The 72089-nt window shown below is 45.5% G+C and overlaps 1 long non-coding RNA gene across 1 annotated transcript; it reads right to left on the reverse strand.

The window, feature by feature from the left end:
- Positions 1–22678: 22678 nt before the first annotated feature.
- Positions 22679–51460, reverse strand: LOC148150496 (uncharacterized). The gene is made up of 3 exons (XR_015756870.1): positions 51367–51460; positions 48464–48573; positions 22679–23898 (listed from the first exon to the last, which is right to left on the reverse strand). It is a non-coding gene; the product is annotated as an uncharacterized LOC148150496 (long non-coding RNA).
- Positions 51461–72089: the final 20629 nt, after the last annotated feature.

Genomic DNA, 72089 nt, shown 5'->3' on the forward strand with positions numbered 1-72089 from the left:
ATCCCACTGTTTCATGGGTTCTGATGAATCCAAGCCATGATCAGCAGGTCATAGAACATAGAACATAGAACATAGAACAATACAGCACAGAACAGGCCCTTCGGCCCACGATGTTGTGCCGAACTTCTAACCTAGAGTAAGTACCCATCCATGTACCTATCCAAATGCCGCTTAAAGGTCGCCAATGATTCCGACTCCACCACTCCCACGGGCAGCGCATTCCATGCCCCCACCACTCTCTGGGTAAAGAACCCACCCCTGACATCTCCCCTATACCTTCCACCCTTCACCTTAAATTTATGTCCCCTTGTAACACTCTGTTGTACCTGGGGAAAAAGTTTCTGACTGTCTACTCTATCTATTCCTCTGATCATCTTATAAACCTCTATCAAGTCACCCCTCATCCTTCGCCGTTCCAACGAGAAAAGACCGAGAACTCTCAACCTATCCTCGTACGACTTCCTCTCCATTCCAGGCAACATCCTGGTAAATCTTCTCTGCACCCTCTCCAAAGCTTCCACATCTTTCCTATAGTGAGGCGACCAGAACTGCACACAGTACTCCAACTGTGGCCTAACCAAAGTCCTGTACAGCTGCAACATCACTTCACGACTCTTGAATTCAATCCCTCTGCTAATGAACGATAATACTCCATAGGCCTTCTTACAAACTCTATCCACCTGAGTGGCAACCTTCAAAGATCTATGAACATAGACCCCAAGATCCCTCTGTTCCTCCACCTGACTAAGAACCCTACCATTAACCCTGTATTCCGCATTCTTATTTGTTCTTCCAAAATGGACAACCTCACACTTGGCAGGGTTGAACTCCATCTGCCACTCCTCAGCCCAGCTCTGCATCATATCTAAGTCCCTCTGCAGCCGACAACAGCCCTCCTCACTGTCCACAACTCCACCTATCTTCGTATCATCTGCAAATTTACTGACCCACCCTTCGACTCCCTCATCTAAGTCATTAATAAAAATTACAAACAGCAGAGGACCCAGAACTGATCCCTGCGGAACTCCACTTGTAACTGGGCTCCAGGCTGAGTATTTACCATAAATACTATCTCATCAGACACGCAGGGCAAGTGATTGGGATGCAGGGCTGGGCTGGAGGCCTGTCAGCTTCTTGCATTGTCCCACCCTCACCGCTGCACATTCCCCATGACATCTCTCCATGCCCCAGTCACAAGGTCAGAGAACTCCGATTCATGCTACACAAGAAACAGTAGAAACATTCATTTTAAAGGGACCCAAATTTCCAACAATGGTGACAGGATTGTCCAAAACTACAGGGCATAGGTTTAGGGTGAGAGGAGAAAGATATAAAAGGGACTTAAGGGGCAACTATTTCACTCAGAGAGTGGTACGTGTATGGAATGAGCTGCCAGAGGATGTAGTGGAGGCTGGTACAATTACAACGTTTAAAAGGCATCCGGAAGGCTATATGAATAGGAAGGGTTTGGAGGGATGTGGGCCAAATGCTGGTAAATGGGACTCGATTAATTTAGGATATCTGGTCAGCATGGACGAGCTGGACCAAAGGGTCTGTTTCCATGCTGTACATCTCAATGACTCTATGATTCTATGACTGTGGGTACGGGCTGCATTGGGTAATGTAGGAACATACAAGCAGAAGTCAGTCATTCAGCCCATTGGCATTGTACTAACCATCTAGATCATGGCTCATCTTCTAACCCAGTGACACTCTCCGGAACTATCTCAATATCCTTTAATTTCTGTTTGACTCCAGAAACCTCTCAATTTCTGTCTTAACTCTTCTCAATGATTGAACTCCCAATGCCTCTGGATGGGTTAGTCCAAATATTGAAGGAGTTAGACAATAGACAATAGACAATAGGTGCAGGAGTAGGCCATTCAGCCCTTCGAGCCTGCACCGCCATTCAATATAATCATGGCTGATCATTCCTAATCAGTATCCTGTTCCTGCCTTATCTCCATAACCCTTGATTCCACTATCTTTGAGAGCTCTATCCAACTCTTTCTTAAATGAATCCAGAGAGAGGGCCTCCACTGCCCTCTGGGGCAGAGCATTCCACACAGCCACCACTCTCTGGGTGAAGAAGTTTCTCCTCATCTCTGTCCTAAATGGTCTACCCCGTATTTTTAAGCTGTGTCCTCTGGTTCGGCACTCACCCATCAGTGGAAATATGTTTCCTGCTGCCAGAGCGTCCAATCCTTTCATAATCTTATACGTCTCAATCAGATCCCCTCTCAGTCTTCGAAACTCAAGAGTATACAAGCCCAGTCGCTTCAGTCTTTCAGTGTAAGGTAATCCTGCCATTCCAGGAATTGACCTCGTGAATCTAAGCTGCACTCCCTCAATAGCCAGAATGTCTTTTCTCAAATTTGGAGACCAGAACTGCACACAGTACTCCAGGTGTGGTCTCACCAGGGCCCTGTCCAGCTGCAGAAGCACCTCTTTGCTTCTATACTCAATTCCTCTTGTTATGAAGGCCAGCATGCTATTAGCCTTCTTCACTACCTGCTGTACCTGCATGCTTGCCTTCATTGACTGATGTACAAGAACACCCAGATCTCTCTGTACTGCCCCTTTACCTAACTTGACTCCATTTAGGTAGTAATCTGCCTTCCTGTTCTTGCCACCAAAGTGGATAACCATACATTTATCCACATTAAACTGCATTTGCCATGCATCTGCCCACTCACCTAACTTGTCCAGGTCACCCTGTAATCTCCTAACATCCTCATCACATTTCACCCTGCCACCCAGCTTTGTATCATCAGCAAATTTGCTAATGTTATTGCTGATACCACCTTCTATATCATTAACATATATTGCAAAAAGCTGCGGTCCCAGCACGGATCCCTGCGGTACCCCACTGGTCACCGCCTGCCATTCCGAAATGGAGCTGTTTATCACTACCCTTTGTTTCCTATTAGCCAACCAATTTTCAATCCAATCTAGTACTTTGCCCCCAATACCATGCGCCCTAATTTTACTCACTAACCTCCTGTGTGGGACTTTATCAAAAGCTTTCTGAAAGTCCAGGTACACTACATCTACTGGATCTCCCTCGTCCAACTTCAGAGTTACATCCTCAAAAAATTCAAGAAGATTAGTCAAGCATGATTTCCCCTTCATAAATCCATGCTGACTCTGTCCTATCCTGTTACTACTATCCAGATGTGCAGTAATTTCATCCTTTATAATAGACTCCAGCATCTTTCCAACCACTGAGGTCAGACTAACTGGTCTATAATTTCCTGCTTTCTCTCGCCCACCTTTCTTAAAAAGTGGTATAACATTAGCCACCCTCCAATCCTCAGGAACCGACCCCGAATCTATTGTACTCTGGAAAATAATCACCAACGCATCCACGATTTCCCGAGCCACCGCCTTGAGTACCCTGGGATGCAGACCATCAGGCCCCGGAGACTTATCAACGTTCAGACCTAACAGCTTCTCCAACACCAAATCCTGGCAAATATAAATTCCCTTAAGTTCAGGTCCTTCACCACTGTTACCTCAGGGAGATTGCTTGTGTCTTCCCCAGTGAATACAGATCTGAAGTACCCATTTAATTCCTCTGCCATTTCTTTGTTCCGAGTAATATATTCCCCTGTTTCTGTCTTCAAGGGCCCAATGTTTGTCCTAACCATTTTTTTGCCTTGCACATACCTAAAAAAGCTTTTACTATCCTCCTTAATATTCTTGGCCAGTTTACCTTCATACCTCATTTTTCCTCTGCGTATTTCCTTCTTAGTAATTCTCTGTTGCTCTTTAAAAGCTTCCCAGTCCTCAGTTTTCCCACTTATCTTAGGTATGTTATACTTTTTCTCTTTTAACTTTATATGTTTCTTTACTTCCCTCGTCAGCCACGGCCGCCCATGCCTCCTCCTGGGATCTTTCTTCCTTTTAGGAATGAACTGATCCTGCAACTTCTGCATTATACACAGAAATATCCGCCATTGTTCCTCTACTGTCATCCCTGCTAAGGTATTGCACCATTGAACTTTGGCCAGCTCCTCCCTCATAACTCCATAGTTCCCTTTATTCAACAGAAGTACTGTCACTTCTGACTGTACCCTCTCCCTCTCAAATTGCAGATTGAAGCTTATTGTATTATGGTCACTACTTCCCAATGGCTCCTTCACTTCGAGGTTCCTGATCAATTCTGGTTCGTTGCACAATACCAGATCCAGAATTGCCTTCTCCCTGGTCGGCTCTAGCACCAGCTGCTCTAAGAATCCATCTCTGAGGCACTCCACAAAGTCTCTTTCTTGAGGCCCAATACCATCCTGATTCTCCCAGTCTACCTGCATGTTAAAATCCCCCATAACAACTGTAGTGACACCTTTGCGACAGGCCAATTTCAGCTCCTGATTTAACTTACATCCGACATCCAGACTACTGTTTGGGGGCCTGTAGATGACTCCCAAGAGGGTCTTTTTACCAACAGTTCCACCCATTTCAGTCTCAAATGACCTGTCCCTTCATCTTGACATTATGTTCCCTAGTTCTGAAGTCACCAGCTAGGGGAAAGCAGCTGATCTCTATCCATCATGTAAGAATTTTGTGAATTTCTATGAAGCTCACCTCTCATTCCTTGAAAACGCTAGAGAATACTGACCCAATCTTCACAATCTCTCCTCATAAACCAAGCCCACGATCCCAGGGATTAGTCTGGTGAATTTTTGCTATATCTCTAAAAACTGTAGGATAATAAGATGTAGAAGTAGCAGTAGGCCATTCAGCCCATCGACTCTGCTCTGCCATTCAGTGAGATCGTGACTGATCTGACAATCCTCAACTCCACTTTCCTGCTCTTTCCCCATAACCCTTGAGAGTTACTGATTAAAAATCCTCTCCATCTGAGCCTTAATGATCCATCCTACCATGGCCATGATATCCTTCCTTAGCAACAGGGGTGAAAACTGTCCACAGTTCTCCCGGAGTGGCCTCACCAAGGTTCAATATAACTTCAGTGAGATGTCTTCACCTCTGTGGGTGGTTAACTCAGTTGGTTTGTGACACATAGTGATGCCAACAAACATGGGTTCAGTTCCTGCTACCAGCTGAGGTTGTCATAAAGAACCCTCCTACACAATCTCTGTGATGACCCTCTTTGTGATGAGAGAGCAACCCTATAGGCTGCTAGAACTATGGCAACTTTCCCTTTTTACTCTTGTGCTCGATGCCCCTTGAAATGAACACCAACAGACTGAATAGCGCTTCATTTTCCCACAAAATGATAAAACACGGACTCGCCCTTCCCATGATTTGATTTGATTTGATTGATTTACTGTCACATGTACCGAAGTACAGTGAAAAGCTTTGTTTACGAGCAGTACAGACAGGTCATAGTTAGCAAGGATGTGCAGGTCAGAGAGACTTAAGACAGAGGCATGCAGGTTACATTGCACAGGGCGTGGGTGAGATCAACATTGGCAAGAGGAGCATTATTTGAGGCTAGAGAGTCCATTCATCAGTCTCATAACAGTCGGAAAGAAGCTGTTCCTGAACCTGCTGATGCGTGTGTTCAAGCTTCTGTATCTTCTGCCTGGCGGAAGGGGTTGTTGGAAAGCATTGCCGGGGTGGGAGGGGCCTTTGATGATGTTGACAGCCTTTCCATAGCCGTGTGAATGGAGTCTATGGAAGGAAGGTTGGCTTCCCTGATGGTCTGGGCTGTGCATAGAAATAATGTTCTCGGCTGGTAACCCCAGCTGATACACACAGGTTATTGGTTCAAGTCCCCATGGTGACATCCGGTGGTATCTCAATGATGGACTCTGCGAAGCTAAAGATATCTTCTTGTTGTTACTAAAAACCCCTTTGGGTTCACCGATGTCCTGCCGTCCTTCCCTAGTTTGGCCTATATGTGACTCCAGACCCACAGTGATGCGGTTGACTCTTCATTACCCTCTGAAATGGACCAAGCCAGTGTTCAGTTCAAGAGACAATTAGGGATGGACATCAAATGCTGACCCTGCCCCCAGTGATTCCCACAGCCCATGAAAGATTGGCAAAAAGAAATGAACACCAAAAATGCCTTGACAGCACTTGAGCGGTCAATCTATATCCTTCAAACGACATCACAAAAAAAACTATCGAGTGGTCATTGATCATTGTGGGATCTTGCTGTGCATGAATTACCTTGTCATGACAAGCTCCGGTGTGAATATAATTTCTGACTTTATGAGGGAGTAGATTTATTTGTTCAAAGACATTATTAATTTTTTAGCTGAGAGCAACAGACGGGTAGGCTGACTAATCTTCAGAAACATTTATTTACACAGGTTACAGAGTCTTAATTAGGCAAAAATGAAACATGCATCTCATCTCATAAACTGCTTTCAATTCACTGGCATCTCTCCAGCCTGAAGATAGAATTGTCAAGCAGTAACATGCAGTTTAATATTACAGACTCGTAGAATTCTTAGAGCGCCAATGAAGGCCATTCAGCCCATCTTGCCTGCACTAGCAGTTCTTCAAATGAGCATCAATACCTGGTGCTAATCTCTGCTTCATTCCCATACCCTTTAAACAACTAAATTTTACCTTGGTACCTTAAAGTGACAGAACTGGACCCAAACAGAGATGCAAATAAATGCGCAAGACTGATTCAGAATATGGGATGTACTTACTAGAGAAGGTGCAAAACTTGACCTGCTCTTGGGAAATGAGGGCAGGTGACTGAGATGTCAGTGAGGGAGCACTTTGGGGCCAGTGACCTTAACTCTATTAGATTTAAAATAGTGATGGAAAAGGAGAGACCAGATCTAAAAGTTGAAGTTCTAAATTGGAGGAAGGCTAATTTTGACGGTATCAGGCAAGAACTTTCAAAACCTGATTGGGGCCAGATGTTCGCAGGTAAAGAGACGGCTGGAAAATGGGAAGCCTTCAGAAATGAGCAGCACGGTTGCTCAGTGGTTAGCACTGCTGCCTCATAGCACCAGGGTCCCAGGTTCGATTCCAGCCTCGGGCAACTGTCTGGGAGGAGTTTGCACATTCTCCCCATGACTGTGTGGGTTTCCTCCCACATTCCAAAGATGTGCAGGGTCAGGTGAATTGGCCATGCTAAATTGCGCATAAGTTAGGTGCATTAGTCGGAGGGAAATGGGTCTGGGTGGGTTACTCTTCCAAGGGTCGGTGTGGACTTGTTGGGCCAAAGGGCCTGTTTCTACACTAATCTAAAATAAGATAACGAGAGTCCAGAAACAGTATATTCCTGTTAGGCTGAAAGGGAAGGCTGGTAGGTGTGGGGAAGGCTGGATGACTAGATAAATTGAGGGAATGTTTAAGAAAAAGAAGGAAGCATATGTCAAGTATAGGACAGGATAGATCGAGTGAATCCTTCGAAGAGTATAAAGGCAGTAGGAGTATGCTTAAGAGGGAAATCAGGAGGCACAAAGGGTACATGAGATAGCTTTGGCAAATAGAATTAAGGAGAATCCAAAGGGTTTTTACACATACATTAAGGACAAAAGGGTAACGAGGGAGAGATTAGGGCCCCTCAAAGATCACAGCAATTCAGGCAGCATCTGACGAGCAGCAAAATCGACGTTTCGGGCAAAAGCCCTTCATCAGGAAGGGCTTTTGCCCGAAACGTCGATTTTGCTGCTCCTCGGATGCTGCCTGAACTGCTGTGCTCTTCCAGCACCACGAATCCAGAATCTGGTTTCCAGCATCCACAGTCATTGTTTTTACTCCTCAAAGATCAACAAGGCGGCCTTTGTGTGGAGTCACAGGAGATGGGGAAACGCTAAATGAATATTTTGCATCAGTGTTTACTGTGGAAAAGGATATGGAAGATATAGACTGTAGGGAAATAGATGGTGACATCTTGCAAAGTGTCTATATTACAGAGGAGGAAGTGTTGGATGTCTTGAAACACACAAAAGTAGATAAATCCCCAGGACCTGATCAGGCGTACCCGAGAACTCTGTGGGAAGCTAGAGAAGTGATTGCTGAGCTCCTTGCTGAGATATTTGTATCATTGATAGTCACAGGTGAGGTGCTGGAAGACTGGAGGTTGGCAAACATGGTGCCACTGTTTAAGAAGGGCGGTAAGGACAAGCCAGGGAACTATAGACCAGTGAGCCTGATGACGGTGGTGGGCAAGTTGTTGGAGGGAATCCTGAGGAACAGGATGTACATGTATTCTCCACGCTTCAGGCTCACTGCCTTTATTCCTGATGAAGGGCTTTTGCCCGAAACATTGATTTCGCTGCTCCTCGGATGCTGCCTGAACTGCTGTGATCTTCCAGCACCACTAATCCAGAATCTGGTTTCCAGCATCTGCAGTCGTTGTTTTTACCAAGTTGATTATAACCCTACTGCGAATCCTCTTGCAAGGATGCCTGCCTTGAAGAAGTTTTCCTCCTCTCTCTACAAGAATCTCAGGGAGTCCTTCTCCCACTGCAACTCCCAGGTCATTTCCTCTGCCCTGAAGCTACTCTATGTTACTTTCTCCCCACCCCCACCCTCCCCTAGCTTATCTCTCCACGCTTCAGGCTCACTGCCTTTATTCCTGATGAAGGGCTTTTGCCCGAAACGTCGATTTCGCTGCTCCTTGGATGCTGCCTGAACTGCTGTGCACTTCCAGCACCACTAATCCAGAATGTATTTGGAAAGGCAAGGGCTGATTAGGGATAGTCAACATGACTTTGTGCATTGGAAGTCATGTCTCACAAACTTGATTGAGTTTTTTGAAGAAGTAACAAAGAGCATTGATGAGGGCAGAGTGGTGGACGTGATCTATATAGACTTCAGTAAGGTGTTAGCAAGATTAGATCTCACGGAATACAGGGAGAACTAGCCATTTGGATACAGAACTGGCTCAAAGGTAGAAGACAGAGGGTGGTGGTGGAGGGATGTTTTTCAGACTGGAGGCCTGTGATCAGTGAAGTGCCACAAGGATCGGTGCTGGGTCCACTACTTTTTGTCATTTATATAAATGATTTGGATGTGAGCATAAGAGATACAGTTAGTAAGTTTGCAGATGACACCAAAATTGGAGGTGTAGTGGACAGCGAAGAGGGTTACATCAGATTACAACAGGATCTTGACCAGATGGGCCTATGGGCTGAGAAGTGGCAGATGGAGTTTAATTCAGATAAATGTGAGGTGCTGCATTTTGGGAAAGCAAACCTTAGCAGGACTTATACACTTAATGGTAAGGTCCTAGGGAGTGTTGCTGAACAAAAAGACCTTGGAGTGCAAGTTCATAGCTCCTTGAAAGTGGAGTCACAGATGGTTGGATAGTGAAAAAGGCATTTGGTATGCTTTCCTTTATTGGTCAGAGTATTGAGTACAGGGGTTGGGGGGTCATGTTGGGGCTGTACAGGATGTTGGTTAGTCCATTTTTGGAATACTGTGTGCAATTCTGGTCTCCTTCCTATCGGAAAAATGTTGTGAAACTTGAAAGGGTTCAGAAAAGATTTAAAAGGATGTTGCCAGGGTTGGAGGATCTGAGCTACAGGGAGAGGCTGAATAGGCTGGGGCTGTTTTCCCTGGAGTGTCGGAGGCTGAGGGGTGACCTTATAGAGGTTTATAAAATCATGAGGAGCATGGGTAGGATAGATAGACAAAGTCTTTTCCCTGGGGTCGTGGAGTCCAGAACTAGAGGCATAGGTTTAGGGTGAGAGGGGAAAGATATAAAAGAGACCTATGGGGCAACGTTTTCACGCAGAGGGTGGTGAGTGTGTGGAATGGGCTACCAGAGGAAGTGGTGGAGTCTGGTACAATTGCAACATTTAAAAGGCATCTGGATGGGTATATGAATAGGAAGGGTTTGGAGGGATATGGGCCAAGTGCTGGCAGGTGGGACTAGATTGGGTTGGGATATCTGGTTGGCATGGACGAGTAGGACCGAAGGGTCTGTTTCCCTGTTGTCCATCTCTATTACTCTATAAGATAAGAGCAAATTGCATTCCAGTGATCTTCAGCACTGGATTGTAAATCATTTTGTCTGAAATAAAAATGTATATTTATATAGCACCTTTAATATGTTGACAAAAAGGGAGGGGGAGGGCATAAGATGTTACCAATTGAAATTAGAATAGAAATGTTGAAGATAGGAGCAGGAGTAGGCCATTCAACCCCTCTAGTCTGCCTTACCATTCAATATGATCATGGCTGATCTTCAAGTTCAATATCCTACTCCTGTCCTCCCCCTATCCCTTGATCTCTTTAGCCACGCGAGCTATATCGACCTCATTCTTGAAACCACGTCATGCTTTGGCCTCAACCACTTCTTGTGGTAGAGAATTCCATCGGTTCTGGATATAGGCTTGCTCGCTGAGCTGGAAGGTTCATGTTCAGATGTTTTGTCACCATATTAGGTAACACCATCAGTAAGCCTTCAGTGAAGTGCTGGAGTAAGTGACCTGCTCCCTATTTATGTGTTTAGGTTTCCTTGAGTTGGTGATGTCATTTCCTGTGGTGATATAATTTCTTATTCTTTTTCTCAGAGGGTGGTAAATGGGGTCTAAGTTGATGTGTTTATTGATAGAATTCCGGTTGGAATGCCATACTTCTATGCATTCTCGTGCGTGTCTCTGTTTGGCTTGTCCTAGGATGGAGGTGTTGTCCCATTCGAAGTGGGACTTCTTTCGGCTCTCCACTCTCCAGGTGTGGACATTTCTCCTCATCTCAACCCTAAAAGGTTTACCCCTCATCCTTAAATTATGACAATTACTTCTAGGCTCCCTGCCCACCATCAGCACGATCCTTCCGAACCTATTACTGATTTAATTGTCACACCTCACCTAGTTTCTTAATAAAGCATGTACAGGAACATTACATTAATCAGGTGGATGCCGTTGTAATGTCATTAGATAAATCTTCGAGAATCTCAGGTTAATCTTCCAGATACATAGGTTCAAATCCCACCATAGTCAATGGTGAAATTTAGACTCAATAATTTCTTGAATAAATGCCGAGTAGTGCCACTGTTAATTATCATAAAAATCCATCAGGTTCACTAACGTCCTTTAGGGAGAGACACTGTGGTCCTTACCTGGTCTGGCCTACAAACCCACAGTACTGTGCTGACTCTTACTTTTCCTCTGGCCAATAAATACCAGTGAAGCCCAAATCCTGTGAATGAATTAACAACGATGTATGGCACTGAGACCAACAAGGCAATGTTGGATCAGATCGTCAAAAGACTTGGGCAAAGAGGTAAGACTGAAATAGTAAAATAAAACAGAGCATTGTGGATCCTGGAGATCACAAGCCAACAAGACCAGAACATGCTGGAGAAACTCAGCAGGTCTGATAGAATCACGGCGGGGGGTGGGGGGAGGGGAGAAAAAAAAGAGTTGATGTAATGGATCCAGTGTTCTGATGAAGGGTCAGCTGAGAAAAGCTGAATATATCAGCAATTGGCCATTCGGCCCTTCAGATCTGCTCCACCATGCAATATGATCATGGCTGATCCGCTATCTCAACGCCAAATTCCTACAACACTTCTAAAAAATCTTTAAAAAAATGATCACTATCTTCCTTGAATATACACAGTGACTTGGTCTCTTGTGGAGAGAATCCCATAGGTTCCCTCCCCTCTGAGTGAAGCTATGTTTCCCCCTCTCAGTTCTAAGCAGTCTATCCCGTATCCTGAGACTGTTTCTCCTTGGTCTGAACTCCCCAAACCGGAGGAAAGATCCTCCCTGTATCTAGTCTGTCCAGCCCTGCTAGAACTTTACCCACTTTAATCAGATCCCCCTCTCATCCCACTCAGTCCCAGTGAATATGGGCCCAAGGTGTTGCCATAACAACAAAGAGACAGAACACTTGATTGAAACAAGAAAATAGTTGATCTCTTGACGACTCATTAATGCTGATCCTGTAACTGGTAGGCCCAGATAGGCATGAAATAGCTTAGGTCTGTTCCTCAGTGAGCAGTAAGTTTTCTATCTTCCGCCTCTAATTGGCCTTGGTGTCAAGGAAGAGGAAGTTAGGGAGTTTAGTTGTTCAGTGTTAACCCTGCTGGCAGCCCGAGTGCACGAGCAAAAGGAGAATCAGACTTAATAGATCCCTTGATTGAATAACTTGACAGCTCTCATTGTCTCAGATTACAAACACTTGGGCCAAATATAGCGAAAGCAAACACCCACATGGATTCTGATAGAGGCGAGGTGTCGAGAGTTTCAGTCGAGGAGGGGAATCGGCTGGTGTGTAAAACATGCACTGATTGGAAAGGTGAGAGTCAGATCTTTGAAATAATAGACAAACTCTTGCTGAGAACTTGAGATTATTTTAAAATGTACACAGGGTTATTCATGTGCAAATCAGACGGCAGGTGGAGAGAGAGATGCCGTCAGTCTAGTAGCTGCTATTTCTATCATTCCATTGTTCGTTTCACAAACAGCACCTGTCTCTCAGTCTCCCTGGTACACCGCAATAACTTGCTGAGGTTTCCCAGCAAGCTGACAGGGGAAGATGCCGCAATAATGGTGGTATCGCCGGACTGGCAATCCAGAGGCCTTAGATTAATATTCTGGGCATTGGGGTTCAAAACCTACCACGGCAGGAGATTTAAATGTGAATTCAGTAAAAATCTGGAATTTAAAGCTGAATCCATTAATACATTTTTGTTGCAAAAACTCATCTACCTCTGGATGTAGGTTTGCTTGCTGAGCTGGAAGGTTCCTTTTCAGATGTTTCGTCACCTTACTAGGTAACATCTTCAGTGAGCCTCCGGACAAAGCACTGCTGGTGTTTCCTGCTTTCTATTTATATGTTTGGTTTTCCTTGGGTTGGTGATGTCATTTCTGGCAGTGACATCATTTTCTATGGTGATGTAATTTCCTGTTCTTTTTCTCAGGAGGTGGTAAATGGGATCCAAATTGGTGTGTTTGTTGACAGAGTTCCCTTGGAATGCCATGCTCCTAGGAATTCTCGTGCATGTCTCTGTTTGGCTTGTCCTAGGATGGATGTGTTGTCCCAGTTGAAGTGTAAGGATACTAGCGATCTGCTCAAAACTCGCTAACCCATCTGGTTCACTAATGTGCTTCAGGGTAGCACATTTTTACCCAGTCTGGCCTACATGTGACTCCAGACCATGTCGTTGACTTGTAACTGCCCTCTGGGTAATTAGGGATGGGCAAAAAACACTGGGCTGGTCAGCGATGCTCAAACCCCATGAATTAATAAAAAGAGACTCTGACTAGTACGGTTGGCACATGGGCTCAATCTCCATCCAGGAAGAGAGAGAACTGAGTGGACAGAGACCCTCAGAAAATGAATCTAGGGGGATGATTATGGGGAATGCAGAAGTCGCAGAGGAGTTAAAGAAATACTTTGAATCAGTCTTTTTGATGGAAGGTCCTTTGAACAAATCCTATTAATGCTAAAGAATACAAGGGAGGAATTAAGTACCATAACCCTCACTAGAGAAGTAGTATTAGACAAACTAATGGGGCTAAAGGCACATAAGCCCCCTGGCCCCAATGACTTGCATCCTAAAAGAAATAACTACAAAGAAAGTGAGTGCATGCATTGGTTGTAATTTTCCAATTGGATTCTGGGGAAGCACTATAGGATTGGAAAACTGTCAATGTCACGCCCTTATCCAAAAAGAGAGGGAGGGAAAAATGAGTAACTATAGGCCAATTAACTTCACGTGTATCATTGGAAAAGTACTGGACTCAATTCTTAAGGAGGTTTTAGCAGGACTTTTGGTTCTTACTCTTAATGTGATCAAGGAGAGTTCAGCATGGCTTTGTGAAAGGGGAATCATGTCTGACTAATCTGAGGAGGTTTCAACCAGAGTGGATAGGGAACCAGTGAATGTGTTGTAATTGAACTTCCAGAAGGCATTTGACAAGGTACCTCACAAAACATTGTGGTAAGATAAGAGCACATGGTGTTGGAGGTAGTATATTGACATGAATAGGGAAGTGGCTGATGGGCAGGAAACAGTGAGTGGGGATCAGGGGTTCTCTTCCATGTTCATGACCCAAGACCAGTGGGGTTCCACATGCGTCAGTGCTGGGACTATCACGGTTCAGTCTTTTGAGTATCATAGTTGGGACTTTATAGAACATAGAACATAGAAAAGTACAGCACAGAACAGGCCCTTAGGCCCACGATGTTGTGCTGAGATTTAATCCGAATGTAAAATATAGTAACTTAACCTACGCATCCCTCAATTCACTGCTATCCATGTGCATGTCCAGCAGTTGCTTAAATGTCCCCAATGACTTTGCTTTCACCACCTCAACTGGCAACGCATTCCATGCATTCACAACTCTCTGCGTAAAGAACCTACCTCTGATGTCTCCTTTATACCTTCCTCCTAATATGTTCAAACTATGACTTCTCGTACCAGTCAATCCTGCCCTGGGGAAAGGTCTCTGGCTATTGACTCTATCCATGCCTCTCATTAATTTGTACATCTTGATCAGATCTCCTCTCTTCCTCCTTCTCTCCAGAAAGAAAAGTCTGAGCTTATTCAACCTTTCTTCATATGGCAAGCCCTCCAGTCCAGGCAGCATCCAGGCACCCTTCTTTGCACCCTCTCCAAAGCCTCTGTATCTTTCCTATAGTAGGGCGACCAGAACTGGACACAATATTCCAAGTGTGGTCTCACCAGGAACTTGTAGAGCTGCAGCAAAACCTCACGGCTCTTAAACTGGATACCCCTGTTAATGAAAGCCAAAACACCATATGCTTTCTTAACAACCCTATCCACTTGGGTGGCAACTTTGAGGGATCTATGTACCTGCACACCCAGATCCCTCTTTTCCTCCATTCTGCCAAGAATCCTGTCTTTAATCCTATATTCAGCATTCAAGTTCGACCTTCCAAAATGCATCACTTTGCATTTATCCAAGTTGAACTCCATCTGCCTTTTCTCAGCCCAGCTCTGCATCCTGTTGAGGTACAGGACATTGGTGAGGCCACTTCTGGAATACTTTGTCCAGTTCTGGTCATCCCGTTATAGGAAGGACATTATTAAGCTGGAATGGGTTCAGAAGAGATTTACCAGGATGGTTGCTGGGTATGGAAGGTTTGAGTTATAGAGAAAGGCTGGATAGGCTGGGGCTTTTTTCACTAGAGAGTAGGAAGTTGCGAAGCGACCTGATAGAAGTTTGTAAAATAATGAGGGGTACAGATAAGTTAATGGTAGTTGTCTTTTCCTTAGAATGGGGTGATTTCAAGACTCGGGGATACATTTTTAATGGTGAGAGGAGAGAGATTTAAAAAGACATGAGAGGCAAACTTTTTACACAGAGAATGGTTCATGTGAGGAATGAACTTCCTGAGGAAGTGATGGATGTGGGTACAATTATAATGTTTAAAAGACACTTGGATAAGTACATAAGTAGGAAAAGGTTGGAGGGATATGGGCCAGGAGTGGGCAGGTGGGACTAGTTTGGTTTGGGATTATGGACTAGTTGGGTCAAAGGGTCTGTTTCCAAGCTGCCGGACTCTATGACTCCACATTAATGACTTTGAGGAAGGAAGTGAATGTACTGGGGCCAAATTTGCAGATTACAGAAAAACAGGTGGAAAGGCAAATTGTGAGAGGGATACAGTTTACAAAGAGATATTGATAGGAATTAAATGGGCAAACTGGTGGCAAATGGAGTATAATGTGAGAAAATGCAAAGTTTTTTTTGGAAGGGAGAACAAAAGAACAGAATATTATTTAAATGGAGAAAACCTGCAGAAAGCTGCAGCACAAAGGAACCTGGGGGAGACTTGTACACAAAACACACCAAAGCAAGCACACTGGGGCAGCAGGCCCTCAGGAATGTTAGCCCTTATTACAAGGGGGTTGGAGTATAAGATTGGGGAAGTCTTACTGTGACTGTACAAGATGCTGGGGAGACCACATCTGGAGCACTGTGAGCAGTTTTGGACCCCTTATTTATGCAGGCATATCATTTCTTTGGAGGCAGGTGAGAGAGAGAAGGTTCCCTCAGATGATTCCTGGGATGGAGGGATTGTCTCATGGGCAAAGGTTAAACAGGTTGGGTCTCTACTCACTGGAGTAGAATAAGAGATGATTCCGCTGAAACATATCGACTTCTTAAAGTAAATGCTGAGAAGATGTTTCCTGTCATGGGAGAGTCTAGGACCAGAGGGTACAGAAGGGTACAGAATAAAGGGGCACCGATTTCAGACTGAGATGAGGAGGAATTTCTTCTCTCAGAGGGTTGGGGGTCTTTGGAACTCCTTGTGTATATTTAAGGCTGAGATCGATAGATTCTCGATCAGTCGGGTAATCGAGGGAAAGGGCAGGAAGGTAGGTGTGAGGAATGTTGGATCAGCCATGATCCTATTGAATGGGGGAGCAGGCTTGAGGGGCCGAATGGCCTAGTCCTGTTGTCATTTCCTATGGTCTATGGCAGTTTGTAAGCTGATCTCAGTAATGGTGAGAATCAAACTATCATTGACTGTTATAAACTCCCACCAGGTTCACAAATCCCTGTTAGGAAGAGAAATCTTCTGTCCTTACCCAATCCTTACGTATGGAGATTGTAACCACCACCTGGTGATGATGGGAAATGTGTGGGTGATGATGAGCCTCTTTGTGTCACTCTCCAGACAGCTTTGCTGAATTGCTGTTTCCCCCACTAGCTGCAGCTCCCCCATTAACTCTGCCCTCACTGGGTCCAGGCACACAGCAGCTAACCCTCCCCATCCCGAGGACAGAACCTCCCAGCTCCACCCACTGCCCCTCCCTGGGCAGCACCGGGACAGGACAGGGCGCCGAGGACAGGAGGCCGAGTCTGCAGATACCCTGGGAGAGCAAGCTCTGAACCGTCAGTTCCAGCCTCTGTCTCTCTGTCACCCTCAACCCCTGTCTCTGTCTCCCTCTACTCCTCAGCCACAGCCTCTGTATCTTCCTCACCCTTAACCCCAGCTCTGTCTCCGTCTCCCCTCACCCTTAACCCCAGCTCTGTCTCCGTCTCCCCTCACCGTCTGCCCCTGTCTCTGTCTTCCTCTCACCCTCTGCCCGAGTCTCTGTCTCCCATCACCCTCAGCCCCATCTCTGTCTCCCCATCACTCTCTGCCCCAGTCTCCCCCTCATTTTCAGCCCCAGTCCCTGTTCTCCATCACACCCTCACCCTCAATCCCAGCCTCTGTCTTCCCATCACCCTCAGCCCCAGTCTCTCATTCTCCCTCGCCCTCAGTCCCAGTCTCTGTCTCCCCATCACCCTCAGCCCAAACCTCTGTCTCTCCATCATCCTCAGCCACAGTCTCTGTCTCCCCATCACCCTCAGCCCCAGTCTCTGCTTCCCCATCACCCTCAGCCACAGTCTCTGTCTCCCCATCACCCTCAGCCCCAGTCTCTGTCTCCCCATCACCCTCAGCCCCAATCTCTGTCTCCCCAACACCCTCAGCCCCAGTCTCTGTCTTCACATCACCCTCAGCCACAGTCTCTGTCTCCCCATCACCCTCAGCTCCAGTCTCTGCTTCCCCATCATCCTCAGCCACAGTCTCTGTCTCCCCATCACCCTCAGCCCCAGTCTCTGCTTCCCCATCACCCTCAGCACCAGTCTCTGTCTCTCCATCACCCTCAGCCCCAGTCTCTGTCTCCACATCACCCTCAGTCCCAATCTCTGTCTCCCCATCACCCTCAGCCCCAGTCTCTGTCTCCACATCACCCTCAGCCACAGTCTCTGTCTCCCCATCACCCTCAGCCCCAGTCTCTGTTTCCCCATCACCCTCAGCCCCAGTCTCTGTCTCCCTCACACCCTCTCCCTCACTCCCAGCCTCTGTCTCCCCCTCACCCTCAGTCCCAGCCTCTGTCTCCCCTTGCATCTCTTATTCCAAGCGTCCGTCGCTCTCTGCACCCATGGAAGGCTCTTCAGTGTATGCAGTGATCTCAGTGGGTGAGGGGTCGCCCATGTGTACCAGCATGGTGCTGATATCCCTGTGCCGTGGGGCAGGATGAATCTTGTAGGTGCATCTTGGAGCCTGGCATGGGTAAGCTGGCATCACAGGGTACACCTACACACATTCCTGGACCTCCTCCACCACCAAACCCGATGCCTGGAGAAAGAACGCTTCATCTTCTGCCTTGGGACCCTCTAACCACACGGGATCAATGTGGACTTCATCAGTTTTCACATCTTACCTCCCCCCACCTCATCCCAAATCCAACCCTCCAACTCGGCACCGCCCTCTTGACCTGTCTCACCTGTCCATCTTCCTTCCCACCTGCCCAAGCCACCATCCCCTCCGACCTTTCACCCTTACCCCACCTGCAACTACTTATTGCCTTCCTAGCTACCTCCCCCCCACCCCCATCCTCCAATTTATCTCTCAGCCCCCTCCCCCTCCCCCCATTCCTGATGAAGGGCTTATGCCTGGAACGTCGATTCTCCTGCTCCTCGGATGCTGCCTGACCTGCCGTGCTTTTCCAGCACCACAGTCTTTGCCATCTGCACACACGCGGTGAACATCTTACGGTCCCTCGAAGGGGTTTGCTAGGTAGATGGATCGGTACAGTATTGAATGGAGACTATCGACAATAGTGTGTGCAGTTTGGGTCTCCTTTCCTGAGAAAGGATGCTCTTGTTCTCGATGGAGCATAGCGAGAGTTTCCCAGGCTGATTCTGGGGATGGCCGGACTGACGTGTGAGGAGAGGTTGATTGGGTTAGGATTGTTTTTCACTTGAGTTCAGACCACTGAAGGGGGGATCTCATAGAGTCTTATAAAATGCTAACAGGACTAGACAGGCTGGATGCAGGGAGGATGGTCCCGATGGTGGGTGTGTCCAGGACCAGGGGTCACAGTCACCAGGGGTGGACCATTCAGGACGGAGATGAGGAGACATTTCTTCACCCCAAGAGCAGTGAGCCCGTGGAATTCATGACCACAGGACATAGTCGATGCCAAAACATTGAATTTATTCAAGAGACGGCTGGATATAGCACTTGTGGTGAATGGGATCAAAGGTTATGGGGAGAAAGCAGGGTTCAGCTGTTGAGTTGGACAATCAGCCATGATCGTGATGGATGGTGGAGCAGGCTCGAAGGGCCAAATGGCCTCTTCCTGCTCCTATCTCCTAGGTTTCTATGACCTCTAGTGAGCAATTGGACGAGCCACTTACAGAGTCTAACAGGCACAGCGGGGACACGAGGTAAGCTTCCCACTGCAGAGCTGACATTCCCTACTGGCTCCTGTCACATTTAGTTACAGCTCCTTTTCCAGCCATTCTGAGAGATGGGGAAAGATTGATTTCGGACTGACTTGGGGAGAAACACCTTTCACCCAGAGCCTGTGGAATTCTCTGCCACAGGAAATGGTTGAGCCCAAAAGATTGAATGTTTTCAAGAAGGGGTTAGATATAGTTTTTGGGGCTAAAGGGATCAGAGAATGCAGGGAGCAAACAGGAGCACACGGTTGGATGATCAGCCACCTGGAACATGCTCCAAGGGCTGAATGGCCTCTGGAAGTGACTCTGAATGGCCTACTCCTGCTCTTATTTTCAATGTTTCTAAGAACTGACCAGCGACTGTTTCATTGGAAACAGAGGAGTTGGTGGGAGTTTTAATCGAGATGTATCCGAATATGAGGGGACTAGATAGACTGGATAAAGAAGTGATTCCTATTGACAAGCGAGATCAATAACCAGGGAGCAGAGATTTACAGGAATTGGCGGAAAGCTCAAAGGAGGGTAGCGAGGAATTACTTTCATTCAGAGGGTGGGGGGGCAGGGGAGATCTCACTGATGGAGATGATTACCTTTCTCTGCATCTTAAAGAGTACCTCACACTGCAAGCTCAGTTTGTGAAGATCAGATGGGGAGACCATGGCTGTTTGAGAGCTGGCGTGTGGGATGAGACAGGATTGCTCTTTTGGGCTGAAAGCAACATGAGGGAACAATTGACCTCCTCCCTCTATAATTCCTACGTTCCATAGTTCTGTGGGATCTTGAAACCCCGGGTTTAACTTTGAGGATTCCATCTAATCGACTTATTTAGGTCCCTGTTTCCTTCGGCTTTGAGTTTGAAGGGTACGTTTCAGACTCTGAATTAAAACCTCTCCTCAAAACACCCCCGACTCCTGAGTTTTAAAATGTGTCAGCGCAGGCCTGAACAGCTGAAGGCCCTGTTCCTCTGCTGCACTGTTCTTTGTTTGTTCTGAGTCTAAAATCAACTGCGGTAAACATTACTGATGAGTGCTCTTGTACACTCAAACATCATGCATTATTTAATATTCTTGAAACTGAGTTATTTACAGCAGGTCCCTGACTGGATGGACTGGGACAATCAGTCAAAAACACTTTAGAAACCAGACTCTTCATCGATCATAGAATCCCTACAGTGTGGAAACAGGCCCTTCGGCCCAACACGTTCACACTGGCCCTCTGAAGAGTAACCCGCCCAGATCTATTCTCCTATATTTACCCCTGACTAATGCACCTAACCTATTCATCCCTGAACACTATGGGGCAATTCAGCACAGCCAATTCACCTGACCTGCACATCTTTGGACTGCAGGAGGAAAGCGGAGCACCCAGAGGAAGCCCATGCAAACTCAGGGAGAATATGCAAACACTACACAGCCAGACACTCGAGGCTGGAATCGAACGCTGCAGGGCAGCAGTGCTAACCACTGAGTCGCTTCGTGGACTATTCTGTCTGCCCAGGTGCAAGCAGCAGGAGGTCCATCACTTGATGGTTCAATGTGTCAACATTTAAAAGATTTTAAAATGACCTGAGACAGATCTTTTTCACACAGAGGGTGGTACATGTATAGTATGAGCTGCCAATGGAAGTGGTGGAGGCTGGTACAATTACAACATTTAAAAGGAATCTGGATGGGTATATGAATAGGAAGGGTTTGGAGGGATATGGGCCAAGTGCTGGCAAATAGGACTAGATTAATTTTGGATATCTGGTCAGCATGGATGAGTTGGCCCGAAGGGTCTATTTCCGTGCGCAAAAAAATGTGGTGCTGGAAAGGAACAGCCAGTCAGGCAGCATCCGAGGAGCAGCAGCATAAGGTCAAAATGTTGACTTTCCTGCCCCTTGGATGCTGCCTGACCAGCTGTGCTTTTCTAGCACCACACTCTCGACTCTGATCTCCAGCATCTGCAGTCCTCACTTTCTCCTCCTTTAAGTGAGGATGTCTTGCTGCGATTGTACAGGGCCCTGCTGAGACCAACCCTGGAGTACTTTGTCTCATTATTTGAGGAAGGATATGGGCAGAGTGCAGTGAAGACTGATTCCTGGGATGGTAAGTCTGATGGGTGAAGGGAGACTGAGTCAGTTAGGATTTAGAAGATCGAGGGGAATCTCATAGAAACCTATAAAATGCTAAGAGCATTAGATGCAGGAAGGCTGATCCCAATGACTGGGGGAGGGGGAGGGGTCCCACCAAGGGGTCCCACCCAGGGGTCACAGTCTAAGGATACAAGTTGGGCCATTTCGGACTGAGATGAGGAGAAATGTCCTCACTCAGAGAGTGGGGAGCCTGTGGGATTCTCTGCCACAGGAAGCAAGTGAGACCAAAACATTGTGTGTTTTCAAGAAGAAGTTAGATACAGTTCTTAGGGCTAAAGGGGTCAAAGTGTATCCTACCATGTCTGTTGATGAAATTTCAGTTCAATTACAAAAAGATATGGAATTATTAAAAAAACTGGTCTAATTTAATTGTGAGAATCTTAAAGGAAGTGGCAGCAGAGATAATGGATCCATTCCTTATCATATTCCAAAACCCTCTGCAATTGGAAAAAGTTCCAGTGGTTGGAAAAATGTTAATATCCCCTTATTCGAAAAGGAAGGGGCTCAGAGAGTAGGAAATAACTACTCAGTTGGTTTAACATCTGTCATTGAGAAATTGGTAGCATGCATAATTAAGGAAGTAATTATTGGAATTTAGAAAGTCCAAATACGATCCATCAGGGTCAGCATGGTTCAATGAAGATTGATAAATGCTTTTAACTGATGTGCTAGAGTTCTTCAAAGGTGCAACAAGCAAAGTGGGTAATGGTGATTGATAGATGTAGTATATCTGGACTTCAGCAAGGTGTTTGATAAAGTGCCACAAAAAAGGTACGATCACATGGGGTAGGGGTAATTTATTAGTTTGGATAGATGGTTCGTTTGGATAGATGAATCAACAAAAAGCAGACAATCAGGATAAATGGCTAGTTTTCTGGTTGGCAAGATGTGACTAGTGGATTTTGATGTCCCTGGCACATTTCCTTTCATTATTCCTTTTAACAGCCACGGGGTTTGGTCCTTGGACTCCAACTATTTATAATTGATATTGATGACTTGGACACAGGGATAGGTTACTCATTTGGTGAAGGAGAATATGAGAGGAAAGTGTTCACTGGAGACTGTATGGTGGAACTGGGGAACAGTAAAAGATCTAAAACTGTAATAGGCATTATGTACAGACTCCACGGTAGCAGCTCTGACCTGCTAGATTGTATAAATGCAGAAAGTAGGCCACTGTGTAGCAAATCCAGGGTAGTATTCATGGGGGATTTAACTTTAACATTGACTGGGATAGGCAGACAAGCAACTGTCAGAAAGGCTATGAATTTCTGGAATATGTCTGGGAAAATTTCTGACAGTAATATGTTCTGGATGCAACAAGGGAACAAGCAACATTGAACTTTGTAATGAGTAATGAGCCAGATTTAATTAGTAACCTAATTATGTGTGGACATTTATCAAATAGTGATCATAACATGATTGAGTTCAATGTAGCGTTTGAAAGTAAAATGCATAAATCAGCGACTAAAGTTTTAGATTTAGTTAAGGCCGACTTTAACAACATGAATTTAAATTTGAATTGAATTGATTGTCACGTGTACCGAGGCACAGTGAAAAGCTTTGTCTTGTGAGCAATACAGGCAGATCACAGAGTTAAGTAGCGTAGATAGTAAATACTAGGTAAACAGCGGCAAAAACAAAAACACAGGGACAGGCGAATGTTAAGAGTTTGTGAGTCCATTCAGTATTCTAACAACAGTAGGGTAGACACTGTTGTGAAACCGGCTGGTGTGTATGTTCAGGCTTCTGTACCTTCTCCCCGATGGTAGAGGTTGTAGAAAAACATTGCCAGGGTGGGATGGATCTTTGAGAATGCTGGCGGCCTTTCCTTGACAGCGGGGCCTGGTAGATGGATTCTATAGATGGGAGGTTGGTCTTTGTGATTGTCCGGGCCGAGTTCACCACTCTCTGTAACCGTCTCCGATCTTGAATGGCACTGTTGCCATACCAGGTAGTGATACATCCAGACAGAATGCTCTCGATGGCGCACTTATAAAGGTTGGTGAGGGTATTCACCATCATGCCAAATTTCCTCAGCTGCCTGAGGAAGAAGAGACGTTGTTGGGTCTTTGTAACCAATGCGTCCATATGAAGAGTCCAAGAAAGCTTGTTGTGGATGACCACTCCCAGGAGCTTTACACTCTCCACTCATTCTAACTCTGTGCTGTTAATGTGTAGGGGGGCATGAGTAACATCCCGCCAAAAGTCAATGATGAGTTGCTTGGTTTTGCCCACATTGAGAGCTAGGTTGTTCTCAGTGCACCATTTTTCCAGGTCTTCCACCTCCCGTCTGTATTCTGTTTCGTTGCCATCTAAGATTCGACCAACTATGGTGGTGTCATCAGCGAACTTGTAAATGGCATTAGTCGGGTATTTGGTGATGCAGTCATGGGTATACAGTGAGTACAGTAGGGGGCTGAGTACGCACCCCTGGGGGGCTCCAGTGTTGAGTGTTAGTAAGGATGAGATATTGTCCCCAATCTTCACTGATTGTGGCCTGTGGGTCAGGAAACTGAGGATCCAGTTACAGAGAGTGGGGCTTAGCCCGAGATCACTAAGTTTAGTAAGCAGTCTCAAGGGGATAATAGTGCTGAAGGCTGAACTGTAGTCAATTAGTACAAAGACTGTCCATTTGTAAACTGTGAAAATCTGCTCGTGGGCAAAACAACAGACAGTCAGTGGAAGATGTTTAAATAAACATTTAACACAATACAAAACCTGTTTATATCCCTGAGAAGGAAAATGTCCAGTTTTCAGACAAAAAAAAACAATCACAGATAATAAAGAGATAAAGGACAGTATAAAGCTAAAAAAGGAAGGGCTTACAAAAATGAAAAAACAAATAGCCACAGGTCCTGCCAAATGGTTTAAATACAAAGGGTCACAGAACAGCTTAGAAGAGCAACTTGAAGGGATAACGGCCAGGAATAACCAAATCAGTAAGAAGGACTGAATAAAATTAGTGTGAGTAGAATGTCAGTAATGAGGAAATTAGCAGCTTCAAAGAGTGATAAGGCCCCAGGACCCTGATGCTTTCCATCGAGGGGTGTTATAGGAAGTAGGGAGCACATTGTAACTCTACTATAATCTTTCAGACTTCAATAGGTTCAGCAGTCATCCCTCTGGATTGAAAAATTCCCAGTTGCTCCGCTTTTTAAGAAGCGTGACAGAGCAAGACCAGGGAATTACAAACATCTGTGATGGGGAAATGGTTGGAGTCTAGAATGAAGGCTGGAGTAACTGATCACCGTGAAAGTTTTCAGTTAACCAGGGAGAGTCCACATGGATTCATAGCAGACTTGACGAATGTGGTGGACAGGGGTGAGTTGATGGGTGTTGTTTATATGGACTTCCAGAAGGCCTTTGATAAAGTCCTATTCAAGACACTGTTAGCTAAGATGGAACCTCATGGAATTGAGGGCAGGCTATTGGCATGGACAGGAAATTGGTTGACTGTTCGGAAACAGAGTTGGAATAGTGGGTAAGTACTCAGATTGGCAGGATGTGACTGGTGGTGTCCCACCGGGATCTGTATGGGGACTTCAATTATTCACCATATTCATTAACAAGTTGGATAATGGAATAAAAATCAAATATCCAAATTTGCTGAGGGTATGATGAGATCAGCCACAATTGTATTGAATGATGGAGCAGGCTTGAGGGGCTGAATGGCCTATTCCTTCTCTTTTGTTTGTATGTTTGTACATGAGATTAAAATGAAGTTGTTTCACATGGTCAAAGAGTTAATGAGGCAGTATATGTATCATATTGTCATTTGAAATTAATTATTATTTAGATGCATACTGAAATAACACCGAAGAATTCAGTATCCTGCCACCAAGTCCCCTTTATTGAGATGTGGAGAAACCTTAACACAGACCCAGCTCCCTCAGAACCAGCTCTCAGAGTGAGCATAAACTCTGACACTCCTGTTTACATTCTTTTCTTTTTTTTATTGCCAGGCAGCGGTAGAGGCAGGCCCCAGACACCAGCAACAATCGTCAAGTGTAGGTGAGGCCCAGGCAGCAGCATTGGGAGCAGGCCCAGGCAGCAAGAATGGGAGTAGGCCCAGGCAGCAGCAGTGGGCATAGGCCCAGGCAGCAGCAGCGGGCGTAGGTCCAGGCAGCAAGAGTGGGAGTAGGCCCAGGCAGCAAGAGTGGGAATAGGCCCAGGCAGCAAGAGTGGGAGCAGGCCCAGGCAGCAGCAGTGGGGAACAGGCCCAGGCAGCAGCAGTGGGAACAGGCCCAGGAGTAGCAGTGGGAGCAGGCCCAGGCAGCAGCATTGGGAGTAGGCCCAGGCAGCAGCAGCGGGCGTAGGTCCAGGCAGCAAGAGTGGGAGTAGGCCCAGGCAGCAAGAGTGGGAATAGGCCCAGGCAGCAAGAGTGGGAGCAGGCCCAGGCAGCAGCAGTGGGGAACAGGCCCAGGCAGCAGCAGTGGGAGCAGGCCCAGGAGTAGCAGTGGGAGCAGGCCCAGGCAGCAGCATTGGGAGCAGGCCCAGGCAGCAGCATTGGGAGCAGGCCCAGGCAGCCGCAGTGGGAGTTGGCCTAGGCAGTAGCAGTGGGAGTAGGTCTAGGCAGCAGTGGTGGGAACAGGCCCAGGCAGCAGCAGTGGGAGCAGGCCCAGGCAGGAGCAATGGGAGCAGGCCTAGGCAGTAGCAGTGGGAACAGGCCCAGGCAGCAGCAGCAGCGGTGGTGGTGGTAGCTCAAATTAAAGGAAAAAAGAAAGAAAACCAGAAAAGCAAACACAAAAAACAATAAAGAAAATCAAAAATCAAATGTCTTCCCTAGACCAGGGGAAAGAAAAGAAACTCTCTTCCTTAACAGAAACCAACAACAGCAGTAACACATGGATGTGGGCAGCCAGTTCGGAGTCAGTCCCCTCCCTGACACAAATGGGGAGTCCTTTGCTACTGCTCCAGCTCCCTCAGAGTGAGCTCTCAGAGTGAACAGAACCTCTGACACACCTGTTTCTATCTGTCAGCCAGGGCTCCTCAGGGAATCGGGGAACTCAGATTCTATGAGGTCCACCTGGCTGACTCTGTTACACTCACTGCAGATACAGATACGCAGAATATCTGTTTATTGAATTTTTGCAGTAACTCTATAACCTTACAGTAAGGTGAAGACTTCCAGAAGTCAATTCATCATTTTGGACCCATCTGAATCCCTCTATCTCACAGAATGATCCTAAAACACTCATTAATATTCCTAAAATACCTGTATTGTCAAAATGTCACATTTCTCTTTGCAAACCATAACTATTTCCTCACAGGAACAATCTCTGAGTCTGACTGCTACACAATGTCAGCATGATAGGGAATAAAATTATTTTAAATGGGTCTTTAAAAATAAAATGAACAAAAAGATATTGTGTGAACATTTATGTGTGAATACCTCCACAGTTATATTTTAAAATCCAATGTAATTTTTATACTCACACCTTAACCTTTATCTGCTAACTTATTAAATAGTTGAATCTGTCAACTGTAATCTCCTCATAGAGTTATAAAGTCATACAGCACAGAAACAATCCAACTCATCCATGCCCACTAGGTTACCCAAACTAAACTAGTCCCATTTGCCTGCATTTCGTACATGTCCCTCTAAACCTTTCCTATTCATGTAGCCATCCAAACGTCTTTTACATGTTGTAACTGTATGTGCATCTACCACTTTTTGTGGTAGTTCATTCCACACACACTGTGTGAAAATGTTGTCATTTAGGTTCCTTTTAAATCTTCCCATTCTCAGCAGGTGGCACGGTGGCACAGTGGTTAGCCCTGCTGCCTCACAGCGCCAGGGACCCGGGTTCGATTCCAGCCTCGGCCGACTGTCTGTGTGGAGTTTGCGCATTCTCCCCTGTCTGTGTGGGTTTCCTCCCACAGTCACAAGGATGTGCAGGTTAGGTGAATTGGTCGTGATAAATTGCTCATAGAGTTAGGTGCATTATTTAGGGGGAATGGGTCTGGTTGGGTTACTCTTCGGAGAATCGGTGTGGACCAATTGGGTTGAAGGGCCTGTTTCCACACTGTAGGGAATCTAATCTAATCTTAAACCCTCTAGTTTTTACTCTCCCACCGAAGGGAAAAGAACTAGATTAAAGTGGTTCCCAGAAAAGCACTGAGGAGCAGGAAAATCGACGTTTCGGGCAAAAGCCCTTCATCAGGAATAGAGGCAGGGTGCTTGCAGAGTGGAGAGATATATGAGAGCAGGGTGGGGGTGGGGAGAAAGTAGCATAGAGTACAATAGGTAAATGGGGGTGGGAATGGAGGTGATAGGTCAGAGAGGAGGGTGGAGTGGATAGGTGGAAAGGAAGATAGGCAGGTAGGACAGGTCATGGGGAGGGTGCTGAGCTGGAAGGTTGGAGCTGGGGTGAGGTGAGGGAAGGGGAAATGAGGAAACTGGGTGAAAGCCACATTGATGCCCTGGGGTTGAAGTGTTCCATGGCATAAGATAAGGCGTTCTTCCTCCAGGCGTCGGGTGGTGAGGGAGCAATGGTGGAGAAGGCCCAGGGACCAGGGGAGTTGTTGCTGATAATTGACTACAATTTCCTGGACACCACCACACTCTCCATTTCAGTGTTTTATTTCATTAAAACTGCAACAGCTACAATGGTGAGATTTGAGCCTGGGTTTGCTTGAAGCATCATGTGAATCTCTAGATGAATAGCTACGTCATAATGCATCTAGGCCATCACCTACCTTTAATTACCACGTGCCATTGTATATATTGAGAATCCTCCTGTGAGACTCCAAGTTGGTGCCTCTTGTACATTAAAGGTATGCTACAGTTATAAACAGAGGTCAGTTTAGCTCAGTTCGCTGGGTGGTTGGTTTACAAAGTAGTGTGGGTTCAATCCCCACGCTGCCTCAGGTTACCGTGCTGGATTCTCCTTCTCAACCTCTCCCCTCGTCTAAGGGATGGTGACCCTCAGGTTAACCCCCCCCCCACTTGCATCTCACTTGTGAGAGAACAGCCCTATGGTCTGGTAAGACTGTAGCAACTTGACTTGATCACTGTGAACTGCTGTGACATTAAATTGCCCACTTACATTCCAACCTTTTTTCTTTTATACAGGTGCCTGTAAAATTATTTGCTATTTAGATTTGTATCTCTAATTCTATAATTCCTACTATGGTAAACCTTTTATTACCTGGCCCCTATGGGACCAGGGGCAGGCCAATTGATCAAATATTCCCGTTGATCAAGTGGTCCATATCATTAACGTTAAAACGCACATTGAGCAATAGAAACACAATGCATCACTGTTCGACTTTATTTACTGCATAAATCACTTAAATAGTAATGCAACTTTGTCTCGAATAAAACTGACTGGCAGAGAGCCTCCCACCCTCAAGTTTACTATTCGGACATTGTGCAGATTGTGGAGTTGGAGGAGAAATTGACTCAAAATTGAATCAACTGCTGATATTTCATAAGGCCATTTGGTTGAATAACAAGTGACATCTGATCTCCCCATGACATCCAGAGTGAGGGTCACTGCTGCTCTGTAAGCTCTCTGTTTGACTCGTTCAGTTTAAGAGACCTCACTTTGACTGAACATAGAGCTGTGATTAACGTTTTCCGAGCTTACAACCAATGAGTTGCCCATGTACAGTGTGCTAATTGGTTCATACTGGGTTTACAGGTATATGTGAGCCATTAGTTAGTCCAAGTGAAGTAGGATGGCCCAAACCTACTAACCAAAGGTTTTAACCTTTGAGACTTTGTTGGTCGCAGTTCAATTTTTCTTTGTGTATAATTTAGTTAAAGAAAGAGAATCTTCAAACATACAGTTGACCCACAAAGTCACTATCAGAGGATTGTAGGCATGATTCAAACAATCTCTTCTGTGTGGCCCATCAAGCCTACTCCAATCCACTGAAGAACATCCCATTCAGATCCTGTAACCCGGCATTTCCCATGGTTTATCCATCTAGCCTTCACATCCCTGGACACCGTTAACCTGAACAACTTTGGACTGTGGGAGGGAACTCACACAGACATGGGGAGAATGTGCAAACTCCATACAGACAGTCTCCCGAGACTGGAATCGAACCTGTGTCCCTAGCACTGTGAGGCAGCAGTGCTGACCACTGAGTGGCCGTGCCACTCATTAGTACTACTGCTGAACTCATTGGTATGTTTCTGCAGCTGAAATCAACACTTCACACCTTTTGATGGTGAAACCCATGTGTCTAATTTGATCTACACCTGCCAATCATCTTGTGATTTCACGCAGTCTCCCTACACACTGGTTCTCCTCCTGTTAGCCCTCCATTTAATTCTGGTAAACGTGTAAATTCTGTTTTTGATTCCATGGCATTAATGTCAGTGCAGTGGACCCAGCTCTGATCCCTATGGAATATCATTTCCCAGGTTCTGTCACTGAATAACTTGCCTTTACTATCACTCTCTGTTTTGTGTTTTACTGTGACCTACTGATCATCCTACCTCTCCTGCCCTTACTCTCCATTATACTATCGTGTAACGTCCCTACTTCAAATTCTTTTAAAATGTACTGAGTTTATCTGTGTGGACCGGCTAACTTCAAGTTTTGAAGATGAACAACCTTCCCTTTTCAATGTGATTGACATTTCACAGTATCACAGAAACACAGCAGGCCAATAGGAGTCCATTCGGCCCATCATGAATGCAGCAACCCTGCAAATGCACAATCGACTGAGTGCCGTTCTCCTGCTTTCTCCCAATAACTCTGCACATTCTTCCTTTTCAAACAACTAACACATTCCCTATTGCAACCCTCCTCTTTTCAGTTTAAACACGAGTGCTCATTTCTCATCGTCCAAACTTTGTGGGATAAAACGAAAACTCAACAAAACCATTCCTGTGAGATGATTTAATACGCTCCCAGTTCCTCTTGTATAAATTCTTGTTACTTTTCATTGCTAATCGATTGTGATTTATGGATGCTTTAAGAAATTGGAATTTGAGCAGGGCAGGCAACAGTCTGAACGGTCAAGGGTCTGTTTCCATGCTTACAGCTCTGTGACTCTACAGTAAGGCATTAATGATACAATTTGGACATTACTGGATTATTTCAAGATGTTACTGCCCAAAGCAGGAATGAGAGCGGCAAACTGGGAAACTGAAGCTTTAGCCAATGGGAGATGCATTCATTCTTTTTCCCGGAGGTTAGAAAATTCTGTGCTAAATGTTCCTGAGCTTCCCTCCTGGTTTGGACTGGCCATCTGAACATATTGATCGAGAGTGAGATCACTGTGGGATCATAAGCACATGCCTGCACTCCAAACAGAAAGAAAGACACAGGGCAAGGAGAGTTTTGCAGAGGGGACCTCAGAACTGAGAGGTCACCCGAAATCATTGCAAACCCTTTCCTTTCATTAGGCAGTGAGGTGACTTGATCGAAAATTCAGAATGGATTTAATAAGAGAGATAGGGGCCTCTCAACTGACGACTCTAACACAGAGTTCAGGAGGGATCTCTTGATGAAACGTCATTGTGCTGTCAAGGTCTACAGCACAGGGAAAGGCCCTTTGGCCCATCAAGTCTGTGCAGGTCAGAAACAGCAATTCAAAGAGACTGGACAGTATGTGGAGGTGAGGTGGAGTAAGTGGCGTTCCGAAGAAAGCTGAGTAATTAGAGATGTGAGGAGAGAAAGGTTAGAAAGAAATGTTGCTGAAGGAAGCTGATAGTTAGTTTGTGTGGAGCAATGACCCCGGCACTGACTAGTTGGACCAGACAGGTTGTTATTGTGCTGAGCTCTGCGTGCTTTGCAGGGTGTCCGGCCTACCTTTGGACACTCCAAGCAGCTTTGTTTTATTCACTGAGGGAATGTGGTTCTTGCTGGCTGGGTCAGCATTCGTTGCCCGTCCATAGTTGCTCCTGAGAAAGTGATGGTCCCTTTTGATCTGCTGCAGTCCGTGTGCTGTAGGTAGACCTGCAAAGCTGCTAGGGAGTTTGCAGTCTACTTGGATTACAGTTGGGTCAATCCTGTCTTGTCCGGTCAATCCTACACTCACCTTCCAGCTTCACCTTTCCCAGTATTATCACACCTCACTGGATTAGAGGTGAATTGATTCTTGAACCAATTCATAGAATGCCTACAGCATGGAAGCAGGCCATTCTGTCCAGCATATCCATACAGATAGTCCAAAGAGCATCCTCGCCAAACCCAGCCTCCCCGATCCTATCCCTGCATCTCCCCACGGCTAACCCACCTACCTTGCATATCCCTGAACACTATGGGGCAAATTACCATGGCCAATTCACCCTAACCCGCACATCTTTGGACTGTGCGAGGAAACCAGAGGAAACCCATGCAGACACAGGGAGAATGTGCAAACTCCACAACAGTGGCCCGAGGCTGGAATTGAACCTGGGTCCCTGGTGCTGTGTGAGGCAATGGACTACAGTAGAACTTGAAGCCCAGGCACCAATGGTGGGACAATGACATGTGGTGATGCACAAGAAGACCAAATTGGAGGAACATTGCGGCCTGCAAGAGATTTCAGAAAGTTCAATAATCTGAGCGGGTGAAAGTTCTTCCAGAAAGACTGGAACTGCATTAAACCATCTTGCAAAAACCATTTTGTTGTGATTTCATTCTACAAATTGCGCACAAACACGTCTCGTGAATAGGATGAGAACTAGGTGCAGGGGGAGACCATTCAGCCCCTCCAGCCTGTTCCACCATTTATTATGATCATGGCTGACCTCATCTCAGCCTCAACTCCACTTTCCCGCCAGCTCCCTATAAGCATTCAGCCCATTTCCAATCAAACATCCATCTATCTCCTGCTTAAATTTAGACAATGTCCCAGTCCACTGCACTCTGGGAGAGTGAATTCCATAGACTGAGAGAAGTAATTCCTCCTCATCCCTGTTTTCAACCTATACCCCCTCCCCCTTATCCTAAAGCTATGCCCACTCGTTCTGGATTGTCCCACATGAGATACCAACCTCTCTACATCTACTATTGCATCCTGCATTCCTTAATTACATCCCATCTCATCTTCCAAGCTCTATGACTTATAAGCCTAAACTGCTCAATCTCTCCTCATAATACAATCCTTTCAACTTTTGAAGAAATCTTGTGGATCTCCTCTGAACTGCCTTCATTGTAACATTAAAAATCACACAACACCAGGTTATAGTCCAACAGGTTTACTTGGAAGCACTAGCTTTCGGAGCGCTGCTCCTTCACTGGGTAACTGTGGATCAGGATCATAAGACACAGAATTTATAGCAAAAGATCATGGTGTCATGCAACTGATACGAAATATTGAACAAACCTAGATTGTTGTTAAGTCTTACATCTTTTAGAATGGGTTGCATGTTCCAGTTTTCGAACATGGCCTTCATCCCTCCTCAAATAAAGGGACCAAAATTGTACACAATACTCCAGATGTGGCTTCCCCAATGACTTGTACAATTACAGCAACACTTCCTTACTGTTCTAATTCAGAAGAATACTTCACGAAATGCAGCATTGCAGCAACATTGGAACATGTTATAACTTTGATAAATCAGAGTCCAAAATTCAACTTAAATTTCAAACCTCTGGAAGGTGACATATATTTCAGGAGCGATCAGAATTGCAAAGCATTGATAATGCTGTAGCAGGCTGTTCCAGTGAGGCAAACCGAAGACAATATCCCGAATGTGTTCGAATGCCAGTGATTTTGGGGTTTGATGTGACCTGATAGCTACTCATTTGGTTCTGAACATTGATTGTTGCACAGGGAGCTTGCTGATGAGTCTATCAAAACCGTGAGAAGTTTAAATTGATGCTGAGAGGAGTTGTTCGATTTTATTCCACTGACACAGTTGGAGACTAAGAAACTGATATGTGAGATGGTGGAAATATTTTAAACTCCTGTGGATCTGCTTCAGTGAGAGGCGCTTGTGTTCATGTGGGATTTGCAGTTTAGGAATTGGGCCAGTTGGCCTGACCAGTATGTTTACCGTTACAGATCGAGGTGGTCACTTTAAAATCCGACAGGAGCTCAAGTGCAGCCTCTTTACACAGACTTTGGCAATATGATATGCCTTGGTTTTTATCTTTATGTTATCTTTAAGTTCCTTGCTTATAAATGGATGCTTCTGTCATCTCTTACAATCGTTCTTCCTCTTTGGAATATCCTTTAGTTGGGAGGAATTGAATATTTCCTTAAATGTCTATCACTGTTCACAGAGAATGACGAGAATGTGCAATTGATACCATAGAAACAGGATGGTATGAGTAGTTATTGTGTTGGTGAGTTGGATTCTTTTAGATTTGATGATTACTGAATGAACTGATGTGAAGGATGCTGTTGGGAAGAGAGGTGAAACTGAGGACTGCAGATGCTGGAAACCAGAATCTAGATTAGAGTGGTGCTGGAAAAGCAGAGCAGGTCAGGCAGCATCCGAGGAGCAGGAGAATCGATGTTTCGGGCAAAAGCCCTTCATCAGGAATCTGTTGGGAAGAGTGATCATAACATGCTGGAATTTCAAATTCAGTTTGATGATGAGAAACCTGAGTCCCACGCTAATGTTCTGGTGTTAAAACAAAAGTAATCATGTTACCTGATGTTACCTAGCCAGGTAATGAAATGTCTGGATATCAAACCTACAGCTCAGCGAGCAAACCTACACCCTAAGTAATCACATAGGCATGATGACAGATTTAGATTTGGCAGAAAGACCAAATGGTACGACAGTTGGTGAACAGTGGTAGACATTTAAGGACATATTAATTCCTCCCAACTAAAGGATATTTCAAAGAGGGAGAACGATTGTAAGAGATGACAGAAGCATCCATTTATAAGCAAGGAACTTAAAGATAACATAAAGATAAAAAACAAGGCATATCATTTTGCAAAGGTCGGGGCAGGCTGGAGAATTAAGAGACTTTTAAAGACTAGCCAGGGGTTACTAAAATCATAATAAAATGAGCAAAAGAAAGAAGGCTGGCACAAAACATGAAAACCAATAGCAAAAGCCTTTATAATAAGGAAGAGAGTAGCTAAAGCAAGTATTAGTCTCTTACAGGATGAGATTAGGGAGTTAATGGCAGGGAACACTGAAATGGCGGAGCCACTAAACCAATAATTTGCTCCAACGTTTCCAATGGAGGACTCTAGTACGACGCCAATAGTAACAGATAATGCAGAGGTTATAAGAAAGGGATAAACTTAAATAATCATCACTCAGGAAAAGGTAGTGAGCAAATTGAAGTAAGACAAGTTCCAAGGGGCTGGCGGCTTACGACATGGAGTCTTAAAGGAAGTCAGAAGTAACAAGACACCAGGTTATAGTCAAGGTTTATTTGAAATCACACGCTTTCAGAGCTCTGCCTCTTTGTCAGGTGCACTGGACTGCAGCGCTCTGAAAGCTTGTGATTTCAAATAAGCCTGTTGGACTAAAGCCTGGTGTTGTGGGACTTCTGACCAGGCCAACACCAGCACCTCCATGTCATAGCTAACATCGACATCTTAAAGGAAGAGATAATGAGTGATAATAATAGGTTACAATATTCAAAAATTCTCTGAATTCTGGAAAGGTTTCAGTGGATTGGTAAAATGCTCACGTAATGCTCTGAGTCAACAAAGGAGAGGGTGATTCATGGTACCACTGGTTGGCCCAGCATTTACTGCCCGCCCATAGTTGCCCCTTGAGGAGGTGGGGGTGAGCTGCTTTCTTGAACTGCTGCAGTCCATGTGCTGTAGGCAGACCCACAATGCCCTTAGGGAGGGAATTCCAGGATTCTGACCCAGTGACACTGAAGGAACAGCGATATATTTCCAAATCAGGATGGTGAGGGACTTGGAGGGGAACTTGTAGGGGGTGGTGTTCCCATGTACCTGCTGCCCTTGTCCATCCAGATAGAAGTGGATGTGGGTTTGGAAAGTGCTGGCTGAGGAGCCTTGGGGAATTTTTTGGAGCTTGATAGAATGGATACTGATAGGTTGGGTGGAATTTTCCATATCCACCCAAAGTTTTTTGAAAGACAGATGAAGAAATTTAATTGGGTTGTAAACATAAATTCAGACTCCGATATTGGGTTAATGTTTCTGTATTACAGCCTCAGAATCTTTCAAGCAGATCAGCTTTGTCGTTAGACAGAACTTAACACACTAAATCGGCTGGAATTACATCTGTGCAATCTTATTAGCTGCAAACATAAGACAACAGAGCAGAAATGAGGCCATTTGGCCCGTCGAGTCTGCTCTACCATTCATGTTTTTTCAAATTCCATTTTCCCTTTTTTATCCCTGTAACCTTTGAACCCCTTGGCAATCAAGAACTCATCTATCCCTGTTTTAAATATACTCAATGACCTGGCCTCCACAGCCTTTTGTGGCAATGAATTCCATAGGAATTCACTGGCTGATCCTTCCCCTGATTGGGAGGGGTCTAGGACTGGGGCCTGCAGTTTAAAAATCTCCCTTTAAGATGGCAGTGAGGTGGATTCTCTTCTAGAGCGTTTTTAATCTTCATTCTGCCCCTCCACCCCCAGGGGGCAGTGGTGGGCCAGGGAATATACTTAAGGCAGGAGACTTGACCAGGTGAATGGAATAAGTGAGGACTACAGATGCTGAAGATCAGAGGCAAAAGGTGTGGTGCTGGAAAAGCACAGCAGGTCAGGCAGCATCCGAGGAGGAGGAAAATCGACGTTTTGGGCATAGGCCCTTCATCAGAAATGTGATGAAGAGCTTACGTTCGAAACATCGACTCTCCTGCTCCTCAGATCCTGCCTGACCTGCTGTGCTTTTCCAGCGTCACACTTCTTGACCCAGGTGGATGGAATGTTTGCTTTGATAGCTAAAGGAATAGAATATATAGGTAAGGAAGTATTGTTGCAACTATACAAGGCATTGGTGAGACCACACCTGGAGTATTGTGAACAGTTTTGGTCTCTTTATTTGAGGAAAGATCCAGTGGCATTGGTGGCAGTTCAGAGGAGGTTCAACAGATTGATCCCAGACATTGGTGCCCAGGGGTGGCATGGTGGCTCAGTGGTTAGCACTGCTGCCTCACAGCGCTAGGGACCTGGGTTCAATTCCCACTTGGGCAACTGTCTGTGTGGAGTTTGTACGTTCTCCCTATGTCTGCGTGGGTTTCCTCCGGGTGCTCCGTTTTCCTCCCACAGTCCAAAGATGTGCAGGTCGGGTGAATTGGCCATGCTAAATTGCCCATAGTGTTAGGTACATTAATCAGAGGGAAATGGATCTGGATGGGTTACTCTTTGGAGGATCAGTGTGGACTGGTTGGGCCGAAGGGCCTGTTTCCACACTGTAGGGAATCTAATCTAATGAGGGTTTGTCGTATGAAGAGAGCTTGAACAGTTTAGGTCTGTACTCTTTGGAATTTAAAAGAATGAGATCAAATTGAGGTATTCAAGGTGATAAAAGGTTTAAAGTAGGCATGGAGCGGATGTTTCCTCATGTGGGGAATTCTAGGATGAGAGATCATAGTCTCAGGATAAGGGGTAACAAATTTAAAACAGAGTTGAGGAGGAACAATTTCTCCCAGAGGACTGTGAATCTGTGGAATTCACTCCCCAAAGTGCGGTGGATGCTGGGACAGTGAGTAAATTTAAGGATGAGTTAGACAGGTTTTTAATTAGTAATGGGCTGAAGAGATTTGAGGAGAAGGCAGGAAAATGGGGGTGAGGAGCGTATCAGCCATGATCGAATGGCGGAGCAGACTCGTTGGGCCAAATGGCCTAATTCTGCACCTATATCCTCTGAACTTCTGAATTTATAAACTGAACTTAAGACCATTTTAGACCAGCCAGCTCTATTAAAAGGTGGAGCAGGTTGAAACATATGAATTCAGAGCAAAAGTAATCCCTTGAGCTGCTCTGCATCCATGTCTGACCTGACTGTAAACTCAAATTCATGCCCCGGCCTACATTTTGTCTGAACAAGAATCTATCTGCCTCTACCTTTAAAGAATCTGCTTCCATCTCCTTTTGAGGAAGAAAATTCCAAATTCCCACAACCCTCTGAGAGAGAGAAAGAGAGAGAGAGAGAGAGAAAAACAAATTGTGGAAGCTTCGTTTGAAGTGGATGACCCTGAGGTTAAACAACGATCCTGAGTTCTAGATTCTTCTATAAGAGAAGACATCCTGTTAAAGTAAGAAGGAAGTTTTTCCCATTAGTGGTGGGATCAATAACCAGAGATTTAAGGTAAAAGTTAGGAAGCTTTATGGGCGGCACGGTGGCACAGTGGTTGGCACTGCTGCCTCACAGCACCAGAGACCCAGGTTCAATTCCCGCCTCAGGCGACTGACTGTGTGGAGTTTGCATGTTCTCCCCGTGTCTGCGTGGGTTTCCTCCGGGTGCTCCGGTTTCCTCCCAAAGTCCAAAGATGTGCAGGTCAGATTGCTAAATTGCCCGTAGTGTTAGGTAAGGGGTAAATGTAGGGGTATGGGTGGGTTGCGCTTCAGCGGGGCAGTGTGGACTTGTTGGGCCGAAGGGCCTGTTTCCACACTGTAAGTAATCTAAAGAGAGTTGAGGAGAAGTTTGAGCTGAGGAGAAGTTTGAGAACTCATTGCCTGAAAAGGAAAACTCTTGTAATATTTGAGCAAAGATTAAACATTCACTTGTGCTCCCATAGACTTAAGGGCTATGAAAAAGAGAATAGTGCAGCCTTTGTTGATCAGCACAGGTACGATGGACCAAATGGTTTTCTTCAGTACTTTAAATGTTTATTAGTTCATCCTCTGTAACCCCCCCACCCCCTCAGAATTTTATAGGATTCAAATAAATCACCTCTAACTCTTCTAGACTCCAGTGGATACAGGCCAAGCTTATCTGCCCTTTCCTGATAGACAACCTGCCCAAACCAGGTAGTAATCTAGTCAAACCTTCTCTGAACTGCTTCTAACATAGTTCCTCAAATAAGCAAACTAACATTGTGCCCAGGACTCCAGTTGGATATCCGTGCTCATCACATTGAGACTTCTTGAGGTGCCTCAATCTTCCTTGTCCCCCACACATGGCTGTGCCTTCAGATGGCGGGACCCTAAGCTCTGGAATTCTCTCCCTAAACCTCTCCTCCGCTACCTTGCCTGGAAATCCACCTCCTTGGTGGTGTAGGCAGGTATGACCGGGACGTTTAAGGGGCTTTCAGATAAGCACATGGATATGGAAGGAAGGGATGGGCATGGACCAAACGCAGGCAGAAGGGATTAATTTAATTTGCTGTCATGTTCGGCTCATCATCGTGGGCTGAAGGGCCTGTTCCTGTGTCCTTTTGATCACCAACACTAATATCTCCTCAAGCTGCTCAGTGTTGAATTATGTTTTATAATGCTCCTATGAAGTACCTCGAGACTTTTTATTAAAGGCACTGTCTAAGTTAATGCAAGTTGATGTTAGAGCTTCTTCCACTATGCTTCTTTTAATCCACATATTTCATAATTTATTGAACTATAGCCTATTAAAATTTTATTCTTCCACTTTCTGGTGATGTCAGGAGAAAGTGAATGAGTCATTTATATATTCACCATATTCTTGGATGAGTAGATCTCCCAACACGAGAAGCTCAACACTATCCAACACAAATTGGCCCACTCAACACCTTCATCATTAACCCCCATCACCCTGTTATGAAGATGTGGGTGTATTGTACTTTTAAGAGAGTTAAAAGCTGGTGGAGCCACCTGACAGCACCAAATGTTCTCAGTAAGATATAAAACACTTGGTCGAAAGCTAAATTAGCTGGTTGCCTGGAAATGACAAAACAGATTAGAATTAGACCAATCAGGTTAATTTATACCCCCAAAAATATTAAACTTCAATCAGGTTTGAATTGAGTATATTGACAATCTTAAAAGCCAATGTCACAACCTGATGCTTTGGGTGTATAAGACCAGGGAAAATTGAACAGTTGGGAGGAGAACTGCCAAGCCAGTGGCATCTGCACACTGCCCAGAGAGGTACCTTTATCGATCACTAACCAGTGAAGGTATCCCCAAGGAGAAGAAAAGAAGACCGAAATACAGAGAAGCACGAAAGCTGCCCGGTTTTGAGATAAAAGGTTTGTTTTTTGCAAATCTTAATTGTGGGGGGGGGGGGGGGGGAACGTTTACCGGACTAGTATTGCATAGGGGAAAGTAAAAGATAGCTTAGAGGAAGGAATTAGAAATAGTTGATTATTCTCTGTTATACTTAAAGAAATAAAGTTGTTAATTTTTACTTTAAATAGTCCTTGGCCTCTCGCACTTTCACAGATTACTGCACGGGATAAATCTTTACTGAGTTGTGGGTTTTCATTAAGCAGGAGAGTTTACCTCGTGTTGTAACAACCCCCACAAAAGGTGGCAGCTGTGTGCACCATCTGCATTGCAGAAATCCACCAAGGCTCCTTAAACAGCACCTTCCAAACCCACAACCACTTCAATCTGGAAGGACAAGGGCAGCAGATACATGGGAACACCACCCCCTGCAAGTTCCCCTCCAAGCCACTCACCATCTTGACTTAGAAATATATCACCATTGTTTCAGTGTCACTGGATCAAAGTCTTGCAATTCCATCCCTACTGAGGGTCTCCCTACATCCCAAGGTCTGTAGTAGTTCTAAAAGGAAGCTCACTGTTACCTTCTCCGGGGCCACTAGGGACTGGCGATGAATCCTGACCCAGCCAGATAAGCCCACAGCACTTGATGGAATTTCGAAAAAACCCAAGTGATGAAAGACTCAGCTTGGTCCGAGAGGTAAGGTAAAAAGAAATCTTCAAGGAAAAATCTGTATAATGAGGGTGGAGTTAGACAGATCTTTGATCAATGAGGCTGCAGAGGGTTATGGGAGATGCATTGAAAAGTGGAGTTAAGGCCACAGTCAGAACAGATCTTACTGAATGGTGGAGCAGACTTGATGGGCTGAATGGCCTATGATTTTGGATCTTATTATCCCAAAACTGCAGTCTTTACTCACAAACCTCTAAATCACCAATTTGCAACAATGTTGGAGCAAACATATTAAGGGATATGGGCCAAAGGCAGGGATATAGAGTTGGGTCATAGGTCAGCCATGATCTCATTCAATGCCAGAACACGCTCAGAGGGCTGAATGGCTGCTCCTACATGTGAAGGATGAAGATAATTAGATTAGATTACAGAGTGGAAACAGGCCCTTCGGCCCAACAAGTCCACACCGACCCGCCGAAGCGAAACCCACCCATACCCCTACATTTACCTAACACTACGGGCAATTTAGTATGGCCAATTCACCTGACCCTGCACATCTTTGGATGGTGGGAGGAAACCGGAGCACCCGGAGGAAACCCATGCAGACACGGGGAGAACGTGCAAACTCCACACAGTCAGTCGCCTGAGGCGGGAATTGAACCCGGGTCTCTGGCGCTGTGAGGCAGCAGTGCTAACCACTGTGCCACCGTGCCGCCCATAATATAAAGAAATAGAGAGAAAGTCAGCCAACCATAAAACTAAAGAATGTATCTGGGAAACCAATGCATAGAGACATGGCAATAAATGCTGGCCAGTCAGCAACACCCATTTCCCAGAAAAGATTTATAAAAACAAATAAGGCTTGAGGTCAGAAAAATACTTACCTCTCTACAATGCAAACTGAATCGATCAAGAAGTGAACAATCAAAAGAAATTAATGTGACTCTTTGTTAATACCTTCAAGAGGGATTCCTGAGTATCTGGTTTAAGAAATGATTAAAAGGCTTCAATTATGTTTATAGACACCAATTATCATCAACTTTATCTGGCACGAGTAATTCTGTTACAGCATAGTTTATGAGTTGAAGAAGAGATTAAGAGAAGATTCTTGGAATTCCACAGTCTAAGAGGATGCCATTCTCCCCATTGGCTCTTTGTAAACAAAACTTCTTCACTTAATCCCACTCCTGTCTTATCTGCATGGCTTTCTAAATTTGTATTGTGATGGGCTGACTTTTATTGGCTGAGGGAGATTATGGGTTGCAGAACCATGAGTAGATGGAGTTTAAAATTCACATCAGCCATGATCAAAATGATGGATGTACGGAGTAGAGAGGCCAATTGGCCTCCTCTCTTTCCCATGGTCCGTTTCGCTTTCAGCTCAGCGTTAGGCCTGCCACGTACTGGGGCAACATTGCAAGTTTTAATCGTTGCAGACTTCATTCACATTCATGCAAGACTGGGGTGCGGGTATGCACCTTCCTGGAGATGGAGTGGAAAGGGACAAGGAGGGCAAATGAGGGAGGGAGTTGGCTACGGTGAGGTAATAACCCCTTTCTCGCCAACTCACTGATTCTGTATGAGGAGGTACATACAATAGGATAAAAACAAGGACTGCAGATGCTGGAAACCAGGGTTTAGGTTAGAGTGGTGCTGGAAAAGCACAGCAGGTCAGGCAGCATCCGAGGAGCAGAGGCTCTATTCCTGATGAAGGACTTTTGCCCGAAACGTCGATTTTCCTGTTCCTCCGAGGTACATGCAATAGGTGAAATATCATTAGCATCTACCAGAAACTGCTCCTTTGTGAATCTTTAATACTTGACACTCATTCAATAAGTTTTTAACCTTGCAAGAACAAAAAAGCAATAGCTTTTCAGAAAAGCTTTTTCTGAAACTTTCCAGCTTGACATTTCTTGCATTTCTATTTTTTCTCTAGCTTGAATGAACTAAACCACTGATTCCACAGCATTCCTTTCTTCCTTGCAAGTTCGACAGCTGCCTGAAGAGTTATTTTTCCCTTGTAGTCATAAGTTTTAATTGATGAGCTTCAGTCACATGCTCAATGCATCAAGTACAACCTCGTTGACAGTTTTGTACTCTGCAAATTGCTGTTTGAACAAACTGGCGTACACAGTCAGAGCTATTAACAAGTTTTGCGAAGATTTGTAGCTCAGGTTGAGGTTCTGGATGTAGGTTTGCTTGCTGAGCTGGAAGGTTCAGTTTCAGATGTTTCTTCACCAAACTAGGTTACATCATCAATGAGCCTTTGGATGAAGCACTGGTAGCATGGCCCGCTTTCTATTTATGTGTTTAGGTTTCCTTGGGTTGGTGATGTCATTTCCTGTGGTGATGTCATTTCCTGTTCTTTTTCGCAGGGGGGTGGTAAATGGGATCCAAGCCAATGTATCTGTTGATAAAGTTCTAGTCAGAATGCCATGCTTCTAGGAATTCACGTGCATGTCTCTGTTTGGCTTGTCCTAGGATGGAAGTGTTGTCCCAGTTGAAGTGGTGTCGTTCCTCATCCCTATGTAAGGATACTAGTGAGAGAGGGTCATGTCTTTTTGTGGCTAGTTGATGTTCATGTATCCTGGTGGCTAGTTTTCTACCTGTTTGTCCAATGTAGTGGGTGTTACAGTCCTTGCATGGTATTTTGTAAATGACATTAATTTTGCTTGCTGTCTGTATAGGGTCTTTCAAGTTCATTAGCTGCTGTTTTAGTGTGTTGGTGGGTTTGTGGGCTACCATGATACCAAGAGGTCTGAGTCGTCTGGCAGTCATTTCTGACATGTCTTTGATATAGGGGAGAGTGGCTAGGGTTTCTGGGTGTGTTTTGTCTGCTTGTTTGGGTTTGTTGCTGAGAAATCTGCAGACTGTGTTCATTGGGAACCCATTCTTTTTGAATACACGGTATAGGTGATTTTCCTCTGCTCTGCGTAGTTTCTCTGTGCTACAGTGTGTGTTGGCTCATTGAAATAATGTTCTGATGCAACTTCATTTGTGGGTGTTGGGATGATTGCTTCTGTAGTTCAGTATTTGGTCTGTATGTGTTGTTTTTCTGTAGACACTGGTTTGAAGTTCCCCATTGACTGTTCGCGCTACTATGACATCTAGGAATGGCAGTTTGTTGTTGTTTTCCTCCTCTTTAGTGAATTTTATGCCAGTAAGGGTATTATTGATAGTCATGAAGGTTTCCTCTAACTTGTTTTGTTTAGTGATGACAAAGGTGTCATCCATGTAGCGGACCCAGAGTTTGGGTTGGATGATTGGCAGAGCTGTTTGTTCGAGTCTCTGCATTACTGCCTCTGCTAAGAATCCTGAGATCCCATGGGTGTTCCACAGGTTAATCTGCAGGTCTTGTTGTTGAAGGTGACGTGGGTGGTAAGGTGATGCTGTCCTTGCTGATGAAGTTGTTGGTGTCTGGTATATGCGTCTTTGGTTCTTCTAGTAGTGCAGTCAGTGTTTCCTTGGCCAGGTTGATGGTGATGGATGTGAACAGGGCTGTTACATCAAAGGAGACCATTATTTCATCCTCTTCTATCTTGGTGTCTTTGATAGTCTTCAGGAATTCTTGGGTGGAGTGGATGGAGTGGCGTGAGCCTTCTACTAAGTGCTTTAGTCTTTGGTGTAGCTCCTTGGCCCGTCTGTAAGTTGGTGTTCCAGGTAGCGAGATGATGGTTCTGAGGGGGGTCTCCTGGTTTGTGAAGTTTTGGGTAACCCATAGAAGCGTGGTGTGTTGGATCCATCTGGTTTCAGTTTTTGGAAGTCAATCTTACTTATTTCTCCAGATTTCTGAAATTGTTTGAGTAGCGCTGTGATTCGGTTCTCTGGTTGTGGGGCTGGGTGTATCGCCACCTGTTGGTAAGTGCGTTCACTTTCTCAATGTAGTCTTTTTGATTTAAAACTGTCAAGCATCCTTTGTCTGCAGGTAGGATAACAAAATGATTACATGTTTTTTGAGTCCTTCTAATGCTTTCCTTTCTTGTGTACTGAGTCTGTTTCATTCCTTTTTCCAGTTTAATGTTGGTGCGACTGTCTGTCTGATGGTTTGTTGGGTTTCTTCTGTGAGTTGGTTGTCCTTCAGTGTTATTTCTAATGCTGCTAAAAAATCTGTCTTGTCCGCATCCTGGAAGTTGTAATTTAATCCTCTTACTAAGATGGTTTTTTCAGTGTCTGTTAAGGGTCGGTCAGGTAAGTTTTTTTATCCATGCTTCTCTGTTGTCTGTGTTTTTATTTTGTGTGAGTTTGCCTAGCTTTTTCTACAGGTCTAGTTTTGTTTTCACTTTCTGAGTTTGTCGCTATCTACTATCAATGGCTTGTTGTACTGTGCCTGTCCATTCATGGTCTATTGCATTGGTGAGTAAAGTTTTTTAGCGCAACATTTCCTGATTGCATTTACAAAGTCTGTTGTGGGCATCGTTAATCATTTCTCTGAGCATTCTGCAGCCATTTTGCTCTGCTATCCTATTGTGGGGTGTTAAGGGGAGGTTTGCATTAAAGACATTTAGGTAGCACCTGCTTCCTTAGGCATCCATGCAGGAGTACAGCTGTTCACGGGTGACGCTCTGTCGGATGGCATTAGGTTTCCCATTTTCGGGCCAGTTTTAACGTATTGCACCCATTGGTGTTAGTGAGCTTTGAGAAGATTTGTAGCTCAGGTTGAAGTTCTGGATGTAGGTTTGCTCGCTGAGCTGGAATGTTCGGTTTCAGATGTTTCGTCACCATACTAGGTAACATCTTCGTGAATCTGCAGTGAAGCACTGGTGGCATGGCCCGCTTTCTATTTATAGAACATAGAACATAGAACGTTACAGCGCAGTACAGGCCCTTTGGCCCTTGATGTTGCGCCGACCTGTCATACCAATCTGAAGCCCATCTAACCTACACTATTCCATGTATGTCCATACGCTTGTCCAGCGACAACTTAAATGCACTTAAATCTGGCGAATCTACTACTGTTGCAGGCAAAACATTCCATACCCTTACTACTCTCTGAGTAAAGAAACTACCTCTGACATCTGTCCTATATCTATCACCCCTCAATTTAAAGCTATGCCCCCTCATACTCTCCGTCACCATACTTGGAAGAAGGCTCTCCCTGTCCACCCTATCTAACCCTCTGATTATCTTATATGTCTCTATTAAGTCACCTCTCAACCTTCTTCTCTCCAACAAAAACAGCCTCAAGTCCCTCAGCCTTTCCTCGTAAGACCTTCCCTCCATACCAGGCAACATCCTAGTAAATCTCCTCTGCACCCTTTCCAAAGCTTCCTCATCCTTCTTATAATGCGGTGACCAGAACTGTACACAATACTCAAGTGCAGCCACACCAGAGTTTTGTACAGCTGTAGCATAACCTCATGGTTCCGGAATTCGATCCCTCTATTAATAAAAGCTAAAACACAGCGTGGGTGGCACGGTGGCACAGTGGTTAGCACTGCTGCCTCATAGCGCCAGAGACCCGGGTTCAATTCCCGCCTCAGGCGACTGACTGTGTGGAGTTTGCACGTTCTCCCCGTGTCTGCGTGGGTTTCCTCCGGGTGCTCCGGTTTCCTCCCACAGTCCAAAGATGTGCAGGTCAGGTGAATTGGCCATGCTAAATTGCCCGTAGTGTTAGGTAAGGGGAAAATGTAGGGGAATGGGTGGGTTGCGCTTCGGCGGGGCGGTGTGGACTTGTTGGGCCGAAGGGCCTGTTTCCACACTGTAAGTAATCTAATCTAATCACAGTATGCCTTCTTAACAACCCTGTCAACCTGGGTGGCAACTGTCAAGGATCTGTGTACGTGGACACCGAGATCTCTCTGCTCATCTAACTCCCAAAAATCTTACCATTAGCCCAGTGCTTTGCATTCTAGTTACTCTGACCAAAGTGAATCACCTCACACTTGTCCTCATTAAACTCGATTTGCCACCTCTCAGCCCAGCTCTGCAGCTTATCTATATGTTTAGGTTTCCTTGGAGTCAGAGCTATAACTGTCAAAACACTTTCTAATATTAAGATCCCAGCATCGCTGGCCACTTCACCTGCCCAACTACTTTCTCAACTGAGATAAAATACTTATCAACCCAGCCCTCAGTAAATCTCAGTACTGAGTATCAAATCTCAGTTTAAGTGAAATCATTGATTGAAATCAGAATCGTCCTGGGTGGCACGGTGGCTCAGTGGTTAGCACTGCTGCCTCACAGCACCAGGGTCCTAGGTTCAATTCTAGCCTCGGGCGACTGTCTGTGTGGAGTTTGCACATTCTCCCCGTGTCTGCGTGGGTTTCCTCCAGGTGCTCCGGTTTCCTCCCGCAATCCAAAGATGTTCAGGTCAGATGAATTGGCCATGCTAAAATGCCCATAGTCAGAGGGGAGTGGGTTACTCTTCAGAGGGTTGGTGTGGACTTGTTAGGCCGAAGGGCCTGTTTCCACACTGTGCTTTCTGTGGCAGAGAATTCCACAGGCTCCCCACTCTCTGGGTGAAGACATTTCTCCTCATCTCAGTCCGAAATGGCCCACCCTGTATCCTTAGATAGTGACCATTACTTCGTTATGTCTCAACCTGTGAATCAAAACGGTAAATGGTCATTTTGTGTCAGAAATAAAGAATCAAGTGAATGAAACAGATCTGAGGAAAGTTGGGATTTGGTTCTGGTCAAAGGTGACAGTGAATCAATATCCCTTTTGACAACAAGCAATACAAAACCAAGACAATTGGGTCAAGTGTCAAGACAGTGAGAGGTCCTGTTAATTGCATCGCAAGAAAGTATTTTGCTTCATAACAGATTATTAAAATATTAATGAAAATTCAAAACAGGAGTGAACTCTAATTAAATTGCCTGAGAGGGTGGTGGAATTGGAGTTAGTACTCGGAATTATTTATGGGGGTGATGGCCCCCCACACCCAGTCTCCACACAGGCTGAAGAATTGGGGTCAAGATTCCTCAGAGTGTCTAATAACCCCTGACCTGTTGAAAGGGATAGCTGCCTGTTAATGGGCTCAGGTTGAGATGTTCCACCACCTTCCCCTTGACCCTAGGCCAAGAGAAAATTGCCCCTTCCGAGAGATGGCGACAGCTCGCCAGCGCCACTGTGTGTGGTGGCAGCTGTTGGGACTGCACTGTGTCCCACTCTAGCGCTATTGCTAGAGTAAGGTTAGAGTAGTGCTGGAAAAGCACAGCAGGTATTGCTAGAGTAAGACAGTGAGATAAATGGGTGGATTTCTCAGACCTCCAGTGAGGGGTGTGAGGATGGAGGGCCATGGTCATGAGGGTGGCGGGGGACGATGCTGAAGACCATCAAAGGGAGTGGATCTCTCCATTGGGCACTGGGTGCCCCCACGCGTGGCTACTTCCCACATTTCTCCAGACTATCATAGCACGCCCAAAGATAATAAAATACCAGCGGGAGCAGACCAGATGTGGCTACACTCTATCCACATCAGAACCTTTTCAAAATTTTGGTTTTATTCACACCTGGGACATGGACAACGCTGGCTGGGCCAAGTATTTATTGCCCATCCCTAGTTGCCCCTTGAGAAGGTGGTGGTGACTGCCTTCTTGATCTGCTGCAGTCCATGTGCTGTTGGTAGATCCACAATGCCCTGAGGGAGGGAATTCCAGGGTTCTGCCCCAACGACAGTGAAGGAATGGCAATATATTTCCAAGTCAGGACGATGAGGGGCTTGGAGAAAAGATTATTTTCATTTATTTAATCTGTTTATGGGATGTGGGAATCACTGGCTGGGCTATCCCTAATTACCCAGAGGGCAGCTAAGCATCAGCCACATTACAGTGGATCTGGAGTCACATGTAGGCCAGACTGGTTGAGGATGGCAGATTTCCTTCTCTAAAGGACGTTAGTGAACCAGATGGCTTTTTGTAAACAATTGACATTGTTTCTGTTAGGCTAAATTTTAATTCTAGATTTAATTGAATTCAAAGTTCTCTAATGCTCTGCTTTTATTTCAGATCACCAGCATCTGCAGCAGTTGCTGTTCATTTAAGTCTCTGAGGAGTTGTGAATGGTGCTGAACATTGTCCAATCATGGGCGAACATCCCCATTTCTATTTAAAACATAAAACAATACAATGCAGTACAGGCCCTTCGGCCCTCGATGTTGCACCAACCTGTGGAACCAGGTCTGACCTTATGATGGAGGGCAAGGTGTTGATGAAGCAGCTGAAGATGGTTGGGCCTAGGACACTACTCTGAGGAACTCCTGCAGAGATGTCCTGGAGTTGATATGACTGACCCTCAACAACCTCAGCCATTTTCCCATGGGCCAGGTGTGACCCCAACCAGCAGAGAATTTGCCCCTTAATGCCCTTTGATACCAGTTTAGCTTGGGCTCCTCGATACCACACTTGGTCCAAATGATATCAGGGGTTCTCACTCTCACTTCACCTCTGGGATTTGGCTCTTTGGTCAATATTTGAACAAAGACTAACGAGGTCAGAAGCTGAGTGGCCTTCCTCTGACATCAATAAGCATCCAAATAATCTGGATGGGACGTCTGAAGGGAACCTAAGGCCAACACAAGAAAGCTAGGCGGTCCAAAGAAGAGACATACCAGACTCGAAACATGAACCCTGTTTATCTCTCTCTCTCCATCGATGCTGCTGGACCTGCTGAGGTTCTCCGGCACTGTCGGTTTCAAACTATTGTTAGTCCGTCGAGCACCTGTAATGGCAGACTTGCATCAAATTGTGGGGAGGAAAATATATCCCTGGTGGTGGGGTCTGTTTGGAGGTGGCGGAAATGTCGGCAAATGATGTGGTTTATGCGAAGGTTGGTAGGGTGGAAGGTGAGCACCAGGGACGTTCTCTCCTTGTTACGGTTGGAGGGGTGGGGTCTGAGGACGGTGGTGCGGGATGTGGATGAGATGCATTGGAGGGCATCTTTAACTACGTGGGAAGGGAAATTGCGGTCTCGAAAGAAGGAGGCCATCTAGTGTGTTTTGTGGTGGAACTGATGACGGTGCTGAGCTGAAAGGTTGGAACTGGGGTGAGGTGTGGGGAGGGGAAATGAGGAAACTGGTGAAGTCCACATTGATGCCCAGGGTTGAAGTGTTCTGAAGCGGAAGATGAGGCGTTCTTCCTCCAGGTGTCTGGTGGTGAGGGAGCGGCGGTGAAGGAGGCCCAGGACCTCCATGTCCTCGGCAGAGTGGGAGGGGGAGTTGAAATGTTGGGCCACGGGGCGGTGTGGTTGATTGGTGCAAGTATCCCGGAGATGTTCCCTAAAGCACTCTGCTAGGAGGTGTCCAGTCTCCCCAATGTAGAGGAGACCGCATCGGGAGTAATGGATAAACTAAGTGATATTGGTGGATGTGCAGGTAAACCTTTGATGGATGTGTAAGGCTCCTTTGGGGCCTTGGATGAAGGTGAGGGAGGAGGTGTGGGCACAGGTTTTGCAATTCCTGCAGTGACAGGGGAAGGTGTTGGGGGGGGGGGTTGGGTTGCTAGGGGTCCTGACGAGATGGTCGTGGAGGGAACGGTCTTTATGGAAAGTGGATAGGGGTGGCGAGGGAAATATGATCTCTGGTGGTGGGGTCCGTCTGTAGGTGGCTGAAATGGCGGAGGATGTTGGTGGGGTGGAACGTGAGCACCAGGGGCATTCTGTCCTTGTTGCGGTTGGGGGGAGGGGTCTGAGGGTGGAGGTGTGGGATGTGGACGAGATGCGTTGGAGGGCATCTGTAACTATGACAGAAGGGAAATTGCAGTCTCTAAAGAAGTTGGCCATCTGGTGTGGTCTGTGGTGGAACTGGTCCTCCTGGGAGCAGATACGGCGGAGGCGGAGGAATTGGGAATACGGGATGGCATTTTTGCAGGAGGTAGGGTGGGAAGAGGTGTAATCCAGGTTGCTGTGGGAGTCGGTGGGTTTGTAGAAAATGTTGGTGTCAAGTCAGTCGTCATTAATGGAGATGGAGAGGTCCAGGAAGGGGAGGGAAGTGTCAGAGATGGTCCAGGTAAATTTAAGGTCAGGGTGGAATGTGTTGGTGAAGTTGATGAATTGCTCAACCTCCTCGCGGGAGCACGAGGTGGCGCCAATGCAGTCATCAATGGAGCGGAGGAAGAGGTGGGGAGTGGTGCCGGTGTAATTACGGAAGACCAACTGCTCTACGTAGCCAACAAAAAGACAGGCATAGCTGGTGCCCATACGTGTGCCCATGGCTACCCCTTTGGTCTGGAGGAAGTGGGAGGATTCGAAGGAGAAATTGTTAAGGGTGAGGACCAGTTCAGCCAAACGAATGAGAGTGTCGGTCGAAGGGTACTGTTGGGGACGTCGGGAGAGGAAAAAACGGAGGGCTTGGAGGCCCTGGTCATGGTGGATGGAGGTGTAGAGGGATTGGATATCCATGGTGAAGATGAGGCATTGGGGGCCGGGGAAACGGAAGTCTTGGAGGGGGTGGAGGGCGCGGGTGGTGTTTCGAACGTATGTGGGGAGTTCCTAGACTAGGGGGGATAGGACAGTGTCGAGGTAGGTAGAGATGAGTTCAGTGGGGCAGGAGCATGCTGAGACAATGGGTCGGCCAGGGTGGTCAGGCTTGTGGATCCTGGGAAGGAGGTAGAACCGGGCAGTGCGGGGTTCCCGGACTATGAGGTTGGAAGCTGTGGGTGGGAGATCTCCTGAGGTGATGAGTTTCTGTATGGTCTGGGAGATGATGGTTTGGTGATGGAGGGTGGGGTCATGGTCGAGGGGCCGGTAGGAAGAGGTGTCCTCGAGTTGGCGTTTGGCTTCAGCGGTGTAGAGGTCAGTGCGCCAGACTACCACTGCGCCCCCTTTGTCCGCTGGCTTGATGGTGAGGTTGGGATTGGAGCAGAGGGATTGGAGGGCTGCGCGTTGTGAGGGTGAGAGGTTGGAGTGGGGGAGGGGGGTCGACAGGTTGAGGCGGTTAATGTCCCGGTGGCAGTTGGAAATGAAGAGGTCGAGGGCAGGTAATAGGCCAGCGCGGGGTGTCCAGGTGGATGCAGTGTGTTGGAGGAGGGGGAAGGGGTCCTCAGAAGGTGGGCGGGAATCCTGCTTGTGAAAGTAAGCTCGGAGGCGGAGGCGACGGAAGAATTGTTCGATGTCACGGCGTGTATTCAATTCATTGATGCGTGGACGGAGGGGGACGAAGGTGAGTCCTTTGCTGAGGACTGATCGTTCGTCCTCAGTGAGTGGGAGGTCTGGAGGGATGGTGAAAACTCGGCAGGGCTGGGAGCTGGGATCTGGTGTGGGTGTGGAGCTGGAAGTGGGGGGGGTGGGTGGGCGGCGGTAACTGGAGTGGGTGTGGTGGTGGGCGGAACGGGGGTGGAGTCATGACACCCAGAGCCTGTCCAGGTTTCGTTACTAGTTTTGTATGATTTCCCTGAAAGCTCCTCTTGTTCTGTGCTCCAATGTTCTAACACACCCTGATTAGTGAGCTCGCATGGCAAGGAACTATAAGGCCAGTTACCCTGAATTAGCCAGGAGTAAGGTGCTGCAATCACTTACCAATTAAGTCTTAACAACGCACTTCTAAACTCACAGCGGGATCAGGCATACTTTATAAAAGGAAATGAGAGCAGAAATTGCTGGTGACTGTCTGCACATCAGGAAGCACCTGTGCAGAGAGAAATAAAACGAACGTTTGGAGTCCGATGCGGAATTTTGCCAAATTCAAATTTGACCGATGTCTGCAATATAAAATTAGCTGCAGTGACAGCGATCGTGAAACCATAATCAATAGCTGTAAAAAACCCAACTGCTTCACTCGAGTCACACAGCACAGAAACAGACCCTTCGGCCCAATTCGGCCAAACTTCCCGAGCTAAGCTAGTCCCGTTTGCGTGTGTGTAGCCCATATCTCTCTAAACCTTTCCTATCAATGCACCTATCCAAATGTCCTTTAAATGTTTTAACCATACTCGTCTCCACCACTTCCTCTGGCAGCTCATTCAATATACACACCCCGCTCTATGTGAAAATGTTGCCCCTCAGATCCCTTTTAAATCTTTCCCCTCTCATTTTAAAACCTCCAGCTTTGGACTCCCCTACCCTGGGGAAAGACCTTGTCTCTTTGTCCTATCCATGCTGCTCATGATTTTATAAACCTCCATAAGATCACCCCTCAACCTCTGACACTCTAGGGAGAATAGACCCAGCCTATTCAGCCTTTTCTTAGAACCCAAACCCTCCAACCCCGGAGTATCCTTGTAAATCCACTTTCTACCTTAACGTCCTTTAGGGAAGGAAATCTGCTGTCCTTACCTGGTCAGGTCTACATGTGACTCCTGAGCCACACCAATGTTGTTGACTATTTACTGCCCTCTGGGCAATTAGGGATGGGGAATACATGCTGGCCTAGTCAGCAACACCCACATCCCATGAATACATTTTTAAAAAGCACATGGACTCTGTAGTGATTGTAACAGGGTCAACCAGGTCGACCTCATAGAATAGGAGTTCCCTGATTGGACCACATTAACAACACCAATCAGGGAGTCCTGGCTGACAGACGTAAACAGGAGGTTCTGTTCACTCTGAGAGCTGGCTCTGAGGGAGCTGGATCAGTGTCAATAAAGGAGGACTTGGTGATGGGATATTGGCCTCTGTGGAGTTATCTCAGATTCAGTCCGAAATGAGTACCCCCTCCCCCTGAGGCCACTGTTATCGACTAGGCCAGATCACTCAAAACATTCTTAAGCAGGCAGCCCCAGACCATAACTTTACAATTTGTTTTGGTAAGTGTACAGTGAAAATTACCCGGAGTAAGATAGCGAGGTTAACTACCAGGTTTAAAACAGACAAAAAGTTTATTTACAAAATTATGCAATGGAACATGGAGAACAGAATAAAGAACTCCCACAGAACTCTATCAAAACGAGACTTAATTATGCTGATCCGAACATACACAACAGTCCCAATAAGCAAACTTCCTTTAAAACCCAATACAAATGAAACACATTCTTACAGATTGAAGTTGAAGGGCAGAAAGAGAGAGAGAGAGTTTCCACACAGCTCACGGTTGAACTCCTCACCTGTTCAAGCCTGAACTAAACTGCTCAGCTAGAGAGCTGACCACTCCCTTTTCATTATACAGGAGCCCGGCCTGGTTTATTACTCCTCTGAAAAAAATCAAGGACAGAGTATCCCTGAGCCTAGGAACAGCTTATAAAAAAAGGGACTAGCTTTGTGACTCCATGTCTCATGTTTTAGTCCTTTGTCAGAGGAAATAGCATCTCAGTGGTTTCTACAATCTTTCATGAGATGTGCACATGATCGAAAATATCAGTATTTATTGCTTATCACCAATTGCCCTTGAATGTAATGTCTCATGAGGGCCATTTTAGACCAGGTGGATTGTTCTAATAATTGACATTGGATTTATGGTCATGATTTAGATGCTTATTTCCAGATTTTTATTGAATTCAAATTCTACCATCAGCCATGGCAGGGTTTGAACCCAGTTCCCAAGATCATTTCCAGGGTCTCTGGATTAATAGTCTAGCAACAATGCTATCAGCACCCCCTCCCCCTCTCCCCAGCGCTGGGGATGCTGATAGGAAGGGACTTCAAGGATTTTGACCCAATGACACTGTGATGTTGCTGCTCCTTTAACAAGGTTAGACTGTCCTTGGCCTTTTTTGTCAGAGCAGTTGTAAAAACAGTGATTCTAAAATGTCTGGGGTTGATCTACTTGAAGGGTTTTAGGGCTAATTTGATTATAGCTAACAGATACTGCCTCAGCCAGAAGGCTTTCAAGTTAAAAAAAAACCCTTGTACAATGAAAGGGGAGTAGCCAGTTTTCCTAGCTCAGTTTTCTCTGGTTTGCTTTCAGTGGTCTGGCTGTTCACTGACAGCGGTCAGTTCTGTTTGAGGCTGCTGGTCCCAGAGGCACTCCATGGAGGAAGGGTTTTCCATGCTGAATCTCTCTGCCATCTCTCTCTCTCTCTCTCTCTCTACTGTAAAACCTTATGTTTGGTTTTACCTTTTTTGCCAAGAGATATTCATGGGGATTGTTGCAGGAATTTGGAACAGCATCATTAAGTTGGAGTAATCTGTTGGGTTTTTGGATAGGTTAAGTTATTCAGTAATCTGTTCCCTTTTGTTTTGTTTCATTTGGTAATCTTGTAAATAAATCCTGTTTTGTTTTAAAAAAACTAAGTGGTTTGAACCAGCTGCATCTCTCCTGAAATATCCACTTGACATCTACTTAAAACAACCAGCAAAGTTAGGGTCTGGGCTACCTTCTTGTTTTGAGGGGCTCTGGCCTGGACCATAATAACAGTGACAGGTAGGTGATCTAATTAAACCATGGGGGCATGAAGTATTGCTGTCACTGGGACATGATTGAGACAGAGGCATGATTGGAAGCATAACATTCCAGGATACAGGACCTTCACATGAGACAGGGAAGTGTGTAAAGGAGGACAAGGTGGTGGAATATTAATCAGGAAATCTATTGTGGCGGTCTGGAGAGATGATATCTTTGAAAGCTTCTCAAATGAAGCCATACGCATAGACCTTTAAAGTAGCACACACTTTGCTGGGACTGTGACCACTGTTGTCAATCCCTCTGTAGTGAGTATTTATGTCCAGCCAGCCAGGAAAGTCTACATATGGTTATGGGGACTATGTGTCCTTGTGAGGCGGATGAACCCAATCCTTGGGCCTCATCTCCTGCCGCACAGTTGGCAGGGGTTTCCGGGAGGTGGAATTTGTCTTTGTCCTCAAAATCACTGGTAATCCTTTCTCTGGTTCCTTTTCGTCCTTTAACACAGGAGGCTCCTCCAAGCTGGTTTTTTCTGAATTTAGGTCTCCCACGCATTGACATCTATGTTGTTTACTTGAGGAAACCCTCAGGGCTATTGGAAATGCTTCCTTTGTCCTCCTCTCATGTGAGAGTACGATAGGCCCTATAGTCCGAGAGAAGGAGAAAAGCAGATATGGTGGTGATGGTGTTATTGCTCGACTGTTAAACCAGAGATACTGAGGACTGCAGATGCTGGAAATCAGAGTCGATAAAATGTGAAGCGGGAGAAACTCAGCAGGTTGGGCAGCATCGGAGGAGCAGGAAAGTCAATGTTTCAGGGCGGGACCCTCCATCAGGACTGGGGAAGGGGAAGGGAGCTCGGGGAGGGAGCTCAGATGGCGATAGGTGGATGGTTGTTGAGATTGGTCAGTGGGAAGGGTGGAGCAGATAGTTGTCAAGATTAGAGTGGTGCTGGGAAAGCACAGCAGGTCAGGCAGCATCCGAGGAGCAGGAAAATTGACCGTTTCGGGCAAAAGCCCTTCATCATGATCCTGCCTGAAATGTCTATTTTCCTGTTCCTCGGATGCTGCCTGACCTGCTGTGCTTTTCCAGCACCACTCTAATCTTGACTCTACTCTCCAGCATCTGCAGTATCCACCTTCGCCTGGAACAGATCGGTACCTTCCCAAAGGATAACAGATAACTAAGGATAGAGTAGGGCCTATCAAGGACCATGAGGAGAAAGTGAGGTCTCCAGATGCTGGAGATCAGAGCTGAAAATGTGTTGCTGGAAAAGCGCAGCAGGTCAGGCAGCATCCAGGGAACAGGAGAATCGACGTTTCGGGCATAAGCCCTTCTTCAGGAATGCTTATGCCCGAAACGTCAATTCTCCTGTTCCCTGGATGCTGCCTGACCTGCTGCGCTTTTCCAGCAACACATTTTCAGCTCTATCAAGGACCATGACTAACGCGGACACTCAGTTTTAGCAAACCACTGGACACTTATTGATTAGATTAGATTAGATTCCCTATAGTGTGGAGACAGGTCCTTGGGCCCAACAATTCCACACTGACCCTCTGAAGAGTAACCCGCAACACTCTGACTAATGCACCAAACACTACGGGCAATTTAGCATGACCATTCACTTGACCTGCTCATCTTTGGATTGTGGGAGGAAACCGGAGTACCCGGAGGAAACCCACGCAGACACGGGGAGAATGTGCACACTCCACACCGACAGTTGCCTGAGGCTGGGATCGAACCTGTGGGAGGTCCCTTCATCACAAGGGACTCAGTTTAAGAAGGAGGTCTTCGGTGATAATCAACAGACAGACCACATGGAAAAACAAACAGAAGATGGTGTAGGAGCAGCCGAATGGAGCAACTATTTCTTATTCCCAAATAGTGCATGCTACAGGCCCAGGAACCAGCCCTTAGGTCTTGTTTGGGCTGAGAAATCTTTGTACCATCACACAAGAAATAAATAAAGTGAAATTAAAGCCTCTTTCTAATCCTGCATTGATAACATAACTGTGATGAAAAAAGGCATCTCTGTATGACTTCCTCAAAGTGATCACAATGTAATTTCCTTTAATAATATTTAATGTCATCTATACAGCTCTCAACAGAGTTGCAATGCTATTTAAGCTGTACTCCTAAAAAAAGAATCACTACTTAATTGAACAAAGGAGTAAAGGTAAAGTTGTCATAACTCTGTGGGCTGATCTCTTATTACAGAGAGACGATGGGTGGGGGTTTAACCTGTGGGTGACCATGCCTCAGGCGAGGGGAGAGGTTGAAAAGGAGAATCTTTCATGGTAATCTCAGCTGGTGTGGGGGATAGAACCCACTCTGTCAACATCATTCTGGATTGAAGACTAGCTGGCTGGTCCATTGAGCTAACTGACCATCGGGAGTAGCAGTTTCTGGGTGATCATACAGAACAACAAAAGGCAATGCTGGAGCTTTAAGCTTCAACTGCTTTTGTAGATTGCTGGATGATTGTCCATGTATGAAGAATGAAGTTCATGTTAAAACAGTGAGGATACCCTGCTGTGCCTGCATCAACACTCCACCCCCCACCCTGTCCACTCCGACTCCCGTGACCAATGTGCCTCGTTAACAGTTTTCGAGTTGATATTCGGAGCTGGTGTAGTTTGTTGCAGTTTATTACCGTCCCTTTCTAATCTGGTCTCCTGCTGTTCCGCCTGTGGGTCAGCCCAGAATGAGGGGTGGGTGACGAACACTGGTTTAAAATTAGGGGGTCACCCTTTTAACACAGAGGTGAAAGTCTTCCTTTCTCATCGTAGTGAGCTCTGCTAGTTTGGAACGCTCTGCCTCAGAAGACGGTGAAGACGGACTAACTGAACAGTTTTAAGACAGAGTTGGATAGATTCTCATTAGCAAGGATATTGGGATCGTCAAGGGACAGATAGAATGGGGATGTGTATTTCAAAGCACAATTGAATTGGCCACAATCTCATGAATGACAAGGCAGGCTTGAGGGGTTGAATGGCCAAGTTACTCCTGGTCTATATGTTCACATGAGCCGTGGGCTGGGCTGGGTGATGCTTCAGGGACCTAGGGAATACAGCAGCTTCCAATCCCGGACATCTCGTCCTGTACTCAAACCTATCATTGACATAGCAGCTTGTGATATTGATAGCGATTGGAGGAAAGGCAGCGTGAAGATGCTTTGTTTAAATTCGTTCACAGGATGAGGGTGTTGCAATTATTGCCCATGCATAATTGCCCCAGAGGACAGTTTAAAGTCAACCACTTTGGCTGTGGGTCTGGAGTCACATGCAGACTAAATCAGGTAAGGATAGAAGTTTCCTTCCCTAGAAGATATTAGTGAACCAGATAGGTTTTTACGACAATGGCCAATTATTAAACTCTTAATTCCAGATTTTTATTATTGGAGTCAAATGATGGGATTCGAACTTGGGTCTCCAGAACATTACCTGGGTCTCTGGATTAACAGTCCAGTGATAATACCACTGTGCTACCACCAGCCCCCCAACCAAACCATAAACATGGAGAAATTCTCCTTTGGCTCCTCTATGTTTTGTTGCCGTTTGCTGCAGCTTTCTTCCACACCAGTTATAGACCCCTGTCTCTCCCTGGACATTGTCACCTTTAGGACAGCGCAGTTGGAAGAGGTTCCTTCATGTTGCTATTTGCTTTCTCTTTCTGCCTGATGGTGGAAAAATTCTGAACCCCAGATGGGATTCAAGCACGAAGTTGTGGCAAGCACTGCTCAGAATCTGTGTTCTTTAATGAGCTCTTTGTGCTTTTGAAAGCCCTGTTAGCGTCAAAGAAGGATTTTAAACTGATGCCATCAAATTCTTTCCCTTGCAGTTTGCCATCTTGGTTTGAGATTTAAGGGATGGTAGATTTGGAGCAAGTTGGAGTCAAAGCAATGCATATTTGTAAATATTTAACATTACGAAAGTGTGTGAAATTGAGCGGACTAATGAGAGGGCAGTGATGACTCAATGATGTAACTTAGCCAACTACAGAGAGAGTTCATTGTAATTCACAATGTAAATATGTGTCAACTTTTAGCTGTGTCATATTCTGTTCCAGATCAAACTCCCAGCCAAGAGAATTGGAATAAAAATCGCCAAAATGATTAAAAGTAAACCTCTTAAACACTTAATTCTCTGTGATGCATCTCAAAATTGCATTAGTGAGATCAAAGGAGCAGTTTCCCGAAGAATCTCTTTCAACTGACCTTATTCCAATTAGTGTGTGGCTACTTAACATTGCCTTGACTTATTAGAAAACTGCTCAAACAGGAACAATTTGCAGGGCTGTGGGCAAAGAGTGGGGAGGGAATGGGACTAATTGGAAAACTCTTAGAAAGAGATGACACAGATGTGATAGTCTAACCAGTCTCCTCCTTGTTTTTTTTAACACAAGTAAAATCCTGTGGATGCTAGAGATCTGAAAAAGAAACAGAAATTGCTGGAGAAACTCGGCAAGTCTGGCAGAATCTGTCAAGACAGAAAAACAGAGTTAATGTTTTGAGTCCCATCGAGACTCCTCTTCAGAATTCTTCTTCCATTTCTGATGTATCACTCCATGGTTGTATAACTAGGAGAAAGTGAGGACTGCAGACGCTGGAGATCAGAATCGAGAGTGTGGTGCTGGAAAAGCACAGCAGGTCAGGCAGCATCTGAGGAGCAGGATGTGTATAAGACATCTTCCATATGTGTATTAAACTTTAGTCAGACCACATTTGGAGTATTGTCTGCAGTTCTGGTTGCCACACTATATGAAGGATATGGAGGCTTTGGAGAGAGTACAAAGGAGGATTATCAGGAAATTGCCTGGATTGGAGTATGTTAGCCATAAGAAGAGGTTGGACAAACTTGGATTGCTTTAATTAGTGTATTGGAGGCTGAGGGGTGACCTGAAAGAAGTCTATAAAATTACGAGAGGCGTGGATAGGGTGGATAGTCAGACATTTTTTTACCCAGGGTGGAAGTGTCAAATACTAGGGGACACTAACTTAATGTCAGAAAAGGAATGTTTAAAGGGGATCTGCAAGGCAAGGTTTTAACATTGGTCCAGGAAGAGTGCTGGGAATGTTAAACAGGAAACAGTTGCAATTTGTTTTAAAGGTAGAAGGGAGTTGGTGTCTTAAGGATAGCTAATCAATATTTTGACTTGGATACATGACCCACGAGAATCACTTTACTATTGAGATGAACTTTGAAAGAAGAAGGAGTTGAAGATATGTCTGAAAACTCACTGACAACTTTTGTCTGCCAGGACCCGGTAAAATGAGAGTGTCCACCAGACCTTAACGTCCACATGATAGGAATATAGAAGGATGAGCTCACATTTGGTTTGAAAAGACCAACTCGATGAAGAGATGAAACTTTCACTGGGATAGTGTGCTGGAAATCAAACACCACTCTACCCAGAGTCATCACCAATGTGAAAAGATTGAGTCAACGTATCCAAGATTCTCATTTTGCCAGAATGCTGAACTCAGTTTGAAAGAAAACGCTCATAAAGTTTCTGTAATTAACAAAAAAAAACACTGTTTATCATGAACAAATTGGCAGATCAGTGGGCTGAGAAATGGCAGACAGAGTTCAATCTGGATAAATATGAGGTATTGTATTTTGGTACAGCAGACAAGGGTAGGGCTTATACAATTAATAGTAAGGCCTTCGGTAGTGTTGGAGAACCAATGGACCTAGGGATGCAGGTACATAATTCTTTGAAGTTTGCGTCACATATAGACAGGGTGGTGAAAAAGGCGTTTGGCATGTTTGCCTTCATGCTGAGTCCTTTGAGTATAGGAGATAGGAAGTTATGATGAGGTTGTACAGGATGTTGCTGAGGCCTTTTCTAGAATGTTGTGTCCAGTTCTAGTCATCCTGTTATAGGAAGGATATTATTAAGCTAGAGAGAGTTCAGAAGAGATTTACCAGGATATTGCCAGGGATGGAGGGTTTGAGTTATAAAGAAAGGCTGGATAGGCTGGGACTTCATTCACTGGAGCCGTAGAGAATTGAGAGGCGACCTTATAGAGGTTTATAAAATAATGAGGGGTATAGGTCGAGTTAATGGTAGTTGTTTTTACCCTAAGATGGGGAATTTCAAGACCAGGGGACACATTTTAATGGTGAAGGAGAGAGATTTTAAAAAGACATGAGGGGCAAATGTTTTACACAGAGAGTGATTCATGTTTGGTATGAGCTTCCTGAGGAAGTGGTGGATGTAGGTACAATTATAATGTTTAAAAGATATTTAGATAGATACATGAATAGGTAAGGTTTACAGTGATATGGTCCAGGAGCAGGCGGGTGGGACTAGTTTAGTTTGGGATTATGTTCTGAATGGACTGGTTTGACTGAATTGTCTGTTTCCCTGCTGTATGACTCTATGAGTGTATAATTCACAAATATGAATTACTGACTGAAAATTCTCTATACCGTAAACTCTACCTTCTTTAAACATCCCACTTCACAAACATAGATACAGAAAAACAGACAAGGCATAGATTTTAAGGATGGATAAAGAAACAAACAAAAATGGGGAATCACTGTTCAATAGCACCAGCCTGGGCCATAGGATTTTAAAAATTATTTTTAAATTTTCCTTTCAATATTTTTTGCTGAGAAGGGGGGGTTATTTGCACAATGACTATGTCTTTCATTTGCTGCTTGAAAATTTTCTCTTTTCATTGTCTTTGAAGGTCTTTATTCCCTCTTCAACACGCGGCTTTGCAGAGTAAGTGGAAGGCAGCAGGCTGTTACTGGAGATGTGTGGTATCTCCATGCAGAATGAGGGATTCACAAAGAGAGGTCCGTTAAAGCCTGTACCGTGCATGCTGGGTTTTTTTTTTCTGTCATATTGTCCATACACAAAGCTGAAGTCAGTCACTCAGGAAACAATGGTGATGTTGTTACTACACTGAGCACTTCTGAATGCACAACTGGTCCTGGTTGAAAACTGATCTAAACTTCTGAATGCTTGTATCAGGCAACTTTGTAGATACAGCTCACATTATGTTCTAGTAACCCCCTTTACAAAATGAGATGAGTGAAATGGATGGGGAAAGCATACAGTATGTGATGGTAGACAGTTAGAGGGAAATGAGTGAAGGTGCACCTCACATAACATGTGGCACTGTTAGATAAATCTTACCCCCAGTCACCCTCCATCTTCCCTGGACCATTGAATCCCCCAGCGTGAAAACAGGCCATTTGGCCCATCACGTCCACACCGACTCTCCAAAGGGTGTCCCACTCAGTGCCACCTCCACACCCACCAACACCCCCCACCCTCCTCCCAGCCCCCATTATCCCTGTAAGCCTGCATTTCCCTGGGCCAATCCACCCTGACCTGCACAGCTTTGGACTGTGGGAGAAACCGGGGCACCCGGAGGAAACCCGCACAGTCACGGGCAGAATGTGCAAACTCCACGCTGACAGTCACCCGTGTACCTGGCGTTGTGAGGCAGCAGTGCTATGATGTTGCTCAATCTGTAAATTCCACAAGGAGTCAGTGCCTGTGAACTCGGTTTAACTTGAAGGGTCATTCTCAAGCCTATTTTGTTGGATTATTGGCAGAATGGCTCAGGGAGACAGTGGGGTTGGAGTAATGTTGCCAAACAGCTAAATTTCAAAACCCAAGCTGGGACTCTGAGCATAAAACCCACAAATGCAGTCAGAGAAATTTGACTTTAATTCCTTTTATTCAAAAAAAAGTACTGGCTTAATAGTGGCTGTATAATCATTGCTATAAAACCCACCTAGTTCAACAATGCCCTTATGGGAGGGGAATCTGCCATCCTTACCTGTTCTGAGCTACTTCAGGCCTACAGCAAATGTAGTCAGTGTGTAATGCCATCTGGGCATTACACACTGACCCAGCCAAGGGTGCCTACATTCAATGAACCTTGCAAAAAATTGTGAGATGTAGCTGGGCCAGTATTTATTGTCCATCCCTAATTGCCCAGAGGGCATCAAAGAGTCTACTGCATTGCTGTGGATCTGGAGGCAATTGAATTAAAAAGGAAATTGTAGGGATTGCTGGCTGGATCAGCACTTACTGCCCATCTCCAATTGCCCTGAGGAGGGCAGTGCTGAGGCCTTGCAGTCCTTGGGCTGGAGGTGGGTGCAATCATTTGCAGGAATAGCTCTGACCAGTGACTGCTGGACAGGTATCAGAGGTGTCTTTTCCTCTCTGTACCTTGTATTAGCTCACCTTTTAGTTTGATCCATCCTCAGCTGTTAGCCTTTGCTAGTTAATTGTGTGGATAAGGCACCATCCTATTGACTTTGGAATGTCATTATGGAGGACCTTGACATTTTTGGGAACCATTTATTTGTTATTTGAGAGAGAAGGAGAGAGTTAAAAGAACCAGCATTACTGTGTAGTTGCCTCATTTTCTTGCTGGTAACTCCACATACATAACAGTTCCATACTATTCTAAAATGTACCATTGTCTCCCGCTGCCCTTTCAGACAGCACATTCCAGGTTGTGACAACTCGCTGCTTTTAATAAAAAGAATCTTCTCCTGCTGCTGGCCCTTTTTCCAGTTACCTTAACTGTCCTCTGGTTATCAACCCTTTTACATTTTACTTTCCAAATTAATTTTTGATTTGTCTGTCACTTTAAATAAAACAGCAGTGTGAAATCATCAGCTCCTCTATATATGGACTGATGCTAATCAGATGGTTACCATCCCAACACATTTCTTCCCCATTACCAGTGACTTTGCCTCAAGCAATGATACTTAAATTGGGTGCCATTTTAAAATTAAATTTCAATCTATGCTCGCAAGGAGAAATGATATTTTAATGGTTATGTATATCATTTCTGCTATACTCAGGAGATGGACGCACTGCTGGCTTGGACTCAGATCTCTGATGTCTCACATAAATTTATAGGAGTTGAGGGGAAGTGTCTGTTAATAACTGAATGGGCTCACCATAGAATCCCTACAGCACGGAAGCAGGCCATTTGTCCCATCAAGTCCATAATGTCCCTTCGAACAGTATCCCACCCACATCCACCCCATCCCTGTAACCCTGCATTTCCCATGGCTAATCCACCCCACCCTGCACATCCCTGGACACTATGGGGCAATTTCCCGTGGCTAATCCACCCTACCCTGCACATCCATGGACACTATGGGGCAATTTCCCATGGCTAATCCACCCCACCCTGCACATCCCTGGACATTATGGGGCAATTTCCCATGGCTAATCCACCCTACCCTGCACATTGTCAGATTGTGGGAGGAAACTGGAGCGCTCAGAGGAAACCCACGCAGGCAGGGGAAGAATGTGCAAACTCCACGCAAACAGGCTGGAATTCTATCTATAATAAGCTTTAATCTGCAGTTTGAAAGGGAGAGGGTAGAATTGGAAGTGACAATATTTCAGTTGAATAAGGGGAACTATGGAGCTATGAGGGAGGAGCTGGCCAAAGTTCATAGGTGCAATACCCTAGCAGGGATGGCAGTGGAACAGCAATGGCAGGTACTTCTGGATAAAATGCAGAACACGCAGGATCAGTTCATTCCAAAGTGGAAGAAAGATCCTAAGGGGAGGCAGGGGTGGCTGTGGCTGACGAGGGAAGTTAAGGACCATATAAAGACAAAAGTGAAAAAGTATAACATAGCAAAGATGAGTTGGAAATTGAAGGACTGGGAAGCTTTTAAAGAACAATAAAGGAAAACTAAAAAGGAAATAGGCAGAGAAAAAATAAGGTACAAAGTTAAACTGGCCAAAAATATAAAGGAGAATAGTAAAGGCTTTTTTAAGTATGTGAAAAGAAAAAAATGGTTAAGACTAAAATTGGGCCTTTGAAACAGAAACGGGTGAATTTATTACAGGGAACAAGGAAATGGCAGAAGAGTTGAATAGGTACTTTGGATCTGTCTTCACTGGGGAAGACACCAGCAATCTCCCAGCTATAATGGCTGAAGGACCTGAACTGAAGGGGATTTAAATGAGGCAGGAATTGATGTTGGAGAGACTGTTAGGTCTGAAGGCTGATAAGTCCCCGGGACCTGATGGTCTACATCCCAGGGTACTGAAGGAGGTGGCTCGAGAAATCGTGGATGCATTGGTGATCGTTTTCAAATGTTGTACAGATTCAGGATCAGTTCCTGTGGATTGGAGGGTGGCTAATGTTGTCCCACTTTTTAAGAAGGGAGGGAGAGAGAAAACAGAGAATTATAGACCAGTTAGTCTGACCTCAGTGGTGGGCTAATTGCTGGAGTCAATTATAAAGGATGAAATTACGACACATCTGGATAGCACTAACAGGATAGGTCAGAGTCAGCATGGATTTATGGAGGGGAAATCGTGCTTGACTAATCTTCTGGAATTTTTTGAGGATGTAACTCTGAAGATGGACAAGGGAGATCCAGTGGATGTAGTGTACCTGGACTTTCAGAAAGCCTTTGATAAAGTCCCACATAGGAGATTAGTGAGCAAAATTAGGGCACATGGTATTAGGGGCAAAATACTGACATGGATTGAAAATTAGGTAAAAACAATGACTGCAGATGCTGGAAACCAGATTCTGGATTAGTGGTGCTGGAAGAGCACAGCAGTTCAGGCAGCATCCGAGGAGCAGTAAATTGGTTGGCTGATAGGAAGCAAAGGGTAGTGATAAACGGCTCCATTTCAGAATGGCAGGCAGTGACCAGTGGGGTACCGCAGGGATCAGTGCTAGGACCGCAGCTTTTTACAATGTACATTAATGATATAGATGAAGGTATTAAAGGTAATATTAGCAAATTTGCTGATGACACAAAGCTGGGTGGCAGGGTGAAATGTGAGGAGAATGTTAGGAGAATACAGGGTGACCCGGACAGGCTAGGTGAGTGGACGGATGCATGGCAGATGTAGTTTAATGTGGATAAATTTGTGGTTATCCACTTTGGTGGCAAGAACAGGAAGGCAGATTACTACCTCAATGGAGTCAAGTTAGGTAAAGGGGAAGTACAACAAGATCTAGGTGTTCTTGTACACCAGTCAATGAAGGCAAGCATGCAGGTACAGCAGGTAGTGAAGAAGGCTAATAGCATGCTGGCCTTCATAACAAGAGGGATTGAGTATAGAAGCAAAGAGGTCCTTCTGCAGCTGTACAGGGCCCTGGTGAGACCGCACTTGGAATATTGTGTGCAGATTTGGTCTCCAAATTTGAGGAAAGTCATTCTGGCTACTGAGGGAGTGCAGTGTAGGTTCGTGAGGTCAATTCCCGGAATGGCGGGACTATCTCATGCTGAAAGATTGGAGCGACTAGGCTTGTATATGCTTGAGTTTAGTAGGATGAGAGGGGATCTGATTGAGACATATAAGATTATTAAAGGATTGGACACTCTGAAGGCAGGAGGCATGTTTCCGCTGATGGATGAGTCCAGAACCAGAGGACGCAGTTTAAAAATAAGGGGTCGGCCATTTAGGACAGAGTTGAGGAGAAACTTCTTCACCCAGAGAGTGGTGGGTGTATGGAATGCTCTGCCCCAGAACATTGTGGAGGCCCAGTCTCTGGATACCTTCAAGAAAGAATTGGATAGAGCTCTTAAGGATAGTGGAATCAAGGATTATGGGGCTAAGGCAGGAACAGGATACTGATTGAGGATGATCAGCCACGATCATAATGAATGGTGGTGCTGGCTCGAAGGGCAGAATGGCCTACTCCTGCACCTATTGTCTATTGTCTGTTGAACTGGATCCCTGGCAGTGTGAGGCAGTAGTGCCAACCACTGAGCCAATGTGCTCCCAAATTCATGGAAAGAAACACTCAGGAGCAGGTTATGACCATCTCCATAATAAGGTAAAAACAAGGACTGCAGATGCTGGAAACCAGAGTTTAGATCACAGTGGTGCTGGAAAAGCACAGGTCAGGCAGCATCCGAGGAGCAGGACAATCGACGTTTCGGGTAAAAGCTCTCTATTCCTGATGAAGGGCTTTTGCCCAAAACATCGATTTTCCTGCTCCTTGGATGCTGCCTGACCTGCTGTGCTTTTCCAGCACTACTCTAATCTAGACCCCCATCTCCATAATAAGACAATCTCACCATCACCCCATTCAATGGCATCACCATCACTGAATTCCCCACTATCAACATCTTGGGGTTGCCATTGACCAGAAGCTCAACTGAACTCAGTATATAAACACAGTGGCTACAAGGGCAGATCAGAGGCTAGGAATACTGCAGCAAGTAACTCACCCCCTGACTCCCCAAACCCTGTCCACCATCTACAAGGCACAAGTTAGGAGTGTGTTGGAATACTCCCCACATGCCTGGATGGGGTGTAGCTCCAGCAACACTGAAAAACCTTGACACCATCCAGGACAAAGCAGCCCGCTTGACTGACACCACATCCACTTCCTCCACCTCTGATGCTCAGTAGCAGCAGTGTGTACTATCAACAAGATGAGCTGCAGAAATTCACCAAAGATCCTTAGACAGCACCTTCAAAATCCACGACCTCTTCCATCCAAAAGGACAAGGGCAGCAGATACATGGGAACACCAACCCCCTCAAGTTCCCCTCCAAGGCACTCACCATCCTGACTTGGAAATATATCGCCGTTCCTTTAGTGTTGCTGGGTCAGAATCCTGGAATTCCCTCCCTAAGGGCATTGTGGGTCAACCCACAGCACATGGACTGCAGTGGTTCGAGAAGGCAGCTCACCCCCACCTAATATATTGCATTCGGGACAGGCAATATATAGTAGGTCCAGCCAGTAATGCCCATGTCCCATGAATGAGTAAACAAAAACAAGTTTAAACATCCCATCCCATCGTTATAACATCCTATCCCCTCGTTTGTCATATGATGTTGCAGTGTTGTCCCATCAGGTTGCTTCTGATTATAATTATATCGTTCCCAGTAAGTTAATAACCTGACTTCTCCCATCCCATTTGGGAACAAAGGAATGTTAATGGTAATTAAATCCCATGGAGTGATTGAATGATAATAATTCTTTGAAGTGCAGTTACGTAGAGATGTGACTGGGTAAATATTTCAGTTCTGAATCTGTGAGTTTCTTTTGTTGAACAAGTTACAGGGATGTATTATTAGGTTCAAACCTTGAAGATTAATTGAAGCACTCCGATATGCTTCAGAGGTTTGGGCAATGCTCCAATCACTGGAGACATACCATCTTTGCAAAATCCTCTGAATTCAAGTCCAAGAGAAATGGATCAACAGCAGCTTTCTCACCCTAGCCAATGTGTCCCTCCCTTATTGAGGCATTGAGTATTCTAAACCTGCTCCTCCGTGCAGGGGATTTTGTTCATGTGCCTGATATTAGAATGTACAGCCCCCGTCCCCCTCACTGTGACGACATCAGTTGTGGAGAGTAGTCAACCATTACTGTACAACTTTGGTGATGTCAACAAATGACAATTGAAACATCTAGAATGGCTACTACTTTTATCTGCTACAGATGCATCTATGAGACGTTATTTTAAAGGGCTGGCCATTTAAATGACTTGACAGCTTGAGAATTACGTGGACCCAATCACAAGCTTTATGATTTCGTTGAAGATTCATTACTGTCACAAGTATAAGACCCTTCCTGCATGGGGGTCAAAAGTCATCAGGGCACACATGGGGGGGGGTCAAAGATCATCAGGCACACACATATCAACAGGGAACATGTTCAATGATGAAGTGGGTTTGAGTGGGAAATGACCTTGCCTCGTGCCTGATTCGTATATCCAGGTGCACGTTTTTGCTAAAATTATAGACCGGGAAGAGCTTATTCTGCTTCCTTTTTCAGTTTTCAGTTCCTACCTTTCAACTAGAATAAATTACTTTACCCTAAATAAAAATGGAAAGAACTGCTGATGGTGTAAATCAGAAACAAAAGAACAGAAATTGCTGGAAAAGCTCAGCAGGTCTGTCAGTATCTGTGGAGAGAAAGCAGAGTTAACATTTTATGGTCTGGTGACCCTTCCTCAGAACCCCTTACATCGCCCCTTTCTTGTTAAGGAACTTGCTTTTTAATTCCTGATCTCTTCTGAACTCTGCTGTTTCATTCATTCTCTGAGATGTTTGTACAATTTCTTCTTACAATTCAACCACTGTTCGTTGTCATCTCTGAATCTTCTTTCAAAGTAAATGCAATCAATTCTGCTTTAATTTTCTGTCTCCACCTATAATGCAGTATAATTAAAGTTAATGCTCAGGCTTAAACATGTAATTTGATTTTAAACACATGTATTGAATAACCCGTCCTGTTCAATTTATTTTAGTTGTTCAGGGGATGTGGGTGCCTCTGGCTGGGCCTGTCCATGGAGAAACTGTTGGTGAGCTGTGTTCCTGATGCAAATCAGTCTATTTGGTGTATCATAGAGAGAGAGAGAGAGAGGTCACTGCCTAAATATTTCAGTGCTGTATACTTTTGTGCAGAGTGTTATGTGCCACAAATCCCTTCGGGAGGGAGTTGCAGGATTTTGACCCAGTGACACGGGTGGGGGGGAATGGGAATATATTTCCATGTCAGGATGATGCACGGGATGGGGGAGCAGCTATCATTCCAGGATAGTGAAATATGGCTTCCATTGAATGAAGCCACGCTGAGCAACGTTTTGCATGTGAGTGAGGACACTGTTGTCAAAGTTGATCGTGATTTGGAGATGCCGGTGTTGGACTGGAGCGACGCTCCGAAAGCTAGTGCTTCCAATTAAACCTGTTGGACTATAACCTGGTGTCGTGTGATTTTTAACGTCAAAGTTGATGAAACCTTTCGAAAGCAAATTGAGGAGAGGATTGGGGATGCCGAGGAGATCGATCCACAGTGTGTGGTTAAGGCAATATGTTAGCTTTACTGTGGAAACTGGCAGCACTAGTATCAAATCCATCGCTTTAATTCATTCCTGGAACATGGGCATCGCTGGCCGTGGCCCAGCATTTATTGCCAGTCCCTAGTTGCCCTTTAGAAGGTGAAAATGAGTTGCCATCTTGAACTGTTGCATTCCATGTCGGTAGATGTGATATATTTCCAAGTCAGGATGGTGAGTGGCTCGGAGGGGAACTTGCAGGGGGTGGTGTTCCCATGTATCTGCTGCCCTTGACCTTCCAGGGGGGAGAGGTCGTGGTTTGCAAGGTGTTGTCTGAGGAGCCTTGGTGATCCTGCTGTGTCAGTGTGGGTTATCTGTCTCATCACTAGTCTCTCTGCTGGCAGCTACACAACCGGAGGTAAGGGCCAAGTGGTATTATCGCTAGTATACCAACCCAGAAACTTAGCTAAAATTCTGGGGATGTGGGTTCAAATCCAGACATGGCAGTTGGTGGAATTCAAAATCAATAAAAATAACTGAAATTAAGAATGTAATGATGACCATGAAGTCAGTGTTGGGAGAACCCATCTGATTCACTAATACCCTGATGAAGGAGCAGTGCTCTGAAGGTTTGTGATTCCAAATATGACTTCTGATTCTACTCTCGATCATTAGTATATTGATGGAAGGGGTCATCAACAGTGCTATCAAGCAGCAGCTGCTCAGTGACGCCCAGTTTGGGTTCTGCCAGGGTCACTCAGCTCCTGACCTCATTACAGCCTTGGTTCAAATGTGGACAAAAGAGCTGAACTCCAGATGGGAGGGGAGAGTGATAGCCCTTGACACTCAGACAACATTTAACTGACATTTGATCTACAAGTATGGTGGAATACTCCCCACTTGCCTGGATGGGGGCAGCTCCAGCAACACTCAAGACGCTCAACACCATCCAGGACAAAGCAGCCGCTTGATTTACACCACATCCACAAATTCCACTCCCTCCATCACTGATGCTGAGTCGTAACAGGGTGTACTATCTACAAGATGCACTTCATAAATTCACAAATAATCCTCAGACAGCAACTTCCAAACCTATGACCACTTCCATCTAAAAGGACAAGGGCAGTAGATACATGGAAACACCACCCCCTGCAAATTTCCCTCTGAGCCCCTCACCATCCTGACTTGGAAATATACCTCCGTTCCTTCAGTGTCGCTGGGTCAGAATCCTGGAATTCCCTTCCTAAGGGAATTGTGGATATACCTACAGCACATGGACTGCAGCGGTTCAAGAAGGCAGTTCACTCTCACCTTTTCTAGGGGCAACTAGGGATGGGTTTAAATGCTGGGCCCAGCCAGTGATGCCCATGTCTCACGAGTGAATTTAAAAAGTCATTTTACCAAGCTGCTACTTCCCTCTGGATGCCTGCTTGTATATCGTTCATTCTGCCATGGCAAGTTAGCATCTGAGAAACTGGTGTCACCTCACACAATTTGCATGTCTTGATATCAGGACCACTATTTACTTTAAAACAACACTGGCCACAGTGGGCAGGGTGCTGAATGAACTCAACCAGCCCACACTTGTAAAACTCCGATAATAATGTTCTCTAATATCACCATTGGACAGCGCTGGGAGAGTAATCCCAACTGTGCCAAGAACGACTCATCACTGATTCCTAACAACTGATTTAGAATGATCAGTCACGTTAGCAATGTGGCTCACTTACGTTTGCTGCAAATTCCATATCGTCTTAAACAGGGATATTTTCTCTTGAGGAGAAATGGAACGTATCCAGACACTGAACCTGTTATGAGGTTTTTTTTTTAATGATCATAGATGATGGCACTCGTGGAGAAATGAGATCCCAGAGCGATACCTTGCTTGTCAGGCCATAACGTTTACTTTTGCAATTTCGTTACCATGGTGATCAGTCACTGAATATATTCATAAAAGAATACAGTGTACTTTTAACAAGAGGATGTTCATTATTACACAACAAGCTTAACACACCATTAAGTTGAAGGTGAATGTAGCAATATACACTGACCTTGCCAGTCTCACCCACATCTTACAAAAGATTAAAAGGAGTGTGTTCTTGCCCAGTGCCAGAAGCCTGGTTCAGATGTCATCCATAAGAAGGTGGTTCATTCCCAACAGGTTGGTGTGGTCTGCTTCCCCAGAGGATGCTGAGAATGTGGAATTTGCTACCACGAGAATGAGCTGAGGTACAGAGCGTGACACATTTAAGGGGAAATGAAATAAGCACAAGAAGGAGAGAAGGATATGTTAATAGGATAAGATGAAGAATGATAGACGGAGGCTTGTGTGCATCATGGGCCAAGTGTTCTACTTGTTATTTCAATGTAAAACATCCTCAAAAGCAAGGGATCTTTCCAATCCTTTTTTTGAAAGAATCCCACCGACTCCCACAGCTACCTGGATTACACCTCTTCCCACCCTACCTCCTGCAAAAATGCCATCCCGTATTCCCAATTCCTCCACTTCCGCCGTATCTGCTCCCAGGAGGACCAGTTCCACCATAGAACACACCAGATGGCCTCCTTCTTTAGAGACCGCAATTTCCCTTCCCACGTGGTTAAAGATGCCCTCCAACGCATCTCATCCACATCCCGCACCTCCGCCCTCAGACCCCACCCCTCCAACCATAACAAGGACAGAACGCCCCTGGTGCTCACCTTCCACCCTACCAACCTTCACAAAAACCAAATCATCCGCCGACATTTCCGCCACCTCCAAACAGACCCCACCACCAGGGATATAGTTTCCTCCTCACCCCTTTCCGCCTTCCGCAAAGACCGTTCCCTCCGTGACTACCTGGTCAGGTCCACGCCCCCCTACAACCCACCCTCCCATCCTGGCACCTTCCCCTGCCACCGCAGGAATTGCAAAACCTGCGCCCACACCGCCTCCCTCACCTCCATCCAAGGCCCTAAAGGAGCCTTCCACATCCATCAAAGTTTTACCTGCACATCCACCAATATCATTTATTGTATCCGTTGCTCCCGATGTGGTCTCCTCTACATTGGGGAGACTGGGCACCTCCTAGCAAAGTGCTTTAGGGAACATCTCCGGGACACCCGCACTAATCAACCACACCGTCCTGTGGCCCAACATTTCAACTTCCCCTCCCACTCTGCTGAGGACATGGAGGTCCTGGGCCTCCTTCACTGCCT

Source organism: Chiloscyllium plagiosum, unplaced genomic scaffold (assembly GCF_037043375.1).
Source record: "Chiloscyllium plagiosum isolate Xiang-an unplaced genomic scaffold, Cpla_swu_hap1 HiC_scaffold_4, whole genome shotgun sequence".
Taxonomy (NCBI): domain Eukaryota; kingdom Metazoa; phylum Chordata; class Chondrichthyes; order Orectolobiformes; family Hemiscylliidae; genus Chiloscyllium; species Chiloscyllium plagiosum.